Genomic DNA, 71,599 nt, shown 5'->3' on the forward strand with positions numbered 1-71,599 from the left:
TATGCTATAATAAAACAAAAAAATAATAAGTATTGACAGTTGACGATTAACACCAAGACTGATGTCGTCGTCGTTGATCGTAAAGATAAAGAAGAAAATAAACTAACACCCCAAAAAATAAAAAAATAAAAAGAGAAAGAAAAAAAAGAAAATAGGACAAACCCTTAATAATAATATAATATCCAATGTTAGAAAATTAAATGTCATAAACTTTTATGTTATACATATACACATATTAAATATGATTTTATTCTCATATAATCAAATTATCAAAATTTATACAAAATATTCTTATTTAATTATTTGAGATTTACAAATTTCACATATATATATATATATATATATATATTGTAAGTTATTTGTATTATTATACACATCTAATTAAGTCATGAATAATGATAAAAAAATTAAATTTAATATCAAGAGTTTTAGAGTTTGAAATTCAAATAGATAAAATGACAGATACATAAATATTCTTCAGGAAGGACACACATATCTTAAAAAATTTTAAATATGATAAGTACAAATAAAATTTAAAGACAATGACTGTTTGTAAAATAAGTAACTAATAGAAGAAAATTTAGATTTCAGAGTGAGCATGAAAAAATTTATGACAGACAACATCAGTAAAATAAGTAAATAAAAGAAGAAAATGAATATTCCATGGTCGATATATGCCCATCCTCATCAAGATATGGCTCTGCCACTGAATAGATAAGATAAAATTATTTAAATTTTACTTTATGTTATATGTATAAAAAATTACTCTCGTACAAATCTTATCTATTCCTGAATAGTATTTTTGATAATTTTATTTAAAAATCATATATAAATATGAAAAAATAACCATAAAATTATCATAAATAAAATGTAAAATAGTAAAAATAGTGGGTCCCAACTGGAATACCGAGAACATGGGTATTAGCACCTATTCTAATGTCTAAATTTAGGTATTAAAAAAAATAAAAGATATCTAAAATATCAACCGACCCCTTCAGGAATTAGTCCACCAAACCGACTTGCTCTGGTTTGTGCTTTTCGGATCCAATGCGAAATTAGCGGTGTATTTTGAGTTTTGACACGTTCTTTTTTCAAAATTAGGTTAAGACCGAGGATTCTTAGATTTTTTAATGGGTGCCGTACAATTAATTTTCCTGCATTGATATGCTATTTAAAAATAATTACTATATTTTTCTTTATTAGTCTCTCCCTTTCATTAAAAAAATAGCATCATCAATGCAGGAAAATTAATAAAGTTTTAAATTATTCGAATTTGTAAAATTAGAAAAATATTTCAAATGATAATTTTATTAATACGTATGATAATATTTTTCTCTTTTATTATTCATGTAAAGTTTTTATTATTTATTTTAATATCATTTTATCTTTTTAGTTAGTAAATTCGAGATGGTGATACGACCTTTATAAATAATAAAGTGACATTATTTATAAGATGTCATTTTTTGCAATGCAAAGCATAATTCGTGCCTCTAAGGGGAATAATGGCCTGCGTCCAAATTTTAAAAATAATAATAATTCATCAAATTGCAAACTTACTAATTTTGTTAACAGTTAGTTATTTAATACATTTTTATGAAATAATTTATATAATTGTTTAACATTAACAAGATAATAATTATCTTTTCGATCCGTTTGTTTACAAAATAAAGAAATTTATCCACTAAAGTCATCAAAGAGTACTTAGTAGTTGTTGAAATTTATTGTACGTATCAGGCGATAATTTTTAGGGTAAACTATACGAGTTACTATTCAACTATGGTCAAAAATTATTTTGACCACCGATGTTTCAATTTGATCAAATATATCATCCAACTATTTAAATGTTTCAATCAAATCACCTGTCGTTAATACTTAATGGAACGTGTGACATGACAGTTAAAAATATTTTGGTATAATTACACAATCGGTCCATGTTACTTATATTCTTTCAATTTGATCCTCATTTTAATGAACTAAAATAATAAAATGTGTTATTATTTGATTGAATGACTAAGTTTATTTTATTTTAAATATTTTCTTTCCTTTAATCAGAGCGTGACACATGTCATACTCAGGTTGAAATAAAATAAACCAACACATATAAAGGGATAAGTGGGATTTGTAACTAAGACCCCTTAGGTGAAATGAAAAGAACCAAACCATTAGGTCAAGGCATTCTTTTGGTTGTTTTTATACAACAAATAATATATATCTTGTAGTTTAGTAATTTTTTCTTTAGACAACAAATAATATAATTAATAAATAAAAATCAAGAATATTTTTTACATTAACAAAAAAATATTAATATATAAAATATATTAAAATAATACGAATATATATTTTTAAAATATATTAACTTAAAATATTGTATTATTATACGAATATATATTTTTTAAAATATATTAACTTAAAATATTTTATTATTGTTTTCATATGTTTTAGATAATCATATTTTTTATTAATGTAAAAAGTATTCTTAATTTTTATTTATTAATTGTATTATTTGTTGTCTAAAGAAAAAATTACTAAGATACAAAATATATATTGTTCATTATATAAAAATAACAAAATAAATGCCTTGGCCCAATGATTTGGTTTTTCCCATATCACCCAAGGGGTCTTGGGTTCAAATCCCAGCTTCCCCATTACATGTGTTGGTTTATTTTTTTTCAACATGAGGGTGATGGTTGGAGGAAAGTAAATCTTTAAATTAAAAATAAACTAAAATAAATTTAGTTATCAAATTGAATGATGACACATGTCATTATTTTAATTTATTAAAATGAGCATCAAATTAAAAAAAATATATAAGTAACATGGATCAGTTGTGTAATTATATCAAAATATTTTTTTACTGCCACATCACCTATTTCGTTAACTGTTAACGACATATGATTTGATTGAAGCATTTAAATAGTTAGATGGTCTGTTTGATCAAATTGAAATGTAGGTGGTCAAAATGATTTTTGACCATAATCGAGTGATCACCCTTGTATTTTACCCTAATTTTTATTATTAATCTAAAGCGATTATAATTTATAAGTGGTAGTATTTATTTTTAATATTTTCACTTATCTAACAATAAATATTTAAATATCATACAATCACTCGTATTTAAACTTAAAATCTTTAAAGATAATAATAATCATTTTAATCATTATTATCACCATATGATTAAAACTTTTAAACTACAATGAATATTTATTTTTACATTCATAGAGAATTGGAGTTTAAAGACACGGTTTTATTTTAGTGTACAATTATTCTAGAGAGTATTTTATGGTTTTATTAAATTAAATATCCCCATTATTTTTTTAAAAAAATAACGACCCTTAACAGATTTGTTAGAAAAATACTTCTCAAATTGATCACGTAGGATTATCTCGCATCCTGTAAAACGCGTTTAATGTACATCGCATTTTATAGAGCGCGAGACCTATTAATTTTTTTTTCAGATAAAGTCATTTAATATTGGATAAAGACAATAATAAATGTATACAACTAACTTTTCGTAAAATACGAGGTCTGACATCATTTTTTGTAAGACACGAGGTATCTTAAGTGGACAGTTTGAGGGTTATTTTTATAACTATCTGCTAACGGTGTTGTTCAAAAAAAATTATTAGGGTTTTTTAATATAATAACGCCGTATTTTATTTCAATTAGATCTTCTAGTTAACAATCGTGTTGTGATATATAAGAGTGTTGTAGACTAGATTAGTATGTGTTGTCACTTTATTAGAAAGGTATCAAATGAGTACGATGATGGTCGAATCTCAATGAATTGATTAGAATAAAACTCCTACTAATTAAGAGAATACATCTCTGAAAATGAGAGGAGGACATTCATATGTTCGTATATTTTGAAGATCATTACGGGTTATAATGAGGATAGATACTTTTGTTGGGTGGACCATATTTATTCGTATACCCTAAGAAAAATGATTCTTTTCGCTGTTTAAAAATGGTCGTCGAATATATCTATTGATTATAGATATATATAACATTATTAAAAAAATTAACAAAAATTCACTTAAATCAATATAAACGTTAATGATTGATGGCAGGAAAAAGAAAAATGATTGAATGAATCCCAGGGAATATAATGCAGTTTTCTTCACAGCTCTCAACATTTTATCAAAACAGAGCAGTTCAAATTACATGTCATTCACTCGGAGGCGGATTCGGACGAGGCTGATGATGCAGCCCTCTTCTTGGAAAAGTATTCCTCGGCACGAGCAAGGTTCTTTGCAACCGATGGCTTAACCCACTTCTTTCGCCCTGGCAGCACGGTGAGAGAACAACCGGCGGCCTCAAGCTTTTCCTTTGCGGATGCTGAAAAGGCTCGGGCCTTCATGTTCAGTTTTACTTTCAGCTCTCCCTCGCCAAGAATCTAAATCGGACACAGTTAATTAGTCATTAACGATGAATATTTTATTTTAAAAACTAACATAAGTTCTCATGTTCCATTAACCCTTCCCTGATAATTATAATTACAATTCTTTCAGGGAAGGGAACAAGACAAGTTCTATTGGGGTCATCGTACTTCTTACAAGTATAGTTGTTGCAATATAAGTCTGAAATTGTATGTACCTTTAAAGGAAGTTTCCTGTCTCTTCCTGATGGATTTATCAAACCCTTCTCCTTTAAAGTCTCCAACGACACCTCATCTCCATCTTGAAATCCGGCCGTTTCGATGTCTTTTAAGTTAACAGGAATGTATTTAGGTAATCCCGCATGCATACCTAAACAAAAAAGGTCAGCAATTGCTTTAAACAGTGTGCAGATATACATAAATATGAACGGAGACAAAGTTCAAATACAAAAATGGCAAGAAATTTTGGCAAATAAGGGCTTTGTTGAGATGGTTGTTAGTCCAAATGGATATGCTATAGGAAAGAGAACCCACACTACATGCAATCATGCATATGTGTATGTGTGTGTGTGTGTGTGTGTGTATTTATATTCAAAGGCATGATAGAATTATTGATGGAAGAGATGAGTACACAAGCTGTTCATAATAGGGCTGACCAACAATACAAAGAAAACCAAAAACCAATTTAAATCAAACTTAAGAACATATCAAACCATAACATTACCATAAAAAAATCAGCAACCCGAGACTTCCAAAAACAACACAACTAAGTGCTGACCCCTCTATGTAATCAAGTCATGTGTTGCATTTAAACTAAAGCCAGAAACAAGTTTGACATGCATTTGAACACTTCCAGAAGAAAAAAAGTCTGTCAAAGACAGACCTTGTTATCCTTATATAAGTCTATCAACCATGTGTTTTGGTTCACTCAACGAGAACAAAGCAAAGACTCTCTGTACTATAATCCACACCTAAAACAGCATGATAAGATTTAAATAAACCTTGATTCTGTATCACCAGTACTTCTATGACCGAAGACACCTAATCAAGAAAGTCGCCAATTTGGTTGTCACTTGCGCAAAAACTCAGCCAATCAGTTTTATTATGATCCTAAAGGTTAGTTATTTTTGGCTTAGTATAATTTGACTGAAGGATATCATACCCTACTTAGCCCATGAAGCATCTAGTTCGCAACAAGCAAGAAATTCCTCTTATCACCAGTTAAACCACGAAGTGAGACCTTGTATCCTAATTTTCATCTGGGAACGATATAAGTTAGTTGGCACTGCACATGCACACTGTTATATATTATATTCTGTAGGCGAGATAAGCTTTTTATGGACACGATAAGATGCAAAAAATCATTTTTACTCATAAACTCCCCAGTACCAGCTTCATTATCACCAGAATCCATACATGTTCATTAATTTGATCCAACATAGTAAGATGTTAGGCTTACCATATTCTCGCGAAAAAATTGATTAAATACCCCTTATCGCTCTAATCTCTTTATACAATTAAGAAAACTGTCTTAGTTTTTTCATAAATCACTTAGGGTGCGTTTGGTTCACGGAATGTAAGATTACCGGTGGGAATGTAAGATTATCATGGAATAGGATTACTGGGAATGTTGTATTTTGTGTTTGGTTGGATTAGCAAGAATGTAAGATTACCGTGTTTGGTTAAAGGAATAAAAGATTATTGGAATGTATATTTGACCAAATTGTCCTTATTATATATTTGGTTTTTAACAAGTTGGAAAATATTTATATATTTTCTTTAAAAAATTTAAATTCATATAATTTTTTTACAAAATTTAAAATATAGAAATGTTTAATGAAATGATAAAAATTTATTTTAATCCCTGAACATATAAAATTTTCATTATGATTTTTTTTGTAAATCTAAAATAGTTTAAGGATAAATTTATAATTTAACCTTCGTAGAATTTTTATTATTCAATGACAGAAGAATATTTTTGAGAAAAAAATTTAAAGGCATTTTAGTCCAAAATGCCGATAATCCAACAATATCCAAGAAAAGGAAGGTAATGACATTCCCAATAATATACCCAAAAAATCCACTATGGGGGTGTTTGGATGGGGGAATGTGGGATTCCCATGGGAATGGAATCCACATTCCCCCGTTTGGTTAGCCCGGGAATCCCATTCCCGGTAATGTAAGATTACCAATAGTGGATCTTTTGGGGTATATTACCGGGAATGTCATTACCTCCCTTTTCTTAGGTATTGTTGGATTACCGGTGTTTTGGACTAAAATTGAATAATAAAAATTCTACGAAGGTTAAATTACAAATTTATTCTTAAACTATTTTAGATTTACAAAAAAAAGTCTATAATTAAAATTTTATATGAAGTTCAGAGATTAAAATAAAATTTTACTCTTTCATTAAACCATTTTATATTTTCAATTTTGTAAAAAAATATATATAAATTTTATGAATTTAAATTTTTTAAAGAAAATATATAAATATTTTCCAACTTGTTAAAAAAATAAATATATAATAAAGACAATTTGGTCAAATATACATTCCAATAATCTTTTATTATTTTAACCAAACATGATAATCTTATATTCTTGCTAAGCCAACCAAACACAAAATACTTAACATTCCCATTAATCTTATTCCTTAGTAATCTTACATTCCCACTGGTAATCTTACATTCTGTGAACCAAACGCACCCTATTAGTAATCTTACGTTACCGGGAATGAGATTCCCGAGCTAACCAAACGAGGATGTAGATTCCATTCCATGGGAATCCCACGTTCCAGATCCAAAAGCCCCCGAGAACAATTCTACTCAAATAACACAACTTAAAAACAAGCAATAAATAAGACAAAGCACAAATTGTCAACTGCTAACAACCAAATCATGGTAATGCTCGAACCCAAAATTATATGTGCATGACAAGGGCAGCCATTTGATTGAATTTCCAGAAAATGCAGAGTTCAAGGACTCAAAGTTCAAGCAGACAAGTTGAATGCTGGCACTTTAAACCATAAAACCAAAATTTCTAATTCCAATTTTAGAGATACAAAGAAATAAACAAAAAAAAGATTACCTCCGGCAATTCCTCTCAATTTGGGGATACGCCTATAAAGTGGCATTTGGCCGCCCTCGAATCCCTTTCGAACGCCCGGTCCAGACCGTGATTTCTGACCCCTCATTCCAAACCCACAGCTGCCGCCTTGTCCGGCCGATATTCCTCTCCCCTTTCTCTTCGCTTTCTTTCTAGACCCAGGCTGAGGTCCAAGGTTGTCCAACCGAAACCGAACATTAGAACCTGTAACCGACACTTGGGTCTTCGCTGCTTGGTTCACGACAACTAAAGACCGTGTCCCCTTTTGTGCTTCTCCTACCTCTCGCTGATTAGTCCTGATATGAATAATGTGAAAAGGGTTTGGCTTTAAATTCCTCTGATTTCCCTGCAGTGAAAGAGATAAATTCAGCTAAGTGATACTAAATGGAGTATATATGATGAATTAAAGAGAGAATGAAAGAACCTTGAAAGTGGAACGAAGAGAGGGAAAAGTTGCGATAGGAGGATTAGGAGAGAGCGAGAGCATGGCTGCCATTGCAGTCAAGATGTTGAAGATGAAAACCACGAAGCTATGTCTCAACAGATAAGGTTTGTCATCTTAAGAGGACACGATGTGATTTTTTAAGGGCAGTTTTGTGATTCAATGCGAGAGCTTTTACATTTTATTTTCAAAAGATAATTTTTTTTGAGTTAGTTAAGTTATTATATAATAATATATATTTTTAATATTTTTAATTATTTGATAATTATCGTTTAAATATTAACTTTTAGTAATAACAACGTTTCTTTTAACTACATAGATAAATTAGTTCGAACATTTTCAAAAAATAATATTTTTGTGTTAGAAAATAACTAATTTCTATATAATAAAAATCAAGATAAAATCTGTAAATAATTTTTTAATTATAAAATGTTTTTTGTTACTTCCTTCTTCAATTATGAGAAGTTATAAAATAATAATCTGATTAGTATTTAGTAGTCATTAAATATAACACATTACATTTCAAAAAATAAAATTGATAAAAAATAATAAATATAAATCTTAATTTTAACATTTTATTATAATTTAATTCCAATTTTAAAATTATATCAATTTTATCTCATCCACTTGATTTTCCCTTCTGAATCAAATCATGTCTTCCCGACCTCCTCTAACAAAGAGCTTGAACTCATAAAAATAAGCCCAAGCCCATATCTAAAAGCCTAAACTAATCTATCACCTAAAGCCTGTCTCAAATGTAAAGAATTTGAGTTAATAATCATATTTTATTTGTACAAGCAATTATAATTACAGAAAGTGAAAATATTATAAACCAATCTATGCATACGATACCAACCGTATTGGCCAGAACAGACAGATGCATGTCAATCGAGTCCTGGACTTGTAGGCACAAAATTTGAAAGGAAAGGCGATTTGTAGCGTTAAAAATAAAATGAATACACAGACCAACTCATACTGGCATGGAATAGCATCGGGTGCGCGGCCTTGAATGCAATGAAATTGCGTAGTCCCGTGGGGGGAATCATAGAGGGACCTTCACTGTGAAATTCTCATTTCTTCCGCCTTTATATTTTGAACACATTCTTGTTTATTTTTTCTTTTATTAATAAAGGATTTTCAGTGCTTTGAATCAATGGGGAACTGGGTTTGGATTGGACCACGCTTCCATCTATATATAATCCAACGTGTCCCTTTTAAATAAAAAAAATTAATCATGCATCAAAATATGATTTAATGTCTAAAAAATTTTACGTTAAAAATAAGTACCTAACGTTTTATCCGTTATATTTTTAGGTGTATACCGTTATACCTTTTAATTTTTTAATTTTCAATAATAAAAATACTATTTTTTTCAAAAGAAAAAAAAATCAAACCCCCTTCCCCTCTAGGGATGGGCACGGGGCAGGCCGGGCCGGGTTTTTGGCCGCCTGACCCGACCCGAAATCATCCCGCCCTGAGGAATTTTGAGTTTTTTTCCCGTCCTGAACCTGTCCCGATTTTTAGACTAAAGTCCCGACCTGACCCGACCAAGATATGTTAATATTTTAAAATAATTAAAATAATATATTTTATAATAATATATTTATAATTATTTATTATATTTAAACTGTTAAATTAATATATTTTATAATATATTTTAATAATATAAAAATAAAAATTCTTAAAATAATAATAATAACAACAACAACCAGGTTAGGTCGAGTTGGTATTTTTCACCTTAAACTCGGCCCTGCCCTGCCCCGCCCCGAGCCTTGAAAATAAAAAAAATGTCCCTATCAGGTCAGATTAGGTCGAGACCTATCGAATTTAAGTATTTTGATCATCCCTATTCCCCTCATCGTCCCTCTCCCTCCCGTCGCCCCACCTTCAACGGCGAACAGTCACGATCAGTCAGATTTTTTCAGAACACAATGAAGAACATAATGATGGTGACTTTCTAACGTACGAACAACTGTAGCTGTCGAAATCGTCGGAAAAAATAAACGAAAAACTTTAAAATCTGACGACCCTTCATGGTGTTTTTTACGACGATCGGTGTAGTTTCACGGCTAGTGGGGAATTTAATTTTGGTTATGGCAACGAGACAATTTTGATGGGGTTAACGGTGACAACTACATATAAATGGTGGCTAACTGGTGGCAGAAAATGTAAAATTTGATGAATTTTTAGTTTTTTTAAATTATAAAACTAATTTTTTTCAAATAAAAATAATTTTTAAATGCGTGACACATGTCACGATCAAATTTAACGACTATTAAGGCTAAAACACCTAAAAGTGTAACGTTGAAAATATTAAATACCTATTTTTAGCGAAAAATTCTTTAAGCACTAAATTGTATTTAAGATATAGTTTAAACACTTATTTTTGTATTAAGTCAAAAAAATTAAATCGTTTAATTTTATAACTAATAGTCTTATAGAACCTAATAAATATTTAATCTAAAACTTGAAGTAGCAAGGTTTATTTTGACAAATATTTAAATATGGAGTAAGGTTTAATTAATATATATTTTCGAGACTCAACTCACTAGCATTCAAGCGATTCATATATTGCTCGATATTATTTAAATTTCTTGACGGAAATAAAAATATTTTATCGATCATAGACAATTCACTCTTTCTAATTTGGGTATAGAGCCATGATCAGTTGTAAGATGATCGTTAACCAGTGTTTTTATATTGCAAAGGGATGATCATAAAGAAGAATGAGAAGAAAAAAAAGATAGTATGATTGTGAAGGGTGTCGATCCCTTTCTTGACTGTGTCGGAAAATATTTATAGTGACCTTTAATGCATGTATCAGTCATAGAACTATTATGGCTTTTTATAAGTACGTATACTAAGTATATTTGTTGATAAAATTTTAGATTTCGTGCTAACAAATCACGTTAATCTATCAAAAGCATATGCCCTGTGATTGACCAGAAGCATATGCCCAAAGGAACCATGTTGTAACCCCATCAGACCGATGCGGGTAATCCGATCTGATCCAGAAAGTCACATTAGGGCCATCGGAGTGACCCACCGTAAAAATAGCGGAAATTTAAAACTTTTATTAAAACATGTAAACTCATAAAATCATTTATAAATATAAAAGTAAACTTTATCGATATTCAGAAATAAAACAGATTTTCAGACTCGTATATAAAACAAAATACAATCTACATGCCCCCTAATCACAGGTACCATACTCTGCAAGCAACACCAGAAAAACTTCATTCCGAATGTCCATAGCTGCTCTGGTTTAATCTTTTTTAACCTGCAATGGTGAGTAATAGAGTGAGTTTCGGAAAGCTCAGTAATACAGAACTACCAGATGATGCTATAGGTCATGCAGATAAATGGAATACCATATAATTCCTTATTGAATTAGACGTATACCAGTTTTCGAGATAATCTGGGGTTCCACTGGTAGTTCATCAAGTAGAATCCATGACTATCTTAGGTCATAGGAAGCATTCATGTTATGACATTTTCAGGAGATCGAATAGGATGTCTAGTGTGTTCCAACAGTACGATAAAATCATAATAGGTACACTAATCAAGTAATAGTTCAATAAAATCTCATAAATCATAATGTAGTTTAGCTTTTTTAAACTCGTAGTTTAAACCCATTGTATAAAGAGTCAACCTAAGGGAACATCTTAGGGCCTGAGAGCTTACCCAAGAAAGTTTTCGGGGCCACGGTGCCTACCTGAGAATACATCTCAGGGTCTCAGAGCCTACTCGAGAATGATCTCATGGTCGCAGAGCCTACTTAAGAGTCACATTAGGTCCATAAAAAATTTCCAGCTTGATCAGAAATGTACTTTATAAATAAGTATCTCCAAGATACAATTTATACAGTGATGCAATTCCATAAATCCTTAATCATGGAAATCATATACCAGTGAAAACCAATAATCAGATAGCAGTCATAATCCATAAGCCATCACCATTAAGTCAGTGAATCCATAAAACAATAACCATAGATTTTAGTGTACCACATGTTAAAACAATAAAACAATTTATTAATATATAGGGAACACACTAGAGAATCCAAGTACTTTTCAGAGACATTTTATAGTTATCAGTATGGATAACATGAACTTGTGCAATTTGATCGGATTACAGGAACGAGGTCCTATTGGAGAGAATCAATTATTAGCCGATCTAATCTGACATTTAAGGTTGATACTTTAGAATCCCACTATGTTTTCATGTGCATTAGGAAAGTGTTCAAGAATGCCCGGAGTGATTTGAGTTGATAAAGAGAAATGAAGATTCAAGACATTTACCATCCATGTCAATCGATCGGTTTATCAAATAACTTGAGATGAACAACTCCAAGAACTGATGTCTGTCGACTGGTCAATTCATTGCCATTCCTGGGTATTCACTCTTTAATACCAATAATTATTGTCCATTGATTATCCTAAGAATCATCGCTGAATATATCTTAAGGATCAAACAGTTATCCCAATAATATTTATTTCCTTTCCACATTGCAACAATATCAAGTATTGTCGACATATTCGATTCTTGGTTCATAACTCATAGAGACCGTACATCATGCAAGTTCATCGGTGTTCCCAGACTCATCCAATCACTTACTAAATTCTCAGTCATTAAAGTTATTTAGTTCATTTAGTAGTCAAATCTATCTCGATTTCGTCAGAGTCTTCTCGAGTAATTTAGACGCTTATGAGTTTCTGATACATGTTTTACTTCTGTTCAGTTCACTTTGGTCATATAATGCAATTATTTTGGTATTCATGGTTGATTTATCTCACGAATATCCACTTTTTAATATCGAATGCTCTCTAGTGTTGAGCTGAGCCGAGTACTTCTAGAATTATCATCGATCAAATCTTGAGGAGATGAACAAGGATTCAAGTGATATCTATGCCATTTAGGTACGGATATATCATCAGTGTTGATCGACTCACTTAAGTTGTTCCATAACTTTTAAGGGTAGTACAACACCCATGTTTATTTGGATTCCTTAATTAATCCAAGACATTTACTTAATCTAGTTCATAAGGGTATTTTATTTATTTCGATGCTTAATGTTATTTCAGTCATTTTAGAGCTGGAGGATATCCAATCATTCTTGGAATTGGTGATATTCTTGGATCTTTTGCATTCTAGGGGTATTTTGATCAATTTACAAATCCAATGTATTTCAATCATTTCATTCCATCCCATCTTATTATTTAATCCGCTCTTATCATCTATTTCTGTCTTTTCAAACAATTATAACAAAAGAGTATCCTCGATAAATTATTCTTCATGTATTTACTCATAACTCGGAGATTTAAGGATTTCAAAAATTTTCTGTATAAACATGTGAACTTAACGATGAAACTGGTAATTCATCGATTTAGGCATGACTTCTTAAGTACTTTTCCTTTCAGGGTCAATTCGGGTTACTTTTTCATCTCAAGGGTAATTTCGTAATTTCTTAACCATATAATTTCGGTATTAAAAATCTTAACAAAGATAATTATAATTTATAGATTCTAGGGTTGATCTCTTTTCCGGATAATCTCTAAACTATAAATTATTCCTAAACAAACTTATTATCTAACTTTCAGGGTCAATTCTTGTCTTTTTACAATATAAGGGTATTTTTATAATTTTACCAAATCGAAGTATTCTCATAATTTATCATCCAAGTGCCTTTAATGAGATAAATTATAATTTACATATCCATGGCTGATTCTTTTACCACTTAATCCCAGAACTTGAAATTTAATTCCAATTGTCCTCCAATTTCTTATTTTAGTCATCAGAGTCATATTCAGTTACCTACTTTTTACTGTATTCGTATTAAGTGTAGGAATTAATTAACTATCCAATAATTTCAAACATTTTCATTCATGCATTTACCAATAACATGTTTCATAAAGCATAAAAAGGTAGTTATGTATTACCTCAATTTTCGTGCCATACTGATCGACCATATAAATTTCATTCGAATGCCCTCGATCTTTAATTTAACTTCCAATAATTCGTCAAATACATTACAATAGAAATTTCATCAAAAATGGAGCTTAATTTCGAAAAACGGATCGAATCAGATGATAAATCAGTGAAAAACAGCTTACCGGGTTCGAATTTGGCAAAACGGACCTAAAAACGGACTCAGGACGCCAAAAAACGCCAGGATAGGTATACATGGAAAAAGTCAATGGCCGGTCAACGGTTCAATATGTCGGATCGGCCAGTCGGGAAAGATGGGTTGCGTCGGGTCGGACCGGGTCGAGTTAAACGGGTCAAAGCAGTCTCCCCCCATTTTCGAACCTTCCTCAAGCGTAGGGGCATCGCGTGGGGGCGTGTGAATAATCCTAGGGTGTCCCAAAAATTCCAGAAAAATTCTTAAAAATATTTTAAACAATTTTGAGACACTTATCAAGCTCGGTTCAAAATTTTGAACGGTAGAGAGATCGATTTCGAAACGTCGGAAACTTTGACTTCCTCACCTCCCTCAGGAGCCGGCGACGACGAAGATGCGATGGATACCGGTGGACTCGGAACGATACAAGGAACACAATGGTACGGGAGGTGTCAAAAACAGAGCAACGATCGACGATGAATTGACGATTTTTATGGCGGTGGTGTTAAAAAAAGTCGAAACTTTGAATCGAAATTCACAATATTTGACAACGTTTCGCTACGATCGATTTATGGGGTTTTGTTCATCGGTCGATGACGGATACGATGGTGGTTTTGGATCAACAATCGGTGGCCAAACGACGTCGAGATCGAATTTGAAAGAAGGGGTGCGGGATAGGAAGTTTTGTTAATTTGATTTTTGTTTTTGCAAACATAAACCCATTTCACGCACGTATTAAGTAGTGTCTGTCGACACTAAATGGTGAAATTCAAGGTTTAGTCCCTGAATTTCATTCAACTTCTAAAATGATTAGCAAACTTTGAAATTTTACAATTTAATCTTTAATTTCTTCCAAAATATCACTTAAATTCAATACTTTATAATTTTTAAAATTTAGCCCATAAATTGGGGTGTTACACATGTTCTGTGGAGGTCTTGTTGGAAGGGGAAATCAACCTGAAGTTCTCTATTACCGGGAGAGTTGGTAATTTCCAAAGATATACTCCGGAGATATAGTAAAGTTTTTTAGTATAGGCCTATGGGGCACTTGGAGTAGAGTGATCCAAAGAATGATAAGCAGTTATTGAATAACTTGGCACTGGGAAACAAGGGTTGAGGGAACAACCAAGACAAGCCACTCAAGCTTGGCTGCTTATAACAGTTTCAAAATAAAAAGAAAAGAAAAAAAATTTCTAGTAGGCCAGTAAGGTACTCAAATATGACATTAATATGCTCGAATTCAGCTTTCTTAACTACATGGTTTGACAATAATCAAGTCATGTTCAAGCTTTTTCGAGCCAGTTTGAAGTACTCGCAAAGTACTTATTAACCCCCCTAAGAAGAAGGATTTTTGCCCTTGTTGTACGGCAAAAGGAACCCAGGAAAGAAGGGAAAATTATCAAACCAAACATAAGAGAGGACAAACATAAAGAGATAGGGGCATAGCAGCCTAGCTGCATGCTAGATTATCAATTAATTTCTACACTCGATAAATAAACCAACAAGAAGAAATTTTTTTCACTTTCACAAAGCACCTTGCTGAAGCAACGAAGGGAGTTCCATAGAATAAAACAACACTTTGTGGGGTTCAGTCCACATAGAACTTAGATCACACAAAAAACCTGATAAACGAGATCATGATAGTAACAGTTCCTTGTTCCATTTCAAAGACAAGGGTACAATGATATCGCCCCTGGGAAGCCCTTAAAAGCTACATGGGGACCAATCATAAACCCCTTAATCTTACTCCTAACTACTCTTCAATTCGAATCAACGTCCCTGCAAATTAAGGACTTAGGGCTATCTTCCTATGGCGAATGTCTTCCTCTCAAACCAACAAAAAATGACTAAAAGGACTTGAACACAAACACTAGTAGAGAAAGATGAAAGATGAGAAGAGATAAAAGAGAGAGAAGATGAGTCCAAAGAGGCTGGCAGAGAAACTGATAGAGAATTTTCAATGCTCTATTTCTCCACCTTCAATCAAGTCTTATAATTTTCTAAAGCTCTAGTTTTTACCTCATTTTCCCCTTCCTTTCTCCGTCGGTACCATCCATGTAGGTCTTATCGTCTCCCTTTCTTTTCTTCTGCATTTCTCCACTAAATCTCCTGATTAGTTGGTTTTTGTGTGACTATCTTCATGTTTTTTTTGGTTTTTGCAGGAGACCTGCGAAGATTAAACCCCTAGACCTCAACTACTTGCCTGATGATTACGCTAGAGATGGTAAAGTACAGGTCTTTCAGGAAGGCTCCTCCTCCGGTAACTTAAAAGGAGCACAAGTTTCTTTTTGAAGCTTTAGTTATTTTTGTTGGTTTTATTTTATACACTGATTTAGGTAGATTAGGGTTGTGGTTTAGTTGCAAGAATGGTCTCATCGGAGTTACTTTAGTTGGTGTTTATCTAAAAAGCAGGCTACAGGTCAAAGAAAAGCGGCGCTAAGGATGAGAAAGATGAGTGCGGCAAGGTCTATGAATGTAGGTTTTGCTCGCTCAAGTTTTGCAAATCTCAAGCTCTTGGGGGACACATGAACCGACATCGCCAAGGCAAGTCATGTCGAATGGTTTCGTTGCTGAATTTTGGTCTGGTCTAGTTTTCCATGTTTATTTGATTTTATGTAATTGCTGTTGTTGTTGGGTGATCAGAAAGGGAGACAGAAACACTAAACCGAGCCCGGCAACTGGTCTTCAGTAACGATAACTTATCGGCAACCCCTGGTCATCTAGGGTATGTTCCTTCAAGCTACCATCCCAGTGATCCAACGATACCGTTTAGATCAGTTTGCCCGCCGAGATTGTTTTCTGGTTCTTCATCGACACTGATGCTGCCGCCAAAACCGTATTTACAACCGACTCCTTCGCACCTCGGCTCCTCCCACACTTCCCAATACCCAACTCAGGGAATCAACGACTACTATGTAGGTCATGTCCTCGGAATAAACAGCAGCTTGTCACGTTCACAATACCATCAGCAAAACCTAAACAACTATCTATCTGGACCGGACTCCAACTATACTTGCATCGGTGCCCCGGTTGGGAACGGTTTCGGTCATTGTCCAACATGGGGATCGGATTTGGTCGGATCAGGTCATGTAGGTGGTGCTGGTTCGCAGCAACATCTGGACCATCCTTCTGCGATTCGATTTGAAGACGGGTTCATGGATTTGTGAATTTCTTTAGATTTAGTAAGTTAAAATTTATCTACATTTCAATAAAAAATCGAGTCTCATCAATCTTAGATTGAGATAACTTCTGTTAAAACTTATTATAAATGAATATGGTGATTATATCCTTTTTAGTATACGACATTTTATAAATTTCTTTCCAGAAATAAAAGCATTTGATTAATGGAGCATGTGGACAGTAGGGCAGCGAACGTTTTTGGTTTATGTACAGAGATTGTTGCAGCTTTTTTCAGCACGTGGACACTCTCAACTAGCTTTGCTTTGAGCTCTATGGGTATTGTTAGCCACCTGTTAGTCAATGTGGACTACAAGCTAGGGCATCAGACATAAACTTGGATATCAACTGAAAAACTATTGTCACTCGAACTTACATTTACATCAATATTTATATTTAATAACATAAAATCCGCTATCATGACGCTGATCACGTTAAACTTATCTCCATATATCTGTTCATTGTTATGCATCGAATATGTTCTCAAATCATGGAGAAAGAGATAATATGGGCCACAATGAGATGTATTCATGAGTTATGACTGACAGCATATCAGCGGTACTGCATTAATATTAACTACACAACCATTTAATTATCTAAAAAGAAAGAAAAGGAAAATGTATTCAGTGCTAATCAGACTTTCTCTCGATGGAATTGATTGTTTTGTCGTCAGGAAAAGTGTGGAAATGGAGTTTCAGCCACTTTCTCTCTAGTCATTGCCCATTCTGTGCCGATAGAAACCACCTGCCCCGGCCCCTTTATCCAAGTGTGCTACCTAATCAATTATTTAAATGAAATTATTGTTTATCTGAAACATATTTTGTGGACGATTTATAGTAGTTTTTTTGTTTCCGATAAAGAGATTAGCGTTAAACCTTGAATGCCTTATTTCTGATCCTACATAGAGAGAACCCTATGACCAGAGAACTAAAGGCTAAATAGCTAATAAACATAGCAACCCAGACGCTTTAATGCTGACAGTCCCCCTGAAAGAAAAATATCGCGATCATTAATCACAGCATATATTTAAGAAATCAAAAGGCTTCAGGTGTTTAAGAAAGCAAGGTTTTACGAGATTGAAGGCCAGCAATGGCATTTCAAGACTGTTAAATATCTTTCGTCATATCTGTCTCTTCTTAGTTTTATTCTGTAGACCTATGATTTATCTTTTGATTTTTTAATTTATTCGTCGTGGTTACCGCTAAATATCTTTCATCATATCCATCTCTTCTTAGTTTTATTCTGTAGATTTATAATTTTTCGTCTAATTTTTAATTATTTTCTCCGGATTTCCTTCTTTAAAAGATACATTAGTGATTTATCAGTTGAAGCAAAGATATATGCTTACTTGCTTAGGGCAAAGTATACACCAACACCTATGATATAGAAGCATCCAAATTCAAAATTGATCATGGATAGGCGTTTAAAGATGACCATCTCTATCGGAGTATGGTTGGTGGAAATCAGTGGGCATGTCTTGAACAAAGTCAAACTATGAAGATGTGAGAGTACTGTATTTGTGCCTAACTATCAGCTAGTTTCCTGTCGGTACTTGTATCAAATAAGAGTTGGTTTAAGTAGTAAACGATTTGATATCGTTTAATTAAGATCTCGAGTTTGAATTATTGTGCATGAATAAAATTCCTGCCGGCACTCACAAAAAATCAGGTATACGACGTAAGTTGATTCGAATTAATCAAGACAAAACCTTAAAACCGAGAACGTAACCAAATATACATGTAAGAAGTAAAATTTTTGTGGATACACTAATCCATACGTAATACAAATCTGAAAAAACTGTTTCTCTGCCTGATGAATCTCTCGGATCTATGTCAACCCGTACGTTTCTGTCCAACGAATATATCTCGGGATCGCATCGGCGAGAGGCGTGGATTTATGACACTCTTGGCTTTCTCTTTACTTTTTTAACACGTGTATTAAAAAAAAAAACTCTATGAAATTGGATAGCCATGTGGGGTTTTTAATGTTATATATTATTTAGAAAAAAGAGAGGGGGGATGCAAACGAAAAGCATGAGAGGGCAGAGAGAGCAGACGGCTATGCTATACAGCCTGCGTTCGTTCTACCGTATAAGACCAGACTGAGAATTGTTTAAAGCTGCTGTACGTCTTTATATTTACATATCTAAGCTTAAATACTCATTTCGTATGGCATCTTCTTTTAATTTATTACTTTTCTTTTAGGGTAACTACATGATATCATCTAACTTCAAAGTTCTACATTTAGATTTTCCTTTATAAGTTATTATTATTATTATTAATATTTTAAAATAACATATCAAACATGGATGTGAGATTTATTTTTTGAACAAGATGGAAGTCATTAGTTTTATTAAAAATAAAAAAAATATTCAAATTACAATCGAGGTTTACAATCACAACTGTAAACTAAACATATAGTAAAGATATTTTTCTATAATCATTAACGTAAAAAATTAATTACTTAAGATCACACGAACATGCAAGAAAAAATGTTAAACAAATCTAACAAAATAAATTTGAACAAAAGGTAGATACTAATATATTTGACTGCATGGACAAACGAACTATAAAATATAGTAACGTTATTTGCATGTGTAATACCTCAAATTCGATTCGAGCAATAACTTCTAAGCATCCTTTAAATATATTAGATTTTATTTTTATTCATGACCTTAAAAGGTCGTATTAAAAAAATTATGAGTCGACAACCCCATTGGTAACTATTATTTAAAATTTAATATATTTTTTAACTATTATATAATGTACATCAGTATTACATTGCAATATTTACATAATAAAAAGAACTATAAATAAATTGAGAGAACAAAAACAAAAGTCAAAGAATCCTTTCATTTCATTCTAAATAATGATTTTGAGATATGATACAATATTAATCATCATTATGTCATATCATATTATTATAAAATATACATCAGTATTTACATAATAGTTACTATTTTTTTAAAACTATTTTATTAATATAAGATGTGATTATTCCTTTATTTTACTAAAAAAACAAGAGATGTGATTAACATATGATGATAGTTTGAGGATAAAATTGAAATATTCAAAAGTTTGGGGGATTAATTTAGAATTATAGTCATAGTTTGAAGATAAAATAAAAAATTTAATTGAGGACTAATTTAAAAGAAAGCAAAAATTTAAGGATATATGATGTAATTAAGTCGTATAAAGGTACAGTATTGTTCGTACCATTTCACATTCATCGAACAAAGTGGCCCTCCCCACTAAATCTAAAATGAAACACGAGTACTTAGTGCAATCATATATATAAAGAGAGAATTTTAATACTAGTCTATTTTTTTATTTAAAAATGAATATATTTAATTAATTTTATATTAAGTAAATATTACCTGTCTATGTATTAAATTAAAGAGTAAAGTATACAAATTGTCCCTCAATTATAGAGCCTTTTACTTTTAAGTCCTCCGACTATTAAAAATTATAAAATGATCCCCGATTATAAGACATGGTCACCCACTTATTCATTATCTTTCAAATTCGAATTTTATGTAAAAAAATTGAGGACAATTTAAGCTGGATGTCAACCTCTGTTTGAGATATGATAAAATCTAATTAAACTCATATTGTTGTTAGGGTGCGTTTGGTTCACTGAATGTAAGATTACCAGTGAGAATAAAAGATTACCATGAAATAAGATTATTGGGAATGTTGTATTTTGTGTTTGGCTGGTCTAGCAAGAATGTAAGATTAACGTGTTTTGTTAAAGGAATAAAAGATTATTGGAATGTATATTTGACCAAATTGTCCTTATTATATATATATTTTTAATAAATTGAATTCTACTATAATATTATTATAAGATATTTATATATTTTCTTTAAAAAAATTAAATTAATAAAATTTATATAATTTTTTTTACAAAATTAAAAATATAAAAAGGTTTAATGAAAGGGTAAAATTTTATTTTAATCATTGAACTTCATATAAAATTTTAATTATAGATTTTTTTGTAAATTTAAAATAGTTTAAGGATAAATTTATAATTTAATATTCGTAGAATTTTTATTATTCAATGACAGAATAAAAATATTTTTGAAAAAAAAATTAAAGGCAATTTAATCTAAAACACCTGTAATCCAATAATACCTATAGGATGGGATAATGACATTCCCGATAATATACCCAAAAAATCCACTGTTGGTAATAAAACATTACCGGAAATGAGATTACCGGCCAACCAAACAGGGAATGTTGATTCTGTTCCCTCGTTGATCCCACATTCCCCAAACCAATCAGCCACTTAATGTTTTAACTGAAAACTATTTGTATATTTTATCCTAAATTAAAATTCCTAAATTAAAATAGTATTACATTAATATCAATGATAATAATTTATATAATACGTTAGCTTATCATGTTTATTTAAAAGAAAATTCTCTTTATTTCAAAATTAAATAGTAAAGGGAATAAGCTGCTCACCTTATTAATAAAAAAACTAATTTGCTGTTCTGCCGATAACAATAATTGTATGTATTAAAACCTAGCAATGAGCATCCAGCCATGAAATAATATCATTAAGGACAGTTAAAATTCTGTCATCAGGTTCTCCTTCCAGAATGCAGTGATACCCTTCTTCATACAGCTTCAACGTCTTGTCCTTGCTTGAGGCTTGTTCATAAAGAAACCGGCTCACTGCCGGATCCGTTACCTTATCTGCAGCTCCGTGAAGAATCAGCAGCGGTGACGAAACCTGCAAGCACTCGAGTTCCGAATTTAGATTGCAGCAATGTAAAAGCATCCAGCGTGCTGTACACAATAAGAAATGGAACAGCATACGAGACTAATGAATCGGGAAATCGACCTTCTTCACTTGATCCTCGATTTCCTTTGTGGCATTCAGGAGTTCAACGGCTGTTCGCAATCGTGTCCGGTCGTCGTAACAAATCACATTGTACACAGCCTTGAAGGAGAAGACATGATATAACACCATCATAAAGCATATGAAATAAAATGGGAGTTTTTTATCATCAAAACTACAAAAGCTACTCCATATAGGGCGACTGAAGGAAACATCTACTAACCATCTTCTTTTTCCTTGGATCTCTGAACATCAAATCAGTTAGATCTTTCTGTGGAACAAGCTTCGCTGTTGGCATAACTTTAGATAGAAATGTCAAAATTTTCGCAACCGGTTCCGAAGGCTTAACGTCATCCGCAATCTAACACGCGACAGAAGTATCGAATATCGGATACAGAATGTAAACTTCAGATGTCATAAAACAGTGAAAATATCCATATTTAACTTACTTTACACATTGGAGCTACAAGGATCATTCCATCCCATCCATGTGGATCCTTGAAGTGGACTTTGAGTGTAACAGCTCCACCCATGGACTGTCCAAGTATGAAGCAGGGCAATCCTTTCACTTCAGGTCTTTCTGAAAATCAACCACATCAACATAAAAGTGCAACAAATGTATGACAAAGTAATTGACAAATTTCATACCTTTTATTTTTGCATATTGTTCAATGACATTGTCAGCTAATTCATCAAAGCTATAGATGTAACCATGCAATCCTTCCGAAAGGCCGAATCCCGGGTGATCGATAGCATAAACACCGTAACCGGATGCTGCAATGAACCTAGCAATGCCTGTAATTTCGGATTCTTGATACGTCAAACAATGTCCTCGGACATGTTTAAAGTACAGGAAATGAAGTACAACATGAAGAAACAGAAAAAAAGGACCGACCTTCAAAGAAGAAAGTACAAGTATCACCATATCCATGGCAAAAGCACACAGTACCCTTGATTCTAACCCCAGGTTCTGGCATCCATCGTCTAAAGAAAACCTCCAATCCCTTCGAGTTTCTCTCTATCCACTGCAAAGAAACGTCAAAACAAGATTGTTAAGTTTCACTTCAATTTCAAATTGACTGAGCAAACAAGAGACAAATTCAAATAAATACAAGGAAACGCTTACCTCCTCTGCTCTTACACCAGCAGGAGCCATCTGCCACCAATTCCATATATTTCCCCAAGGAAAAAAATATATATAACAAGAAAGTAAATATTAGCTACTGTTACAATATGAATTAGATTTTAAATTTGGAATAGTATAGGACTTTCGGTACAATCAGAATGAGTCAGCAAGTAAAAAGGAAAAACAAACCTTGAATAAGAGATGATCAAGCTGCTGGTGGACTGGGACGAAAGCAGATCGAACTCTTCTACGAGCAGCAGCGTAGTCGAGATTCTGTGAAGCAATGGAGTTCAACTCCTCGCTGACGCCCTCGATCGTCTTCTTCGACGTTGCAGCGGCTGCCACCACCATGCGAAGGCTTCCACCAAGTTGAAGCGGTGGAGAAATCAAGGGAATCGAGAGGGTTGATCGCCGATGAAGGGATGGAAAGAAAAGTGGTTGGGATCTGAAAAATAAAGAGAGATCCATGGCTAATGGCTTCGGCCTTCGTGCGACGGGTTGGTGAAGCGCGGCTGGAGGTTGTCGTGGGTTTACTATTATACTGTGGTATTTGGACGGAGAAGCGAACTGGGACCAAATGCATTTTAGTACATTTTCTTAAAGGGTAAACTACATGCTTACTCACCGAATTTTACTATCTAATATTTTACTCACCATACTTTCAATTTTTTTAATTTACTCACTGAATTTTATATATTGATTTTTTTTGTCACTTAACCATTTTCTTTCTAAGGGTTTGATGGTGTGGAAATCAACATCAAAACGATGTAATTTTGGATTATATAAAAAAAATTTTGGATCAAAACAATGCAACAAAAAATCATGGATTCTAAGCAAGTTGAAGACAAAATTTAAATGAGCAATTCCTCAATCTTCTTCATTCTCACACCTTCTTCACAATCTGTCCCTATTATCGGAAGAAACAAACCAAAAAAATAATAGAATAAAGATAAAACCCAGAAAAGATGAAAATCAATTCTCTCACAAAAAAAAAAATAAGCACAAGCAGTGGATAAGAAAGCAACTAAAAATTAAAATTAGAAAAAGAGACGTAGTTTTAATCTAAATATTTTTTTTTTCATTTTGGCTCTTTCCTTCATCATTCTTCTTCCTCGCCTCATCTCTCCATTTCTCCCCTAATCTCATTTGAACATACAGTGTTTGACGAAATAAATCCCAAAAAAAATCAATTTGGATCAAACCAATGCAACAAAAAATCATGGATTCTAAGCAAGTTGAAGGCAAAATCTAAATGAACAATTCCCCAATCTTCTTCATTCTCACACCTTCTTCACAATCTTTCCCCATTAACGGAAGAAACAAATCAAAAAATAATATAATGAAAATAAAACCCAGAAAAGATGAAGATCAATTCTCTAAAAAAATAAGCACAAGCAGTAGATAAGAAAGCAACTAAAAATAAAAAATAGAAAAAGAGTTTCCTAAAAAAAAATAGTTGAAGAAAATGTGTATCTCAAACTTAGAGAGTAGAGTGGTGATATGAGCCTTTTATGGGGTATCCATTATTTCCGATAAATTCATTTCTCTTTCTCCATTGTTGATTTTTTTTTTATTTTTTTCTATCAATATATTTTAACTTTCAAGATAGTAAACATAGAATAATGGGAGAAGAAACAACAAAACAAAGAAGGAAAGAAAAAGGAAAGAGTAAAAATGAAGAGAAATGGAGAAAGAAAAAGGAAGAAAATTAGAGAAAAAACTCATATACCAGAGAAATTGAGAGAGAAATGGGAGAAGAAAAAGGAAGAAAGAAAGAGTAAAGATGCAAAAGCAAAAATAATTTACCTTTTCTTTAACGTGTCATTTGTGAAATCTTTTAATGATTTAAAAACTATTTATGTATTCACGTCATAATGTCATTATAAAATTAACCGTAGAGTGATAAAAAAGTTCAATTGCAGAGTGATAAAAAAGTTCAATGTCTAAAATTTAGGGAGTAAATTAAAAACATTAAAATTAAAATGAATTAAATAGGAGAGAGTAAAGTTCAATGAGTAAGCATGTAATTTATCCTTTCTTAAATTATTGCCCGAGGTCAAGATCCACGTGCTTTTTTCTTTTAATGCCAAAATAAATTAAAACTTCAAAAGTGTGCTTTGAAAAAAGTTTATCTCAATCCACTAAACATTTGAATTGACCATACACGGTAAAGAAAAGTAAAAAAGAAATACAATTTCACCAACAAATTTTATAAAGGGTAAATTACACTAATAATCAATGAACTTTGCACTTTCTCCTATTTCATTCACTATACTTTAAATCCATTCATTTTTTTTACTAAATTTAATATAATTAGTATTTTTTTTGTCAAGTCGTTAAATACTTAACGGTGTTAAAACGATGTCATTTTAAAAAACAAAATTTCATCAAAATTATGTCGTTTTGCATTTATCTAACAACTCATTCATAACGTCGTTTAGTGAGAAAATGACTAAGTGAAAAAATGTAATTATGTTAAATTCAGTGAGAAAATTAAACGAATTTAATGACAGCGAGTGAAATAGGAGAGAGAGTAAAGTTCGGTGATGATTGGTGTAATTTACCCTTTTATAAATTTAATAAACGTTTTGGTTTTAATATTTTTTTATTAAGCTAAAGTGATTATAAATTAGTATTTGTTCTAAATACTCTCATGCATTTGAAAATGAACGCTCAATCCCCCTAATGAATCGCTGGTACTTGAACCCATGAGCTCTAGTAATAACAATTGTTCATTTTAACTACTGAGATAAGTTGGTTTGTGCTTAGTTTGTGTAATTTAAGATTATGGATAAAAAGTTTTTTTATTTTTGGATTCACATTCTTATATATTTAGATAAAAAAAATATTATTTTGGATTTGTGATATTTATGATTTTACTCTCGTTTTTAACAATGTTTTTAAAATCGGATCGGACATTGAACCGGTGAAAGTACTGGTTCACTGGTTCAACCGGGTTCAACCGCGGTTGAACCGAATTTTATATAAAATAATTTTTTTTTTAATTTTACATAATATTCAAAGCAATATTAATATATATGTAACACTTTTTTTAAGTTTACAATATTAAAAGATATAAAAATATCACAAGTCATAACATATATAAATTAAAAATCATAAAATCAAGTGAAACAAAATGATTCAAATCAACTACAACATAATATTTAAGGTAAAACATATTAAATAATAAATATAATTATATAACTATAATGAAAAAAATAAAGTTAGGGCTTAAAAAAATCATAACAAATGATGTCATTTGGTTTATTTTTTTTTATAAAAAAAAACAATCCCACATGGCTAAGAAACATAGAAGAGCATCCCAAAAGTTTAAAGATTAAAAATATAAGAACAAAATAATCCCACATGGCTAAGAAACATAGAAGAGCATCCAACTTACTTCTATAAATAATAGAGGTAGTTTGACATTCAAAATCATAGAGCCTTTTGGTGAGCACAGAGCGAACTATTCTTTCGCTTCAATTGAGCTCAAATTTTAGGCTTCAATCGAACTTCTAATTTTTTTTTGAGTTCGAGCCTTTTCGAGTTCAAGTTTTAATATTATATTTCGAGTTCGAGTTGAACTTGATATTTTTTAGCTCGTGAGTTTTTGAGTCGAGTTGAGCTTACTTTTAAAGTTTTCGAGTTCGAGTCGAGCTCAGCAATACTCGAATTTGACTTGGCTCGTTGAACAAATGGCGTCGTTTGGTTTAAAAAAAAATTTAAAAGAAAAAAAGTGAACCGGCGGTTTTGCCGGTTTTCAGTCGGTTCACCCTGGTTTTATCGGTTTTCAGTCGGTTCTACCGATTTTTAGTCGGTTCATTGCCAGACCGATTTTGTGAGGTAATCGGACCGGATAGGCCATCGGCTCCGGTTCACGGTTTAATCGGTTGAATCGACCGATCCGGTCCGATTTTGATAACCATAGTTTTTAATGACTCAAACAAAAATAATTGATAATGCCTCGTTGATATATTTTTTAATAATATTTTTAATTATTTTTTGTTGTAAATATTATTTTTAACAACATATGCATATTTTAGTAAAATAAAAGTGATTTTCTTCTTTCTTTTCTCTGTGATCTTGACTAAAAACAAAAATGCTACTCCTAGTTTCAGTTTATTTGTTTAAGAAATGAAGTATAAAATTAAGGATAAACTGCAATAATGGTCATGCGATTTTAGGTTATTTGAACTTTGGTCACCAAAAAAATCCATTTTAGTCATTCCACTATTAAAACTATTAATAATGATGAGTCAAAAAATGGGGCAAAGCATCAATAACATGTACATGCGAGAGACACGTCTTCTACTGAATAATAAGGATTGGAAAACGAAGGTTCTAAAGATGAATTAGAGGGGTTTTCCCTACTCGATGTGGGATAATATGAACCACAGCGTTTACAGCAAAAGTATGTGTGGCTGCTCTCTGTTTTAGGCCCATTTTAAAATAGAATGAATGTCAGTGCTTCTTTGTCCATTAAGAACTCCGTCTGCCAACTTAAGATTGACAAAATATTTTGTAGTTTTTGCATATAAACGGCTTGCTAAAACTGGACTGTTATTGCATGGAGATTCAAGGTTTTAGATGTAAATGTTGGTGTCGTTTTACTATCCCAGTTTTGTATGTGCAGCCGTGCAGGTCAGTTGCACTCCTAAATGAATGGTCTTAACAACGCCGTTAGATTTTAGTGCTGGTGTCAAATGGATATGTATTGGTTTGAAAACAAACAAGGGACCAAAATCCCCACCAAATTTCTTAGCAGTTTTAGTATATAAATTTCATAGTAGTATTCGTTCAAAGATAATTCTCAATCATTAGACATTAAATGCTCATTCTCTTGGCATTTCTTATGCTCGAATCCAAAATCTCAAGGAATGACAACAATTCTTTTACCACCGAGGTCACTTGGTTCATGCTCAGTTTTGTTAGTTTGTACTTAGAACACGGGTATAATTTATATCTTTTTAATATTAATGTACTTGTAAAAAATGAAGCATTTAATATATATATATATATATATATATATATATATATAATTTTATAGGAGTGAAGTTAATTAAAACAAAAATAAAATTGATTTCATTGAAGATTGATTTCAGAATGAGACGTTAGCTGCAAAGGGGCGGTGAGTTTAAAGGCTTCATCACTCAAAATCGGAGAGAGATTGGTCGCAAAAGTTAGGCGGTTTGGGAAATGATTTGTCGTAGCCGATTATCAGGAAATCTAAGCAATAATTGAAAGCAAAGGGAAGCCAGAAATTTGGTGAGAATTTGTCTAGGGTAGTTCCATCTCATTATCAATCCAGCGAATTCAATTGCTTGTCTGGTTATATATAATTAAACAATCCTCAATCAAGGTCTTTATCATATGGTAAGTTAGAATCCTTTTTCCAAAGCAAAGTGGGAGCCTAAATTGCTCTTTTTTAGAGACACGAGGGAGTATTAATGTTCTTTTATCGGTAAAGAGTATGATTTCATTACCGGAGAAATCATACAAGGAAATATTAACGCACGTCTTATTAAAAACCTTCCTAATTTAGATGGATGAAAATAATACATACGCTAATCAACAAAACAATTTGCACCGCATGCAAAACATTAATGTACTTTTGTAATTATATTACCGTATAATTTTAAAGAGGTTAAATTAAAATCACTATTTCTTAGAGGGATAAAATTTGGGGTTGAGATAATTTATGATAATATTTTTAGTACATTAATCATTAACACGTGTTCATAAATGTATATGACCCATTTATAAAGTGCATAAATTACTTTTATGAATAATACTGGTGCAATATAATTTTGATACATAATACGCATGTCATTTTTTTCATATACAAATTCACATACACACACATCGTATAATTTACACATTAAAAATTAATTGAATTTTATATCACAAGTGATATCAAATAGGTCAAAAAATTATCAAATGTATATTTTATAAAACAATACTTTCATTATTTTTATTAAAAATAAAATTATTTTTTTGAAAATTACTCGTACAGATTTTTGCCACTAGTTTTAATATTATGATAAATGAATATTTACGAAGGTGTCCTTCCACCATTCACCATTTTTTTTGTTCACATTTTAACCAGGTTTTATTCTTTCAAAACAAACGGGGTTAACTGAGACACGTTGACTCGTCCGAACCGATGACGGCATCAGCATCCCACCATGTATCCACGTCGGAATCCGTTACGTTCCTTAATGGCGAGCTCGCCTTCCTCATATCACCGACCGTTAACTTCCCCGTGACGTCACCCCTGACGTAAACCTTATCGACGCCGTTAGCATTGACCGCTGAGATTTTCTCCATTGGTTTTTTGGGGCTCCATTCTGTGAGAATCGCCGGTTGCCGGCAATGAAGGCGCGTGTCCCATGCACTGACAGCGATTCTTCCAGTCGAAGAATCTGCGACGGCGGATACGACAACAGCTGGCAACGACGACGACGGCGCTGAAACCGCCTGAAACTCGCTCTTACCCCCGCAAATCGTCCCGATTTTCGTCTCCTTGTTAACGTCGTAAACGTTCAGAACGTTATCGCTTTCATCGAGGTCAAAACGGAACCCTAATCCGAGATTATCCCAGAGCTTCACCACGCTTTTACCGGTGGTTAGCTCTTCAGCCCAAGAAAATAGATCGCCGATGCTGCTTCTCCTCTTCCGTAGCGCGAAACGATCGTTCCTCCACTGATCGTCGATGAAATGACCCGACCCCCTAACTCGAAAATCCTCATCGACTTGTCGCCAGTTCTGAGAAGTGGAGGGCTCATCATATTCTCCTTCGTCGTCCGATGATGAACAAGAGGAACTGTCCGTGTCAGTATCGAATTCCGTTCCGTAAAGAAGGGGTTGATTCGGTAAAGAATGGTTTCGTCGGAACCTGATTATCAAAACCTTGAGCCTATTGATTAAGGTAGATAAGGAGGCCAGTAGGGCAAGAATCAAGGCTCCCCATTTCCAAAAATGGAAAGATTGAATCCCAGAAAGAGCGTAAATTTGGGAAAGAAAAGATGGGTTGTTTAGCGAGGTTATGCTAGCTTCAAAATCGCTGATTCTGTTGATAACTGAGATTTCCATGGTTGAATATCCAAACAATGCCTTATGTTCGATCCCAATCTAGCTAATCTAAAAGGGAAACAGATCAATGGTACCAAAACTTTAAATAAAGGGCTGCCAGAGTTTTGCAGAGTGAACGAGAAGATAAGAAGAGAAGGTTTGAGACGGCGGGTAAGCTGGGGATTTAAAGGCAAAAGAAAGGAGAATAAAAAAACAAAAAACAAATTGCCGTGCTGAGGTGGCAAATAATAATTGGCTAGTGGTGCAGAACATGTGGGACCACGTCGGATTGAGATGGGATGGACGAGTCAGCAACGCAGAGGCCTAACGTTGGTGTTTTTATTCATAAAATGGCTTTTTGATGAGGTGGAGATGAGTTTGAAAATTTATATCATGGACCATTCTAGTTTTAGTCATGGTCAAATTAATACAAGTATTTCATTTCATCATTTTTATGTTATTTTTTTAAAAATATATAAAATAATTAATAATAAATTATAGATTTTTAATAATATTCCAATACTACTTTAATATTTTAATAAAATTTAGTGATTAATAATATTTTCTAATCGTTCAAAAAATAATAATTATTTTGTAATTTTTAAATTCAGAGAGTAATTCATGGAAAAAGCTACATCTTGGAAAGTATTTAAACCTCTGAGGTTTAATAAGATCGGTTAATATAATTAATTCAATTAAAAACTTTAATGTTAAAAAAGAATCAAACTAGTAACATGGAGTTTAGCTTGATTGCGGTGGGTCAATGGTTTGGGTTTTGGTGGTGCTCGGTAGAGTGACGGAAGTTAGCGGTGGACTGAAGTCAAGGTTCGGCATGGGTATCCGAGTATTGGGATTGCTCCAACTGTGTTTCCATTCCATCTCTATTTTGTTCACATTTGTTTGTTGGAAAATTTTGTTCGTGTGTTTGCAGCGAAGAACGTTTTACACGCTACTCTTCTTTCGCGGGCTTTGACTAACCATGAGATGTGCGAATGGTTCACGTGCTGCCACAACTTATGTACTCCTCCGCTAATTACATACCAAACCTTGTTATGGGTGGTCACCAAACCTCTTAACATCTTCTACACCTTACCCGCGTTCTTATTCTGCTCACGTTTTCTGAAAAGTTTATTTCAACATTTGAGTCTATTGTTTTCTCCACTATAATATTTTCGTATCAATTTAGTCCATCATTCTAAACCTTAAATCTTAAATCTTAAATTATAAACCCTAAATTCTAGATCTTAAACCCTAACTTAATCCGTAAACAATAACAAATATTTTACATATATATATAATTAAATAACTTCGAGCTAAATTGATTCGAAAATACCATATGAACAAACATGATATAATTAAATTAGGTTTACTACATTGACAAAAGGTAGTCCTTAAGCCTTTTTAAAATTATAAATGAATTTTGATGAACTAAGTAGTATAATATGAATTTTTTGATTATATATATATATATATATATATATATATTATTTTTTATACAATTAACACAATACATCACTGTCATGTACACACATCTCGTTTAGATTATTCTTGCTGGTCAAGTCCAAATTATTTTTAAAAATAAACGTTTATAAATAATAAATCAAATGGCATTCTTGCTGGTCAAACCTAAATTATTTTTTAAAAATAAACGTTTATAATTAATAAATCAAATGTTAGAGGTCAAATTGAAAGAAAATAAAAACTTCTCAAAATTGTCCTTTCCTTAGTATAATATATATTCCGTTATTTAATAAACATGAAATGGATACATTATTTTTCTCATTTTTGAACTCCTCACCATTTACATTTGAAGGGGAAAAAAACTTTATTACCGAAAATTTAAAAAGAAATCTGATATTTGAGTTTGAAAGGAAATTTAATATAAATCAACTAAACGTGTTAAATAAATCAATTAAAAAGGTAAATCCAACCATATGGAAAGGAAAATGAATATTTATGCTGCCAGGGCATCTCGCGGACTCCAAATATCCAAATCAAGCCCCCTTTCCCATTTTTACTCGGATCAAAGCATGCCTTTTATCGAGTAAATACCAGGCAATGCCGACCAATGCCCCAGTAACATGCAAACTAGGCATCTTCAGCTTCACCCACCTGTCTCTAAGATGCCCTGCATTTTCTCACAGTAAAGGTTGCAGTTGTCTCAATAATGTAAAGACACTAAAATGTTGATCCTAATAATTTTAAATCTAAAATGAATATCTTTCGTAACCGGTTTTCATCCGGGCACGAAATTTTTAACTTGACGGGAAAAATAACACGAATAAATAAATGATTTTATTTAAAAAAATATTTTGGGAGTCACCATTGACCTTTTGGGTTAGGTAGGTCAAATACCTAAAAACAATCTTTTAAAATAGTTTTGAATAAAACATAATTTAAAAGATAAAACTGATCTACATATAACCAAAAAATTTTAATAAAAAAAGATTCGTGGTCGATTACGTTTAGGGAATGATTATCACCCCTATAATGCCCAAAATTTGGTACTCATTAATTATAATTTGTCTCTATTATTATAAATTTAAATATTCAAAAATATATTTAATCTATAATTATGTCATTTCAAATTTACTAGTATAATTATAAGGAAATTTATTAATTTTTATATAAATAAGATATTTATTTATTTAGAAATATCAGAAAAGAACTTCTAGGTGCTTTAAGACATCTCTTTTCTTCGATATTAAAAAATAAATATAAATAAAATATTTCTTAAAAATAATATATTTTATAGGGTAGAAATATCAGAAAACGAACTTCTAGGTGCTTTAAGACAGTCATTTTCTTTAATATTATTAAAATAGGATTATTATTATTATTCTATATAAAAAATAATTCATATAAAGATTTTAATAAAAAGAAAAATAAAATAAATAATTATTTATTATATATATATTTGTAATAATAATACTACTAATAATAATATATTACAAATAAACATATAGAATTAAATCAACAACTAAAATAAATGAAATTAAAACTATATAAAAATGATTAATAATTTAAAACTAATGACTAAATTAGAATATATTAAAAATAAATATCTAATTCGTAATTAATTATTTAAAATTTCAGTGGCTAAACATGCTATTCTACCCCTTTATTAATTTAGTGACTAGATTAAAATTATATCAAATTCGTATATCAAATTAAAAGAAATTAAAACATGTTATTCGGGGTTTAAAATATTAATTAATAAAATTATGAGGGCTAAATCAGTTATTTTACCTAAAATATATATAAGTAAATCAATGACTAAATTATAATGAATAAAAATTAATAGATCGAATTATAATATATATAACAATATGCTATAATGATCAAATTGCAAGTTTTCAAAGTTACAGTGTCCGCGGGAATAGCTTATCCATGTACGAAATTACACAAAGGCCCTCACCAAAACTACGTCGTTTTGGTGAGGGTATTTATACCCCATTATAACCGGCCCTCCGGGCCAATTCCTCATTTCTCTCTTTTCTTTTCTCTCTCTAAACTGAGAGAGTTTAAACTCTCTCTCGCTTCTCTCTAAAACTGAGAGAGAGAGCCCCATCCGGCAGCCCTACGTCGTCGCAAAATTCACTGCCGGCCACCGTTTCCGGTGGTCGGAAAACACCAAAATTTCCCAAACCCTAGATCCAAAGACCCTATACTCAATTCGAACCTCATTTTACCCTAAAAAGCCATAGATTTTCCTAAATCTAAGAAAATACCTTCGTTATTTTCAGTTTTCCGGCGACGTTTGAGGTTCTCCAGTAAGCTTTTCTTCTTCTATCCTTTTTCTTTTCTTTGGTTTTGTTTATTTTTGTTGCTGTGTTGTTGGTTCCCTGGTTACCCTCTCTCTGTCTTCTCTTTGCAGGTTTGGTTGATGGCTTTATAGCCATCAACGACGCTCGTCTTGGACCGGGTAAAAGGGTTGTATTGTGGTGAGTCACCAAACTATAGTGGTGACTCACCGTAGCCCTCAATATGGACGGTCCTCTTCAATTCTTCTGGAGGCTTCGTGTCAGAGACTGAGCGGCGTGGAACGGTGGCGGTAGAGATAGCAAAAGCGGTGGCTGGGACGTGGCCCTATGGTATCATACCTTAGGTTTTGCATCTGGAAGTATCTGGGACTGTTGGATCTAAACCAGATCCAACGACTGAGATTGAGGCGGCAGGAGAAGCTGAAAACCCTAATCTAGTTTAGGGTTTTATTATTGGGCCTGTTGGGTCTTTTGTAACTGGGCCGGTCCAGTCTTGATTGAGCCTGTAATAACATTTGTAAATAATTATTTATTTTATAATAATAGTAATAATAATAATAATAATAGTAATTAAAGGAAAAAAAACAAGTATCTTCAATATCCGATTATAAGCAGCATAGGTTTTCGTAACGGAGCATAAAGCAAATTCCATGATGTATTTTGGTTGACCCTCTCAAATTTTATGCTTTTTAGTTAAATGTGTGTTAATTCCTAGTCAAACTATGATACTCTCCCAGCATTCCCTGCGATGGCTCAATGCTGAGGTAATTTAAAATGTCAAACCAATACACAGGGTTCAAACCCTAGTTACCCCTTGGAACCTATTTTTACCATTCTAAAAGCAATCTACTACCATACTAAAGGGCACACTACATTACAAACTCATAAGATGCAACAAGAACACGACCACCTTGGGCGCTAATAACATGTTAAACATTTAACCTAAAACCGACGGGCTATATATGGAGAGTCTAAGACCATAGAACACCTAATGCGAGTAACCAACGTGAGATAACACCACTCAACACCAACTAATGAAGGAAAATAATCATTTAAAGACATGCTGTAGAAAATACAAAACTTTTTGATCATGGTGCCAAGATTCCTGCAATTTCAGATATATCTTCTAGAAAAGAAGGAAATATCCACTAGTATTTCAGCATGAAAGAACGCTGGAGATTCATGTATAACTAAATGACCTGCAAAAGACTATTAAGATATGTAATTGATCTAACATTTTCTTGATCCATACGAGTACAGTTAACCGATTTCAGTTACTTTGGTTTGATTTTACATAACTCTAATAATCAAACACAAGTGAAAAGAACGTTGCAACCTAGAGATGAGGAAAATGACAACTCCCAACTGAGTGCAGTTTTATGAAAATATGCAATCGATTATAAGCATGGGAAGAAGAATTTATCCTAAAATCTGAAGAAAAAAAATAACTCTGGTAACTTCTTTTGCTGGTCTAGATGATCCACATGTAGCCTGACATTTGATGCAGCAGCAATCCATAAACTGTGGTCAACCCCGGCATACACATTAGCAACTATGTCAAACAGTGTTTCTGCTCCATTTTCTATCGCTTCCAAAAATGCTTGTTTCTCTGCTCCTTCGGTTCCTGATTAGAAGGAATCTCTCTATTAAAAATTCTATGTTGTTTGCAATTCCATGATGCTAGAGAATCAAATTATCCAACAAAAAAAATGAGCTTTTTATATATATAGGGATGGGCATGGGTTGGGTTTGGGCCGGGTTTCAACCAACCCGAAAAATTTTACACCCTTCACCCGACCCCACCCAAAAATATATACCCTCTACCCGATCCGAACCTGACCCGATTTTTGGTGATAAAATCTGAACATGATCTGACCCGACCCGAAATAATAATAAAAATATTATATTTATTCAATAAAAAAATGATTTTAATTGAAAAAAATAATATATAGAGTGGTATTATTGCAATTATTTTTAAATATATAAGGTAAAATTATTTTTTTGGGTCAGGTCGGATATTTTTAACCCTAAATCCGAATCTAACCCGACCCGAACATCACCTTTAAAAAATCCCGACCCAACCCTATATTTTTTTTAAAACCCCAACCCGGTCGGATCGGAACCCGTCGAGTTCGGGTCCCATGCCCATCCTATATATATATAAGATAACTATCAGCCTAACTTGTCATTGTCAACATTGCCTAACTTTGTCTAAGTACCTATGAAAGGTATCACAAAAATAAAACAAAGAACTTGAAAAAGATATTCTGAGACGAGAAATGCTAATTGTCAATTGTTTTGATAAAATGAGATTGCTTCATACTTGAGATATCCACAAAGCATGTTCTTTGGCCAAAGGTATGTGGTGAAAGCTCCAAAAAATTACAAGTTGTTTGGAAGTATTCCTGCATAAAATGTAGAAATTTCATTCTCAACAATGTTGTACAAGGCTCAAGTAACTAGAAGAGAAAACTTATTAGCCTAAAACACTAAAGCAACTCCCGGACTGTTATACATTTCTTAAGTCCTTATCGTTCCATTTGTACCCGAATAAGTTCCTGTTTCAAGCAAAAGATCGATTTATATTCAAGGCTTATTGTTCCAATTTCTCATTAAGTATTTATATTCAACACTCATATCCAGCACATAATCGGACATAAATATGGGGTTTATGATTCTCTAAATATATGGAAAAACTTGTAAAAGATTGAGTATACTTGTATACGATGTTCATAGTCGAGTCCATGTACCAAGGTATTTGGTACAGATCAAAAGGTTAAGGGTTTATCAATATAGATGTAAAGGTTAGGGCCTTATTTAGGCGCAGAAAGTTGAACCCAACTGATTAAGTTTTGATGTTAAAAGAAGCAAAACAGCAGTAATTTCTGCAAGAATACATTTACTAGGTGCCAAGATCAACTTTGTTATGGTCTTGTTTCAGAAAGTAAAATTCTCCGCAACTATAACACACCCCGTATACCTTTTATGTTCCCCCATAACGTATAACTTCAAATACAATTGAAGGAAAACTTCAGCTAATGTTTAGTTAAACAGTAGGAAACAAAAAATAAATCAGTAGAAAACACTGAAATATGATAGATAAAGCTTATTGATTTGCCATTGAACCAGAATGCCAAAAAAATCACTAGGGCTTTCAAATATGCTTACAGTCATGTTTCCACCAGACGTAATGTCCAGAGCAGCACTTCCTTGACTGTGACAAATCCACAGGCGTATTAGCAAGGGAGTTCCATGAAGAAAATAAGAACTAAGAGAAAAACCTATGATATTAGTTTAGGTTCAGAATCAAGTCATTTTGCATGTATTAACACCAACTTCTGCAACCCCTTGTAGAATAGGAACATAAGCGGATGATAGTTAAATCCTTTAAAAGCTACAGACCAATCTCAAACCATAGCCATTAATCATTTTAGATTCATAGGATTGGATGGGCTTTAAGTCACACACCCACACCATAAAGTTCACACCCAGCTTGACGGAACTACTCTGTTCATTAACCAAGATTTCTTCTTTTTATTTCTTAAATGAGTGTTTTCATGTGTTTGTGATGTTTAAACAACAATGTCAGTAATTTCATGATTTCTCACTCCAACACCACAATGTTAGAACTTCAGGCCTTTCAAATTGAATGATGGCAAGAGGTTCAACCTTAGTTTAATCAACAAGTAGATAAACCTTCCTTTCCACCAAAGTATATATATGCGAACACTCATCTCACTAATGTCAATATTCATATCTGAATGCGAACAGTAGAATTTTGTAAGTCAAACTTTTCATGCACAAACAAATAAAGAATATTTTTTTTAGATTCTTTTATTTATACTATCCTGTTATTCAAGAGTTTTGGACAACAAATCTTACCCCACACAGTGATCGCCCACAATTAATGAGTTAGTACTAACATCAAGCAATGCCACATGGCCATCTGTGTGTCCCTGAATTAAGAAGAATGTTTTTCTTAGATCCAGATAAAACAGAAAGTTGCACATAAGATATCGAAAAAAATAGTGATCACAAATAACTGTATTATTAAATGCACATATAATCATTTAACGGGGTTTACATAAACACAACCTAGCCAAGTACTCCACGATTATATATTCTTATTATTCTGTTTTCCAAATGCCATATTAGTTGATAAGCACCTCCATAATTGAGCAGTATTAATAAAGAAGCTCGTTATTTTAAGTTGTAACAATGTACTCTAATCTACATGAGGATATCAATGAAGATTTTCCATAAATGCCATTCAAAGTTACCATATCACAACATGAGGATCAGTAATACACAAGGTAACTTCCAAGGAAATTACTATATAACAACTTCAAAAATGTGTTACATGTTTTTCTTCCTATCTTGCGGTCTTGCTGTTGCACTGCGAATTCAGATAGTTGCCCACCGGCTGGCTTTATAGTATAGGTGGTCTATGAGCTTCGAGTTTTATGGGGTTAACTTTTTACAAGGACGTCGTGTGTCGTTGTTTGCCATTACCTAGGGTTAGTGAGGTTTTTTAATGAGACCATGCATGTTTTTCATTGATATTAATAAAACTTATTACCTTTCAAAAAAAAAAAATAACAGAAAGTACAAATTGTAAGAGATAAAAAGTTAAAAGAGAAATACTGGAGCAAAAATGACGGTCAATCTCTGACCACCAACCAAAATGTCTTCTCCTCCAGAAACTTGTTGCGGAAGACGGCTATCGGATAGAACAAAAATGTAACTGATAATTTAATAAAATAAAAATTGAAGATAAAAGAGACAAAAAATTTACGTGGAAAACCCCTAAATAATATAGGGTAAAAACTACGGGTAACGGTAGAAGAATTTCACTATGAGAAAAATAGGAATTACAACCTCTCTCAATCTACCAAGGAGAAAACAATGATAATTCTCTCTTGATAAAAAGGAGAAAATAACTCTCAAGAAACTCTCTAAATTCTCTCTAGTATTGGAAGAAAGCTAGAATGCTTTAGGATGGTTTTGAAGCTAAATGAGCTAGGGTATTTATAGTTGAAGCTTTAAGGACTAATTTGTAAATACCCTAAAGTACAATGACTAAAATTAAACTTTTACCATTGTCAAAAAATCAACAAAAAATAACCCATTTTTTGGTGCATTTAATTATTTGCACTTTCGGTGGAAATGTGCAGCCAATTTGGACTTTGGAATTTCAACAATCTCCCACTTGAAGATTAGATTGGAACAATCATATCTTCACACCATTCTTTCTACCTTTTACCTTCACGTTGCTTACGTTTCTGACATGCCACAGGAGGATTGACACCAGGTAAATTTATCAGCATTGATTGCCTTCGTCATGAAATCTGCTATGTTGTCTTTGGTATGGATCTTCTGCATATCTACCGTTCCTTCTTCCACCTTTTCACGAATGAAATGGTACTGAACTCGTATGTGCTTTGTCCTTGAATGAAATGTTGGATTCCTTGCTAGATGCAAGGCGCTTTGACTGTCACAAAATAGAGAGACATACTCTTGATTGTGCCCAAGCTCCTTCAATAACATCTTCAACCAAATTGCTTCTTTACTGGCTTGTGTAGCTGCTACATATTCTGCTTCTGTTGTGGATGTAGCCACAACTGACTGCAACTTAGAAACCCAGCTTACAGCTCCATCAACAACTTTGAACACATATCCTGTTGTAGATTTGCTTTTATCCAAATCCCCTGCATAGTCAGAATCTACATACCCATTGATTAGTAAGTTTGATCCTCCGTAACATAATGCAACATTTGAGGTCCCTTTGATGTATCTCAGGATCCTCTTTACTGTATTCCAATGTTCTTTGCCTGGATTCGCCATGTACCGACTAACCACTCTCACTGCTTGTGCAATGTCTGGTCTTGTGCATATCATAGAGAACATTAAACTTCCCACTGCTGATGCATACGGTACTCGAGACATCTCCATCCTCTCTTTTTCACTGCTAGGACTCATAATGGAGGATAATTTGAAGTTAATAGGAAGAGGGGTAGAAATTGGCTAACAATCTTTCATGCTGAATCGTGACAAGATCTTCTTCAAGTAATTCTTTTGTGAAAGCCAAATCTTCCTATTACTTCTGTCTCGGTGAATTTGCATCCCTAGAATCTTGTTTGCTGATCCTAAGTCCTTCATTTCAAATTCACTAGCCAGTTGTGCCTTCAATTCTTCAATATGATCTTTGTTGGGTTCTGCAACCAACTTGTCATCCACATACAACAGCAATATAATAAAATTGTTATCACCAGACCTCTTGAAATAAGCACAAGGGTCTGCATTAAGTCTGTTGTATCCAAGGCACATAATGAAGGAATCAAATCTCTTATACCAACACCTCGGTGCCTGCTTTAGACCGTACAGAGATTTGTTCAACCTGCAAACCAAGTTCTTCTTTTCTTTTTCTTCAAAACCTTCAGGCTGGAGCATATAAATTTCTTCTTCAAGATTTCCATGAAGAAAAGCTGTTTTAACATCTAGCTGCTCTAGATGTAAGTCCAATGTAGCACACATTACCAAAACTACTCGAACTGTTGTTAGTCGAACCACAGGAGAAAATATTTCATTGAAATCAATACATTCTTTTTGAGCATATCCTTTGACCACCAGTCTTGCACGATACCTCTCCACTTGATCGTCACCATTTCGCTTGATTTTGAAAACACATTTGTTACCAATTGGATTCCTTCCTTGTGGTAGTGGTACAAGGTCCCATGTATTATTTTTATGAAGGGCTTCAATTTCTTTTTGCATCGCCATCATCCATGGTGAAGCAACTGAGCTGTTCATTGCCTCCTCGTATGTTGATGGCTCACCGTCCTCTGTTAAAAGGCAGTATGCAACATTTCCTTCTATAACATAATCTGAGTGCCAATTAGGATGTCTTCTCACACGATCTGATTGACGAGTTGTTGGAGCTTCAGAACTCTCTGGTTCTTGTTCATCATGTGCTGGTTTTGCTTCAGAAGAATCTCCTTCTTCAACCTCATTTTCCACATGTATCTGTGTAGTCTCTGACTTTTCAATGCTATTATCTTCTTCTTTTCTTTGTAGTTTATCTTCTACAAAGATAATATCCATGCTGATGATCACTTTGCGGGCAGTGGGATCCCACAAGCGATACCCTTTGACTCCATCAGCACCAAGAATTTGCATTTCCTGGATTTTGGATCCAACTTTGAGATTTCTTGGGAGTTGTACATCACGTACACAATACTTCCAAATACATGGAGGTTTGAATAATCAGCTGGTTTACCAGTTCACATCTCCATTGGTATCTTCAGCTCTATTGCAGTTGATGGAGCTCGATTCACCGAATAACAGGCGATATTGACTGCTTCTGCCCAGAATGATTTTTCTAGGCCTGCATCCCTCAACATTGCTCTTATTCTTTCTAACAAGGTTTTGTTCATCCGCTCTGCCACTCCATTTTGTTGAGGAGTGTTCGCCACTGTGAACTGTCTTTTGATGCCTTCTTTCCTGCAAAAGTCATCAAATTTTTCGCTTGTATATTCTCCCCCATTATCTGTTCTGAAACACTTGATCTTATTTTCAGAATCAAGTTCCACCTGCGGTTTGAAGTTTTTGAAAGTTGAAAAAATATCTGACTTCTTCTTAATAGGATACACCCAACATCTCTTGGAGTAGTCATCAATAAATTAGACAAAGTATTTTGCTCCACCTAGGGATGTAACTGGTGCTTGCCATACGTCAGAGTGAACCAATTCTAGAACAATTTTACCTCTAGAATTTGACGTGTTGAATTTCAACCGGTGCTGCTTACTTGTTATGCAATGCTCACACAAAGTAAGTGATACCTTTGTTAAGCCTGAAAGTAGCTTTTTCTCCATAAGGACTTTCATTCCTTGTTCTGACATGTGTCCAAGTTTCTGATGCCATAGCATTGCAGAATCTGAACTACATGAGGCAACAGAGGCTTCTGCTTCTAGCAAAGTCTCTCCCTTCAGTATGTACAAGTTTGCTGCTATCTTTTCGCCTTTCAGCACCACAAGCACTCCACGGAACACCTTCATGATTCATTTCCATGTTTCAATCTTGCTTGCATTATTATCCAACAATCTGTAGGATAATAAATTTTTCTTCAGGCCTTTCACGTGCCGCACATCTCGAACAACTTTAATTGTTCCATCATACATCTTCAATTTGATGGTTCCCACGCCAATGATCTCTAAGGCATGATCATTGCAACTATACACAGATCCTCCTACAATTTGTTGTCATCTGTGAAATCCACTGGCCTTTCACTGATAGCTGCTAGACAACCGTCTTTCCTCAAGATAGTCCCCATCTTCAATTTCCACAATGAGAAATTTCTCCCATTGAATTTTTCAATATCAAATTTCGTTGCCATAGCTTCTTTTACGGATAGCTCATAATATTTCACTATCGTGAATAGTTCTCTGCAACCTTAAAAAAATGGGTAATAACTTCTTATTTTCTTATGTTGGAGGATCCACCTTTTGGTGGCAACCACAAAGACAATAAGCAGATATTACACACTCAAATCTGGCTCTGATACCAATTATTGCGGAAGACGGCTACCGGATAGAGCAAAAATGTAACTGATAATTTAATAAAATAAAAATTGAAGATAAAAGAGACATAAATTTTACGTGGAAAACCCCTAAATAATATAGGGTAAAAACCACAGACAACGGTAGAAGAATTTCACTATGAGAAAAATAGGAATTACAACCTCTCTCGATCTACCAAGGAGAAAACAATGATAATTCTCTCTTGATAAAAAGGAGAAAACAACTCTCAAGAAACTCTGTAAATTCTCTCTAGTATTGGAAGAAAGCTAGAATGCTTTGGGATGGTTTTGAAGCTAAATGAGCTAGGGTATTTATAGTTGAAGCTTTAAGGACTAATTTGTAAATATCCTAAAGTACAATGACTAAAATTGAGCTTTTACCATTGCCAAAAAATCAACAAAAAAACAACCCATTTTTCGGTGCATTTAATTATTTGCACTTTCGGTGGAAATGTGCAGCCAATTTGGACTTTGGAATTTTAACAAAACTGAGGTATAGCCAAGAGACCAGTCACCTGTCAACACATGACCACAACCAATCCATGATCTTGACAGAGAATCGTGAAGTAAGTCAAGGTTCTGAGTGATATAATTATACGTATGACAAGTTATTCAAGTTATTTAATGGGGTATATACTTATTTCAATCATTCAATGAACCATAAGGCTTGGATGGGGAATTTACCTGCCTCGCATGGTAAAAAAGGGAAAACATGTTTAGTAGCCTTTTGTTTTTCTATTAATAGCTGAATTAAAGTGAATTTAGAGTTGGGTCTCCCTTTCCAATTAGTGTAATTAGCAGCTAGGCTATTGAAAGAAAATGATAAGAATTCAAACATAAACACCATTTCTGACCTTTTCCAATGCGACGCATAGTGTTTTCATGTGCAAGCAGTGTAGCATTAGGATTGCATTTTTGGATAACAGAAAGACCCGAAGAAAACCATCAGTCAGTATATAGTATAGAAATTTTAACCATAAATATAAAACTAAGAGCATGCTATTTGAGAAGAAACAATCTCAGTTGGCATGAAAATGGTAATGAATAGCCTTAGTTGATTGTATAACATTATGAAATAACATGTAAATATGGTTCCAAATACATCCTTTTTTAATAAATAGTGAAGTCAGCAGCTTGTTTTCATGTACCAGCAAGTTAAATATAGGGAATTCCTATAAACACCTGTCCTTGCCAATGCATAGACAATAAGCACAATTGCATGAAGATTACAATATAATAAGCACACTTACATGATCAATTTATCTAGTGTTCACTACCAATACATTATTACATGGACAATATGAACATATGCACATTTTCTTTAATTGAACCCGATTTTGGTATATCAGAAAGCGAGTAAAGCATAATATCACCAATTGAAATTTGAAAACATCTCTTTCAAAGAAAAAGAAATTTGAAAATATCAAATGTTTATATCAAAAGCAACCAAGCTCAATAGGAGAATACTAACCTAAAACATATGCAGTTCATAAGATATTCGATATGCACAAGAAAATAACCAAAATCTGATTAAACATAAAAAAACCAAAAACCAAAATGACAATATCCCACAGATATTAAAAACAGCCTAATGGTCACCAAGACCAAAGTTCGATCCCAGAAAAACATAAAAACTAGACCTCTAAGTTCAACTCCAAGTCCTAAGAACCACACCTCAAAGCGTAAACATCCTTGTTAATCAGCTCAACGGAAGGATGTGGAGGAGATGGAAAGAAGTGAGCAGTGAGACAATCCATGTCACAACGTAATACTAAAAGGTCATCCCCCAGCATATTAAAACGAGCATCCATGGAAAGAAGCGCTCATCCATTCAAGTGTGCTACAATACGATGAACTTGAGCATCGCAGGAGTGTTGAAGAAACCAAAGAGGATGAACGATATACCACCAGAAATAGTATCAACCGTATAAGCATGAAGTGCTTTGCTGGGTGGTGGAGCATCACCTTCTACTCCAATGCAACAAATCATCACGTGTTGGTGTTTGGAATTTATAGTTTAAAATGTTATTAAATGTTTTTAAATCAAAAACATGATCACGGTGATGATGGGTAACAAAAACAATCAACTTTTTTTGGCAAGGAAGCTACAATTTGCTTGAGCTGGTCAAACAAAACAGTTGTGTCAATATCAAGTGAAAAGAACAGAGCCAGAGAACAAAAGATCACATAATCACTAAGGTGTTTTAAAAAACTATTTTATTAAGCTAAACAAAGTTTCACACCTTTAGATGTGATTGTCTTATAAAGAACCAAGACTATTTAAGGTAATCTTAGTACATCCCATTTTTCAGGGGGTTTGTCAACAACACCCTTTCAAAATAATATCAATTAAATTGTTGTATTATGAATAATATTGTTTGTTATATTAGGTAATATTTTAAAAAAAGTTAAAGGAGAAAAATGATTTTAAACATTAGGAAATGATTTTCAGAAAAAATATATATACTGTAATTCATATTTCATTATTTAATTTCCGAAATATGTTTTATGAACCAAATGGATATTGAAATTTTTTGGACGTTTTGGACTTTAAGTTACCCGATTAACCTTTTTGTCTTGTGCAATGAACATATGACTGAACCCTTTTCAACTGGCAAACTGGAAGCATCACTTTAGTTTTCTCTACTAAATCCGCAAAGGCAAGACTTGGATGCTAATGAGTAATTGTCACTATTACTATCTGCTTATAGAATTTCAACCTACTAAATTTTGTAATTTGTGTGTGTTTATCAGCTGGGAATGGCCTGTGCATTGGAAACGCTGTGCGGACAGGCTTATGGAGCTCAACAATACCGAAAAGTGGGAATCCATACCTACACTGCTATATTTTGTTTGATCTTAGTATGCATCCCTCTGTCTCCCCTATGGCTATACATGGGAAGGCTGCTTATTTTCAGTGGTCAAGATCCCTTAATCTCACACGAAGCCAGTAAATTCGTTCGGTGGCTTATCCCGGCACTATTCGCCTATGCTGCTTTTCAGCCACTTGTTCGCTACTTTCAGACACAAAGTTTGATCACTCCCTTGCTCATATGCTTTTGTATCAGTCTTTTAGTACATATACCTCTATGTTGGGCTCTAGTCTTCAAGTTTGGGTTAGACACTATAGGAGGAGCATTAGCCATTAGCATCTCAAGCTGGTTGAATGTGATCTTCCTTGCACTTTACATGTGGCACTCTCCGACCTGTATGAAAACTCGTGTCCCCATTACGATGGAACTATTCCAAGGAATTACGAAATTCTTTCTATTCGCTATCCCTTCTGCTGTTATGATCTGGAATGTTATCTCCCCTTCTTCTCACCTCAATATATATACCTATGCTGTTGAAGAACCTTAATGTGTTCCTTGTTCAAACAATTGCAGCCTTGAATGGTGGTTGGTGGTCATTTGAGCTACTTATCCTGCTTTCTGGCCTTTTACCAAATCCTCATCTGGAAATATCCGTCCTGTCTGTATGGTATGTTTATTTGCTTTTGTTTTGGATCGATGCATCATATTGTAATTTTTCTACTAATAAGTTTTTCTACTTTCCCAAGCAGTCTCAACACCATCTCAACACTTTATGCAATACCATATGGACTTGGTGCTGCAACAAGGTATGTCCTGATATGCATGCACATGCCTACAATGTAATTCTTCACTGACTAAAATTGCAGCTTTTTCAAACCAAGTTAATTTAACCAAGAATCTTTTCCAATTCGAATATATAGTACTAGAGTTTACTAGAGTTTCGAACGAACTAGGAGCAGGGAGACCCCAAGCAGCGCATGTAGCGGTGTATGCTGATATGGCTCTTGCAGTTTTAGAGACCCTTATAGTTTCCAGATCCCTGTTTGCAAACCGACGCGTTTTTCGGTTATTTTTACAGCATTGAGAAGGAAGTGGTGGATTATGTGACAACCATGACTCCCTTGGTTTGTGTGTCTGTTATTCTTGACAGCTTACAGGGGGTTCTTATAGGTTAAACACTTAAACTCGTTATCTTCTTGGTGAAGAATTAAAATATATTTCCAAGGAGATGAATGTTAATAGTGGTAGTCTTATAAATGGTTACATGCTTTGGATCAGGTGTTGCAAGGGGATATGGATGGCAGCATGTAGGAGCTTATGTTAACCTTGCAGCATTTTATCTTGTCGGAATACCTGTCCCCGCCACCCTTGCCTTCTGGCTACAGTTGAAAGGGGTCGGCCTGTGGGTCGGTATACAGTCCGGTTCTCTGACCCAAACAATCCTGCTCGCCATTGTTACAAGTTGCATAAACTGGAAAAACAGGTTTGTCATCCATTCTCGAAATCTTATGTAATACCGCAATTTAGCTTGATGTTAATGTTCATGCCAAGGTTTAGATGGGAGAAACTGCATTGAGTGGACTAATCTTAACAACTTCAACTAGTAATATTTGGTATAAAGAAATGTTGTTCTCCCTAAAGTATACGGATTCGAGCAACTGCGTTTGTAGAATATATGCACATTATCAATAGGCTAAGAATTCTAAACATATACTACCTTATAATAATCTCTTATACTTTATTTTCTGGATTGTGCCAAAACTGCAGGCAAGTGAAGCAAGGGAAAGGCTGTTCCAAAGCTCTTCAAATGAGAGACTGTTTTGAAACACATTTTATTACCAAAAGATTCGTATTAATAGCATTACCGTCTGAAGGTTTTTGGAAATTTCATATTAGACACCATATATTATTAGATTTATAAATTAATGAGTGGGAATACATATACATTTGCACATCATAGTAGTAGGATTGAAACAATTGCCTAACCTATTAAGAAAGGACTGCTATCAAAAGAATTAGAATTTGAGGGACAAGGTTGCAAATACTATTACTATAAGCTGAAAAGCTATGCCACTTTAACTCAACTAGGACGTTTACCTTCCATGGCATCCTTTTTATTGCGGCAACTCGAGAATATGGAACCTGCATGAACCGAAATGCCTTCACTCAGAGTAAGGTCCACTTGGCACACGCCACATGTGAATATACCCGATGTCGTTTGCCCCACCCACTCATCGTTTCCTAGTCTGCGATAATACATGAAAACGGTGTATTTTATTTCAAATATTTGGATCCGACACTCACATCTGAGGTCGGGTATTATAGATTATTTTAACGATTGTGTTTTGGTGGCAAAGACGACAGTAGAGAAGGTGTTCGTTTGATCATTTGATGTCTAATGCTAGTGCTAAGTGCTAACCTTTCAGCAAGCATTGCTGAGCCTTCTTCAAACAACTCTTCTACTGTACCAACAGCTGAAAGCTTCTTTGCTAATTTATTGGCGGAATCATGAGACTTGCTTCGGAATAAAAAAGCTCTCAGTTTATTTGGCTTTTTGGGAAGAGGAGAAGGCGGTGGTGGATTTTCAGGGGGAATTATGTCAACAACGATGCAAGTTGTGTCATCCTTTAACCCTCGTGACCTTAATGCTTCCTAAACAAAAAATGATATTAGGAAAACAGGAAAAAGGGCAGGTCTAAAACAAGGGTAAGAAAGGAGAAACTGCATGACAATGAATTTTGAATCACCTTAACAACTTGTCTAGCGGCAAGTTCAGCCGGTAATCCATGACAAGATTTAGCAACCATTTCCGATGATAAGGCGTCCCAAATGCCATCCGAAGCAATTATAAGCCTCCCGCCAGCCTTTGACAGCTTTTTTAAACAATAAGAAACATCAAACAATTTCATTTACAAACTTTAAATGTGTTAGAAAGTGACAGTAACATTGACAACAACATAGCAAAAGGTCCAAGAAGCTTACCTTTACTTGCTTTACATATGGTACGGGAACTATAAACTCTCCAACATCCATATCTCCTATTGACCTAGAAAGGCATAAACCTCCCGGCCAACATCGAAGAGGACCAATCTGTCACAATCCGGAAAAAAGTTGCATAAAATCCCGTACATGTTATTAGGAGAGAAGAAAACAAAGTTAAAGAGGCTATAAAAAACCGACCTCAGCACCACCAGCAATGCTAAGCCTCCCAACTTCACCTCCGCTACCAGTTACGCGTTCCCTCCTGAAGTAATCAAAGTACGGCACCAATTAAGTATTCTGTTCCCAAATTGGAAGAAAGGAGATCTATTGAGATAAAGACACACTCTTCGACGTTGTCTTCAAGTCTGTGATCAACGGTTAAGGTGGAGATTCCACCACCCTGGGTATCTAAAATACAACGAGAATCCCCAACGGAAGCAACAGTCACCGTCCACGCATCAACTATAACGAATGTAGCAGTAGTACCCGATGTTTCTCCTGCAGACAATTCAATACCAGTGTTAGATAGAATCGGTCAATGTATGAATTCAAAAACAACACTAAGACCAAAGAAGGCCAAAGTTCCATGCCTCTACTCTGGAATTCCTTGTCGGTCTTCACAAATCCGGCAACTAATGCTCGAGGCAAAGCTTGAAACCACTCCTCCCGTCCAAGGCCACGAGGAACAGCACTCAGTACATGATTCAAAAGATGCTCCATCGTATAAATCGCTGCAGCATTACCATTGTGCCCATCGAAGATCTGAAGGCAGAAGACAATAGTTGCAACAATTCATTTGAAAATGTATAACATCCTACCAGTCCCTAAGCTAGTCAATCTTGCATATTAGCTAAAAATATTGATCAGACATAGAAACTGCGAATGAAAAGATCGATTACCGCGAAAACCGAGAAGGTAGACGAAGGATTGCCGGGTACTCGATGACAATCCGTTTTAACCAAGAAATAATCTTCTCCTTTCCTAGACTGAGCCGAGTGGCCGTATCGCACACTCGGCCTCTCCATCTTCTCGTTCTTCATCTCCCTGCTTATCAATGCTGCCAGAGGCACCAGCTCATGACCACGACGCCTGCCTTCTCTAGATGCCATAGCCCACCACTCCAAGGTTAATGCTCCCCAAACTCAACAACCCATTAAAGCTAATCAAATCACAAATTCACAAAGAACAATATCCCTACAAATCTCAAAACAACAAGCTTCCTTCTTCCGAATCACTTAATTCTAAAAGAAGAAAAGAAAAGAAAATGTCAGCACAAGATCCGGTGAAAGCAACAAATCCACACCCAAAATGCAGATCATTAAGCAGAAATAAAGACACTTAATATTCCTAAATACCAGCGAAGAATGTTTGGTTTTGCGTTTCGTACAAAACTCAAAATGCAGATCTGGTTGCTACACTATGCAAACAAAAAAAAAAACAATGAAGAAGAAATAAATCTAACTCTGGAAACTCGACGCGTTTTCGGTGACAAGGCAATGAACTGTCGTATATCCCATTAATCTAAAAACCAAACCCTCATTAAAAAAATTAGTTTTAGTTATCAAAGAGAGCAAGGCATTTGTATTTTTTAAATTAATAATTTTAAAAAACGATGCTTGGGATTTGATTATTATGAGAAAGAAGAAAGAAGGAAGCCAACCCCGGGTCGGCGAAAAAAAATGGACAGCTTTCTTCCACAAAGAAAGCAGAACAGAAAGTGGGGTTTGCTGACGATAAAGCAATCTGCCGACAAAGCCACATTCTGTTTCGGTTGAGAGTCGGTTTCAACAAGCAAATCAGCTGTTTTAATCTTTGTCAGAAAAACCAATCCTTTTCTGGTTTAACACTGAAAACCAGCTTCAACGAGTTCAGAAAAATTCATTCATGTAGTAGTACCATAAAACTAGAATCTTTGCAAAGATTGTCTTCTGTTTGTCCTAGATTCCTTCCCCCAGTAGATCTGGGTTTTCTCTTACCCAAATTTACTACTTTTAAAGTTAAATGGCGATAGGTAAAAAAAATGTTATTGGGTCTGAGTTTGGATAATTATATTTATAAGGGGTAAGTTGTCAATTTAGATATATCATATAAAAATGTTAAAACTCATTTAAGATATAATAAAGATAAATATGAAAATATTTGATTGTATCTATAAGTAATTCATAACAATAAATTAAAATATTGAAAGACTATCAATAATTATAAATCAGAGTCGAATGTCATGAGAAAACTAATTCCAAATACAAATTGTATATTTAAATTCCAAATACAAATTGTATATTTAAATTCAATATAAAAATTTAAAATACGAGAGAACAAGACAATAACAAACAAGCTTCATCTAGATCAATATGTAACGCCCTGAAATAGGGTTAGGAATTTTGAGTTATGCGAATGAGTTTTAGAATTATTTTCCTTTAGTATATGAAGTTTTGGACCCAAGTAGATTTGATTTGGGCTTGATATTAACCCACCAAGCTTGAAAAGTGTTGATTTTAATCATGCATCAAATGAAGGAGAACTAGTGAAGTAATTAACCTTATTTTTGAAACAAAGGTTGAATCCCATTAATTAGGAATGATCTCAAGTCTGATTTTTGCTATCTCCTTTTCTTCAACAATGCTTTGTTTTCTTTCTTTTTACTCTTTGCTTTCATTTCTCTTCAAAAACCAAACAAAGTTAGGAGCTTTAAGAAATTCAAGCCTCCATTGTGAATTCTAAGGTAAGATTCACCATCCTTATCCTTCAAGCTTTCATTCAAACCCACTATGGTAAGTTCTGGCCAAGTTTCACAAAAACGAGTTTAGTGGGGGTTTATGAGATTCTAAGTTTTGGTTCATTTTGTGGGATGTAACCCCCCAGACCCGGTCTGTAAGTTAGACTCAAACCTAAGTGGTCACATATCCCATTCAGAGGTTTTTTTTATATAACTTATAGAACATTAAATATAGTACAAAACAAAATATTAATAATACAGATATGTCTAAAACGATATCAAATAATGTCACCAAACATAACTGAAAAACATATAGAAATATATGTTCGTACAAAATAAGTAGTAGATTTCCCCTGATGCCAAATCTGCTAGCTTACGGTCTGCTGTTATCTGAAAAAGTTAAAAACTATAGAATGAGCTAAAAAGCCCAGTGTGCTCTAAACAGTGCATAAAAACATACGAATAAAATATTCCAATAAAATCGGTTATCAAACATATTTTAAAATATGATCATTATTTCCATATAATCACTCATGTTTCTATCTTTTATATATTTTCCCGAAACATACACCCACCTGCACACCAGTAAGGACTTACCCTAAGCACGAAACTGAGGAGCCTGCAGTAATAACGTCTCCATCCAGTCGCTTTCATCACTACAATGTGTAGGTTCCTCAGAACCATATACCCACCTGCACACCAGTAAAGACTTACCCTAAGCACATATCAAAGGAGTCTGCAGTAATAACTTCCCCATCCAGTCACTCCACTCACTACAATGTGTAGGTTCCCCAGAACCATACACCCACCTGCACACCAGTAAGGACTTACCCTGAGCACACAGCAAAGGAGCCTGAAATACTTTCCTTAATAATATCCCAGTAACAGAAATAAACATGTATGTATTTAAGTGAAATAAATATTAATTCATTAAAACATGAAAATAGTTCATGCTCATAAATCATATGCAGAAAATACATAAACCATACATCAGATCAGTAATATCCGGTAAATCAGGTGTCGGTAACCAATATTCATAAAACATGTATCATGTTGTAATAATATTCAACATCATCATAAATTTGAAACCATTTATATGATAGTTTAAAACAGTAAGATAACACTGTCAGTAAACACACCTGTAACAGTCTGAGAAATCAGATAGGGAAGCTTATTGGTGGGTTTGTCGATCACGCTCAGCTGCAGCGCTAGATCCTACGAATTGGAAAAATCCATATTGGAAACCTAATATAAATAATCTAAATATTATTTAAATAATATACGAAAAACTACGATAATTCTCGTAGTACGCGGTTTAGGCTGATCTAACGAACGGACAACATCAGACCTAACTGATCCTTGCTTAAGTGAAACACGAGTACCTTAATAATATATATATATATATTTTAAATCAATTCCTTAACCAAATCTCAAATAAATAATCAAAATATTAAAATATTAAGCATTTTGGGTTTACAAGCTCGATTCGGGAATTTCGAGTTAGAATTTGGCAAAACGAACTTCGGAATCAGATTCAGGACGTCGAAAAACATAAAGTATAACTTTCCGAAAATTTGAATTCTTGGTCAAAATCAAAGTCAACGGGTTTGACTGACGATTCAGACACTTTAGGTTTTGAATTTTGTGAAACCCCCAAAAACGGATTCGAAACGTCAAAAACTGTCAGGATAGATATTCTCGGAAAAGATTAACGGCTGTTTAATAGCCGGTCAAAGACGATCAAAGTTCTGGTCAAAGGTGGACAACAAACTGTCAATCATTTTATAGAAATAGCACCCTTTTTAAAATAATTATCAAAATAATACCTTTTCGAATTAAATCCCTAAAATAGCACTTTTTGAATTAAATTCCTAAAATAGCACCTTTTCCGAATAAATTCCCAAAATAGCACCATTTTTGAATTAATTCCCAAAATAACATCATTTCGAATTAATTCCTCGAATATCAATTTTTTTCGAAAAAATTACCAAAATAACACCCATTTCGAATTAATTCCTAGAATAACACAAAATCGAATTAATTCCTAGAATATCACCCGTAAACGATCAACGGTCGGGTCGGGTAACCGGTCGGGTCGGGTCGGTTCAGACCGGTCAAACCGGTTTTCCAGTTATGCACTCGCCCTGCGGCGGCGCGTGTGACGCGTGGGACCTCCTCCGGGGCTGTAAAAATCACGGAAAATTTTCTAAAAATTATTTTGAGCGATTTCGAGATACTTACAAAGATCGGTTCAAATTTTTGAACGGCGGAGAACTCGATTTCATCAAATCGGAAACTTTAACCGCTTCACCTCCCCATGCGCCGCCGTCGAAGGAGACAGAGGATGACACCGGCGGACTCGGAACGGCACAAGGAACACGATGGTGCGGGAGGTGTCGTAAAATGAGCAACGATCGGCGATGAATTTATGATTTTCTAGGCGATTAAGCTAAAAAAACGTTTATGCTTTGACTTGAAATTCACGGAGTTTGGCAGCGTTTCGCTTCAATTAATTTAAGGGGATTGTTCTTGACTCGATAACGAACACGATGATACTTTCAAAACGACGATCGGAATTCGGACGGCGTCGAGATCGTCGTCGGAAGTTGAGGTTGGGTGAAGGAATTTGGGAGGAATTGGTTTCTGATTTCCAAAACCAACTCCAGTAATATACACCAAACTTACCTACTTTTATTGGGCAAATTCAAGGCTTGGTCCCTGAATTTTTTTTAACTCTAAAACAAGCTACAAGTTTTAAAATCTTTCAATTTAGTCTCAAAAAATTTACCAATTTTCACAATTAAAACCTCAATTCCCAATTAAATATTATTTTGAAATTTTCGGGTTGTTACAATTCTCCCCCTCTACAAGAAATTTCGTCCTCGAAATTTACCTTATGAAAACATATGAGGAAATTGAACCTCCATTGTCTCCCAAGTAGCTTCTGAGGGGCTACGATTACTCCACTGAACTTTGACCATTGGAATACGCCTATTCCGAAGAACTCGCTCATCCCTTTCTAAAACCTGAACAGGTTCCTCCTCATATGACAAATCATGTCTCAGCTCTACCTCATCAACCTGAATGATGTGATCTGGATCTGGACGGTATCGCCTCAACATAGATACATGAAAAACATCATGAATACGACTGAGCTGGGAAGGCAACTCAAGCTGATAAGCAACATGTCCAACTTTCTTCATAATACGATACGTCCCAATAAATCGCGGACTCAGTTTACCCTTACGTCCAAATCTCAATACTTTCTTCCATGGAGATACCTTGAGAAAAACCTGATCTCCAACCTCAAACTCGATATCCTTACGTCGCTTATCTGCATATGACTTCTACCTATCAAATGCCTCTCTTAAGCGATCACGGATCAGTCTGACAGTATCTTCAGTCTCTCGAACCAAGTCTGGACCCAAAGTTTTTCTATCATGCAACTCTGTCCAACATATAGGAGTCCAACATCTACGTCCATATAGAGCCTCATACGATGCCGTACGACTACTCGCCTGATAACTATTATTGTAAGCAAACTCAGCTAATGGCAAGAAATCTTCCCAACTACCACGAAAATCAATCACACAACCTCGTAACATATCCTCCAACACCTGAATCACTCGCTCAGACTGTCCATCAGTTTGAGGATGAAAAGCTGTACTGAAATTCAAACGAGTACCCAGAGCCTCGTGCAAAGCTTTCCAGAACCTGGAAGTGAATCTCGGATCTCGATCAGATATGATAGACAACGGAACACCATGAAGTCTAACGATCTCAGAAATGTACAACTTAGCCAGTTTATCCAGAGAATAATTAACCCGAATAGGGATAAAGTGCGCTGACTTGGTGAGTCGATCAACAATCACCCAGATAGAATCCTTTTTGGAAGGAGTTAGAGGAAGACCAGTAACGAAGTCCATCGTAATACGCTCTCATTTCCACTCAGGAATCTTAATTGACTGTAACAATCCAGACGGATACTGGTGCTCTGCCTTAACCTGCTGACAAGTCAAATACCTCGCCACAAAATCTGGTGTCAACAAACGGTCAATCATTTTACAGAAATAACACCCTTTTTAAAATAATTACCAAAATAGCACATTTTCGAATTAAATTCCTAAAATAGCACTTTCGAATTAAATTCCCAAAATAACACCTTTTTCCGAATAAATTCCCAAAATAGCACCATTTTCGAATTAATTCCCAAAATAGCATATTTCCAATTAATTCCCAAAATATCACTTTTTCAAAAAAAAATACCAAAATAACACCCATTTCGAATTAATTCTCAGAATAGCATCAAAATCGAATTAATTCCCAGAATATCACCGGTCAACGGTCGAGTCGGGTCGGGTCAACGGTCAAGTCGGGTCAACGGTCGGGTCAGACCGGTTCAGACCGGTCAAACCGGTTCGAATCGGTCAAACCGGTCAAAACTGGTTAAACCGGTTTTCCAGTTATGCACTCGCCCTGCGGCGGCGCGTGGGACCTCCTCCGGGGCTCTAAAAATCACGGAAAAATTTCTAAAAATTATTTTGAGTGATTTCGAGATACTTACAAAGATCGGTTCAAATTTTTGAACGGCGGAGAGTTCGATTTCATCAAATCGGAAACTTTAACTGCTTTACCTCCCCGCGCGCCGCCGTCGACGGAGACAGAGGATGACACCGACGGACTCGGAACGCCACAAGGAACACGATGGTGCGGGAGGTTTCGTAAACGGAGCAACGATCGGCGATGAATTTATGATTTTCTAGGCGATTGAGCTAAAAAAAGGTCGATGCTTTGACTTGAAATTCACGGCGTTTGGCAGCATTTTGCTTCAATTAATTTAAGGGGATTGTTCCTGACTCGATAACGAACACGATGGTACTTTCAAAACGGCGATCGGAATTCGGACGACGTCGGGATCATCATCGGAAGTTGAGGTTGGGAGAGGGAATTTGGGAGGAATTGGTTTCTGATTTCCAGAAACCAACTCCCGTAATATACACCAAACTTACATACTTTTCTTGAGTAAATTCAGGGCTTGGTCCCTGAATTTTCTTTAACTCTAAAATAAGCTACAAGTTTTAAAATCTTTCAATTTAGTCCCCAAAAATTTACCAATTTTCACAATTAAAACCTCAATTCCCAATTAAATATTATTTTGAAATTTTCGGGTTATTACAGTTTTGATTGGTAAGAAAATGTTCTTGACTTCTCCCTAAGGTTAAAAAATGAGCTAACAACTCATTAAACTTGTTTTGATTAGTTTAAGAGCAATGAGAGAGCTCAAAGGTTGGGCGCAAGGAAAAGCTAACACTTGGGTGATTTGAAGACGTTTTGCAATCACCTAGCTTCAAGGTAACACAATTCTAACTTGATCATACCACATGTAGGTCATTATATGTGCATTTATGGTTTGTTTGGTTCATAAAGCATGCTAGAGTAATTTCCATGGCAAGATTTGTATTTGTTGTTTGCAAGCATGAATGATGATAACTTTTAACCTCTAAGACATCAAATAAGACTTTAATAAACTTTGTTAGTCTTAGGGTAGCACATGGGTGAGATTTAGATGCATTTTCGTGCCCAAAACAAAGTGTTTTGGTTTGTCGTATCGGCACTAGATGAACAGTATCGATACTGTTCGTCGAGTAAGGCAAAAACAAGGAAAAACATAAGGGCAATATCGATACCTCATCAAGGAGTATCAATACCTCATTAAGGAGTATCGATACTCAGATGGTCAATATCTATACAGAGGTATTTTTGAAAACATCGAAACTGATTTTGGTATCAATACCCAAGTATTTTTTTCAAAACATCGAATTTGATTTTGGTATCAATACCCACATAAGTATCGATACTATTAGCCCAGTATTGGTACCCACGATAATTTTTGGGTAATTTTATTCAATTGGTTTGGGTGATCGGGCTTGGGTGTTTTAAGTTCGTATATGATATAAGCATCCAACACAAGTGAAAAAAATAAGATGACTATCCAGCTCAGTTGGTAGAGCACAAGGTTCTTAACCTTGAGGTCGTGGGATCGAGTCCCACGGAGGGCATTTCATAATTCGGAGGTCTTATACGGAAGATGCTCTAAACCTGGTGTTGGGGGCAGCCTACTATCTTACCTCCCCCTTACCCCATTACATATGGGAACAAGGGACAACAAAAAATTCTCGCCTATAATCAAGCATGGTAGGATGACATAAGATTTGCCGTTGTATGATGCTCAGGAAACAGCTAGAACACCCAAGTTACTCTAGCACTATGATGTTTGTCTTCTATGTTATGTTATGACATGATATCTAGATATTGTTTGTTTGGTACGAATCCGATGCACATAAATTTCGGGTCGCACCGATATGAATTTCGATGCACGTAAATTCTGGAATCGTGGGATTGCGATGTGAGCTTCTGATACACGTAAATTCCAGACCTCACCTCGACCTCTCGAGGATTTCTGGTAGCCTAAGGGTCATAAGTTTCGACGCACATAAATTTCGGTTCTTATCTTGAAACTATCACGTTTTAGATAGGCTAGTGTGTTGTTCCGAGATGCATATAAATTACATTCCTCCGACCACACACTCGTCCTAACTCATGTTTGATATATACTTTACATGTTTATGACTTTGCACACCGTCATGTTCGTATGATGAATGCATGTAGTATTGTATAGTTATTTTCGTGGCACTAAGGTTGTGAGCTCAGCGTATGGAGTGTGTTTTCGTGCGCAGATTAATAGAGGATCGCTGAGGGAGCCTATCGCATCTGTTCATTCCAGACCCGACTACTGCAGAGTATGTCTTGAGTATTTGTAAAGGGCATGTATTCTATATGGACCTTGTGTATTCGAGTCATAACTCTATTTTGATTTTCAAACTCTTGGATTATATTTGTACGTATTTGGGTTACTCCCGTATATTTTAAACTTTATTTAGATTCCATTTAAACTATGATGAATGGTTTAACTATTATTAAATGTTTTAAAGAAATTTCTGAGTTGATCATTTCAGTGGTTCCGTGCGGCATCGTATCTATGGATATTTGGGTCGAACTGGATTAGGGTGTTACAATCGAATTGACATCAAATCTAGTTCTAAACGAATTTAAAAAGATCAAATGAATGATAAAGAATACAAAAAATACGTCAAAGGTAAAAAAATGTGTTATAAATACAAAGTTATTAGAGACTAAAAAATAAAGAAAAAAATAAAACACCAAGATTGAAGTCGTCGCATGTTAAAAAAAAGAGAAAATACAATTGATTGATAAAAAATATTTAATTAAAATATAACAACCATTTTGTCACAATTTAATTAGAGAGAAAATTTATTAAATTAAACAATTAAAAAAATTATTCAATCAGGTGGGGGTGACATGTGTTATCTTTGGACGTGAAGAATTTAATTTTTCGAAATAAATTAAAAGTGAAATTAAATTGATAAAATATATAAATAATAATAACTAAATATATAATTATGTTTTTTCTAGTTGTCACGACACCTCTCCTATAAAATATGAAGGATGGTGACTTGATTAAAACATTTAAAAAGTTAAATAATCTAATTTATAAAATTTTAAAATTGATGATTAAAATAAAAAGAGAAATAATAATTAATGGGCCATGCAAACATTTTATCCAAACAATAATAATAAGGCCGAAAGCGCTGGACCAAACAACAGAAAGGTTCCTTGCAAAATGCGGCACGATAGATGAGGTCCCTTTACGACCTACATTTCCCTCCAAAATGCCCAAAGGTTCCTTGCAATTCGTCTCAATTACCACTCGCCTGAAATTACTCTCCCACGCTAATTTAATTACCATATAAAGACGCCAAAGCTCAGCATCATAAGCTGAACAAATGTCAATACGCTTTGTAAACCCAACAAGCCATTCACTTCGATGATTCCTGATCACTCCCCCACAAGTAGCCAAGCCCGTCGAAGCTTGCCTAGCTCCATCCGAATTTAGTTTCACCCATTGGTCCAGTGGAGGTACGCAGTTATCATCCCGAGCAACGTCTCCCATAGAACCTGCTCGATTACAACGGCGATTAGCAAGTGCCGTCACAACTTCATGGAGATATCGACTGTTATTTTCCAGCACCGTTTCACCCTTATAGTAATTCATATCAAAAGTAATTTTATTCTGATGGTTCCATAGGTTCCATAGCACTATCTCAAACAGCAAGTCCCAATTTTCCCTTTCCTTTGGATAGTACTCTGGGTGTTGTAAATTTTGCGGAATCCAACAGATTACGAGGGTCCCCATGAACTCATCCCACTTCTCCGGTCGCATCAACTCTCGCCACACAGACCAAGCACTATAGCATTCACGAAAAATATGAGAACTAGTCTCTCATGCCTCACCACAGCTAGTACACCTCGCATCCTCAGCCATATGTCGATGACCCAACCCGCCATTGGACATGAGACGATTCTTGCAAACGATCCATAACAACATTCGAATTGATTCTTGGAGAATCCATGTACTTCTAAATTATAGTCCATTGTACGATTCATTCATGTTTTGCCAATCCCCACGATAATCATATGCACTTGAGACAGTGAAAATAAGTTTGTTAGATAATTTCCATCCCACCATATCAGCCCCACACATCGGTAACGCAGGTCGAGTTACCGCCAATATTAGACAAACATTAACAGGGGGAAGAGATTGAATTACATCCCATTTCCAATCTCCATTTGAAATTTGAATAAACCATTAAGGCTACCATTATTCCTTTAGGCGGAACCCAATTTGGATCCAAAATAAGGCAATGTAACGGACCACATTACCCTAACAAATCATCAAACCAGAAATCAATCGAATTTCCATCGTGAAGTGTCCAAAGTAAATTATTAACAACATCAGACCACACCGCAGATATGCCCGACCAAAGTCAAGAGCATCCCTTACCCAACACCAATTGCGGCACATCATCTATTACCTTTTTTTTTGGAGCGCAAAGTTCGAGCCCAAAGCTGTGATGCTTCTGACATTAATTTGAAAGTCATTTTAATCATGAAAGCTTCATTCTGAATGTGAATTCTCTTCATTCCAATACCCCACAAATGCTAGGTTTACATAGTTCATCCCATTTTACCAGATGTATACGTCTCTGAACATCAGTCCCACCCCAAATGAAATTTCGGATAATCCATTCGATCGTGTCACAAATTTTCTTTGGAAGGTAAGTAATTTGCATAACATAAGCCGGAATTACTGCTAAAACAACCTTGGCCAAAACAATTCTCCCTACAAAAGAAAGGTAGCGTGCTTTTCATCCAGCTAATCGTTCCTGAACTTTCTGTACTAGATAGCCATATGTTTCAAAATAAACTCGATTATGAAGAAGCGGAACCCCCAAATATTTCCCCAAATCATCAACTCTTGTGAACTGAAAACCATGACTAATCTCTCTGCGAATTAAGTCATCAACATTTTTCGAAAAGCAGATGTTAGTCTTGGGAAGGCCCACCTTATGTCCCGATACATTATAAAAATCGGCTAGCACCTGTTTGATTACTCCAAGCTAAGATGTAGAAGCTTCGGCAAACAACACCAGATCATCAGCGAAGAACATGTGCGAGAGAGGAGGTCCATTACGGCTTAATTTAATCGATTTCCAGGACCCCGTTTCTGCAGCCTTTTGAGTGGCCTGGCTTAGGCGTTCCATGCATAGGACAAAAGGGGATCGCTTTACCGCAGTCCTCTAGTAGGTTGAAAACTCTGTCTTCCTTCCATTCCAAATGATCTGAGTGCTAACCGACGAACAGGGCCGGCTCCGGGTATTTTTAGCTCGGGGCGAAATAAAAGAAATGAGTCCTATTTATGTTATTTATTTTTTGACCCGGGATGAAATAAAATAAATGGACCATTTTTTATGTGATATTAACATGCATAGTTTAGATATTACTATGAAAAATAATATGGGCCTTGGGAGGGCGCCCCTCCTGCCTCGGCCTAGAGTCGGCCCTGCCGACGAAACACAATACATAATCAGCTGAACCATCATCTCAGGAATTCTTATATCCAACAACGTATCTTCAATAAAGTGCCACTCCAACTATCATCTCTGGTTTACTGCTTTCTACTTTGGGATTGGTGTTTTTGCAGGTCTGTGGTGGTTTGGATCCATATGGCTAGATGGGGTTAAATGGTGTTCTATTGATATTGCGCTGATATTTAGGTTGTAGGTGCTTGATTCTTCTTTCAGGGTTAGGTGTTATTTTGGTTCCTGTAGCTCGGTGTTTGGAGCTTTAAAACCCTTGTGTTCAATTGGTGAAATTTAATAATGTGGCATGGGCGATAAAAGTTAGTTGGTGTTGGATGCAATTGTTGTATGCAATTTGGTGACTGGAACTTATTTTCTTAGTTGCCGCAGTGAGTTAGAGCTGCAATTTGTTGTTTGCAGCTGCCTACTTTAGTGGTATGGTCATATGAACATTTTGATTGTTTTTTAAACATCAGGTTGATGCACTCTTTTTCCTCCAAAATAGGTTTAGGGAAGTTTTTTAACGAGGCTCTCACCGATGTTCCCGCTTTATATGCTCTTTGTAATAAATAATACAAAACAACCTTTCAAAAAAAAGTGCCACTCCAAGCGATCATAGGCCTTATCTATCGATCTTGATCGTCATCCAACCCTTATGACCCTATTTTCTCTTCATCGAGTAAATCAGTTCCTATGCAATCACAATATTATTGGTAATACTCCTCACAGGAATAAAGATTGTCTGGGTCTCATGAATCCAATTCGGAAGAAAGGTTTTCAACCAAATAACAACAATATTCATAACTTTATAAAGAACCATACAGAGACTAATCGGCTTGAACTGTCCGAATGATTCAGGATGTGTGACCTTCGGAATGATTACCAAGAGAGTTCGATTGAATTCTGTTGTTATCGATTTGTGGCGAAAACAATCCCTCACAAACTATATCACACTAGTGGCAAAGATATCCCAATTGTTTTGAAAGAAAAAGGCATGTAATCCATCTACTCCTAGAGCCTTCGACGAATGCATCTCAAACACAATGGGGAAATTGTCTGGTCTCACATTTTCCAGATGAATAACGTACGTTTCCAATGCCCAACTAAGCCATTCTTCATTAGCTAAACAACGATCATATCGTTGGTGTAACGAGCCTCTCGACCATGTGAAAGGAGACCCCTGAAAGCAAATATTCGACAATGCCAAGTCAAAAATAAACCTGCATAAACTGTCATTATGAGTAACTCTTCCACTCACGCCTCTACAATGTTCACCCATATTTAAGATTGCATTGAAGTTACCCCCTAATAACTAGGGATGATCGCCCCCGTGTCAAGTTCTAAAAGAGATGCCCAGAGATGACGCCTTACGATAATAGAGGGACTCGCATAAACCACAGTAATGAACATTGGTTGATCTACCTCATTTGTTTGTGCACGAACATGAAGAAATTGATTGGAAATACGTAGAATTTCCACCTTAATCTCATCTCTCCAAATGAGCCAAATTCCACCACTAAACCCATGAGCCTCAACCTGGAAAGAATTTGTAAACCTAAAAGATTGCACGACAGGATCCGTACGCTTACCACTAATCCTCGTTTCAAGGAGCGCAACAAAGGACGGGTTGTACTTCCCCACAAACATATGAAGATGACGAAGAAATTCAAGGCTAGCTGTACCCTGTACATTCTAAAACATGCAACTAAACATGAGTATAGCAGAAATTAAACTGAGATTACCCCAGCACACCCTCCAAGTTCCCGGTTCGCTTGAGCCTGTTCGTTGCTTCCTTCTTCCTTATTTGCCACCCGCATCTCCTCCAAGTGAGGAGCTAACTGGGAACCATTATTAAACTGATCCAACGAGTCAGACATCTCCTAGATCCAATCCGATAAAGTAGGTTTATCATGTGTTGTATAAGGCATATTCTTTTTCACCTTTAACCCCTTATTTGACATTACTTTGGTTCCACATCGAGAAACACTCTTATGCAGAGGTAATTTTTCATGGATTCCTCATTGCAATTTCATCGTACCATCTTTTATTTTAACTACCAGATGATTCTCTCCTCGCATGTTTGGAACCTTCACCTGCAAGTTAGTTTCATGTCCCTTAATAGAGGGGATAACATTTACCTCGTTGAAACCATATGGAACAGTTCCTCCATTAATAATACCTCCCAGTGGTTGTCTTGATGTCTCCATCTGAGCTACGGTTAAACCATATATGTTCCCTTGACTAACAGTCGCTCCACCCTTACCAACCTTCTGTTAAACATTGCTTTGTAATATATTAGTCGATTTCACCTTAGTCTGGCCACTAGAGGATCCAATTTTAATAACATTACTCATAGAGTTTCCTGGTGCCTTACTTAAAGCCATTTTCCCCCGAGCTTTTTTCGACAAAGTACTAGCTGCAGGAATTTTTTATAGCACCTGAATATGCTACTAATTTCCTTTAGTTTCGCCTTTCATCACCGATGATAGAGCATCAAAACGTGATTTACAACTCTGAGGAAGTTCCTTAGAGCTACTCACAACTCCCTTCTTAGGTTTTGGGTTCCTTCGCTTATGCCCACTTGCCACCATCCAGGGCCCATAGATCTCCTCTCCCTTATCCAATTGCATTGAATCAACATTACCCCCTATATTCTCCGAATCCCCAGCCGGTCTTGAAATATTAGGAGATAGCGTGCATTGGTCTTTAACATGCTCATACAACCCACATTGAAAACATATGTTTTGCAGTCTCTCATACTCAATTCGCTGAAAAAACCATCGATCCCCATGCAAGGTAACAACGCCTTCGGTAAGCACACAGCCACAACAAGTCTCGCGAACTTTCCTCTCTCGCCCATCCTAGTATTATAATCAATTTTGATCACTTTTCCAATTTCAGCAGCCAATAGTTGGAAAAGTGACTTCGTATAATACCTATAAGGCAAGCCTGGTAACCGAATCCATGCAATAATTTGTGAGGGATATTTTTCAGCCGTGTCAAAATTCCTGCTCCAAGGTTGTACATTCAGATAACTTCTAAACACCACCCAAGGGCCTTCAGTCAAATCCTTTGAATAATCATACCCAAACTCAGACCGCATAAAAAAATAATCGTTATCCAGATCGATCAACTGAAAACAACATTTCGACACCCACAATGTATTAATTTTGTTCCATAAAGCACGGTACTGTTGGGAAATAAACGAGTACGAGTAATTTCCCTATAACCAGATTAGTGAGAATGTGAAATAAAAGCGGAAAAATAATACCCGAAATTGATAACGGAGTTCAGCCAATTATGCCTACGTCTCCGGACTGATGCAGATCTTTTACTAAGAGAGAAAATTTACAGGTGTTTACAAAACACTCACTACTCACAAGAAAACTCTCTAGTATTGGGAGAAAGAAATAATTTGGGATGATTTTGAAGCTAAATGGGTAAGGATATTTATAGTTGAAGCTTAGGGACTAATCTTATAAATACCCTAAAGTCTAGTGACTAAAAATAATTTTCCTATGTCTAAAAAATCAACAAAAAACACTGCCTAACTTTGAATTCAAAAACAACCCATTTTGAATTCTAAACCGTCGGCTGGTTAGCCATTTTCTTTGACTTTACTACAATCTCCCACTTGAAGACTGATTTTAATCTGTCTTCACACCTCGATCAATGCAACAGCTTTTCTTAGTCTTGTTATTCTAGCATGCCAACTGAAGCTTAACACAACTTCAGTTTGTCCGTAGTCACCGTCTTTGTCAACATGTCTACCGGATTTTAAGCTCCACTGATCTTTTCAAGTTTCAAAATCTCATCTTCCAGAAGAGACCGGATAAAATGATATCTCAATTGTATGTGTTTTGTCCTGGAATGAAAAGACATATTCTTCGTTAGATGGATAGCACTTTTACCGTCGCAATACAAGACATTGCTTTCTTGTTTCTTGACTAACTCTTCCAATAAACTTTGGAGCCAGACCATCTTCTTGCTAGCTTCCGTAACAGCGACATATTCTGCTTCAGTTGTGGAGAGAGCAACTATCTTCTATAGTTGAGAAACCCAACTCACTGCGGTTCATCCTAGAGTATAGACATACCTTGTAGTGCTTCTTCTGATGTCAACATTTCCGGCTAAGTCAGCATCTACATAGCCTGTCAGTATCGTATATCCACCTTTGAAACAAAGTGCTTTGTTTGTGGTACCCCGCAGATATCTGAGGATCCATTTGACTGCTTCCCAATGTACCTTGCCTGGATTATTCATGTACCTGCTAACAGCTCCCATTGCATGAGCAATATCTGGTCTAGTACAAACCATGACATACATCAGACTTCCAATTGCCGAGGCATACAACACCTTCACCATGTGTGCACGTTCTTTCTCCGTATTTGGTAACTGTTCTTTAGAGAGTCTAAAATGAACACCTAAAGGTGTACTTACTGGTTTAGCATCTTGCATGTTGAACCTGGAGAGTACTTTGTTGATGTACTCAGCCTGTGATAGTATCAAAGTCCCCGACTTTGTGTCTCTCTTGATCCTCATCCTAAGAATTTGCTTTGCAGCGCCCATATGTTTCATTGCAAACCGCTTCGACAATTTTTGCTTCAAGTTTATAATCTCTTGTATGTCAGAGCCTGCAACGAGCATATCATCAACATACAACAATAAAATAATGAAGCTGTTGTCGAACCTCTTGATGTAGCCACAATGATCTGCTTGGCATTTGGTAAAATCACTGCTACCTATGAAACTATCACACTTCTTGTACCACTGTCTAGGAGCTTGTTTTAAACCATACAAGCTCTTCTTCAACCTGCATACAGGTTTTTCTTGCCTGCCTTTATGAAGCCTTCTGGTTGCCTCATATAGATTTCATCCTCCAAATCAACATGAAGGAAAGTTGTCTTTACATCTAACTGTTCAACATGTAGATTCTCTGCAACTACAATTTTCAACACCAGTCTAATTGTAGACAGTTTCACAACTGGAGAGAAAATTTCATTGTAGTCAATACCTTTTTTTTGCTGAAAACCTTTGACAACCAATCTTGCTTTGTAGCGTTTGCTCCCATTGTGCTCTTCTTTGATCCTGTAAATCCACTTGTTATGGAGTGTTTTCTTGCCTGGTGGTAATTCAGCTAATTCTCGCGTCTGATTTGACATAAGCGAGCTTATCTCATTTGTTATGGAAGACTCCCACTTGACTGAATCCTCCACCTGCATTGCTTCATCATAGCACTCTGGTTCACCATTGTCAGTCAGCAACAAGTAGTGCAAAGAAGGCGAATAACGCTGGGTTGGTTTAGGAATTCTGGAGGAGCATCTCAGTTCTGGTGTGTGTGGTTCTTCTTGAACTGCTTCAGGATTGATCTGAACATCATTTCCAGAAATCTCCTCGAACTCAGTAAATTCCTTTGTTTCAGCTTTGGTATTGGAGCTACTTGACTCTATGGTTGCCCCGTCTTTGTACATCACATTCTCATTAAAAATGATATCTCTGCTTCTGATGATCTTTCGATTTTCATAGTCCCAAAACCGATAACCGAACTCATCATCGCCATAACCAACAAAGGCACATTTGTTGAATTTAGCATCAAGTTTACTTCTTTTAGCAGAGTCTATGTGTACATGAGAAATACAACCAAACACTCTTAAGTGTGAAATGTTTATTTCTTTCTTGCTCCAAACTTCCTCTGGTATTCTGCCATCCAAAGGAACTGAGGGCCCATAGTTGATCAGGTAAGCTGCAATGTTGATAGCTTCAGCCCATAGAAATTTGGGCAATCCGACATGTATCTTCATGCTTCCGGCACGTTCATTCAGAGTTCTGTTCATGCGCTATGCTACGTCATTCTGATGCGGAGTCATGGGAACTGTTGTCTCCATCTTGATCCCATTGTTTGCGCAAAAATCTCTGAATCTCTTATTTCTGTACTCTCCTCCATTATCAGACCTCAACTGCTTGACTTTCAAATCAGTCTCATTTTCCACCATGGCCTTCCATTTTCTGAAGGTATCAAAGACTTCTGATTTATTCTTCAGAAAATAAACTCATACATTCATTGTTGAATCATCGATGAAGGTGACATAATATAATGACCCTGCAAGAGATGGAACTGGAGATGGTCCCATACATCAGTATGAACCAACTCCAACTTTTCTACCTTGGGTGTCTTGCCAATCTTTGCAAAACTGACTTTCTTTTGTTTGCCAAAGATGCAATCCTCGCATAGTCCGACATCTACATTCTTTAGATCCGACAGCTTCATTTTTGACAAAAGTGTCTTCATCACTTTCTCGATCATATGACCAAGCCTTTGGTGCCATAGGTTTGATTTTCCATAAGCATCTGTTACAACAATGATATTCTCTAAATTTGAGGTTACATAGAGAGTACCAGTCTTCTTACCACGAGCAATAACGAGTGCTCCTTTGGTAATCTTCCATTCACAACCTGAAAATGTTGTGCTATATCCTTCTCCGTCAAGCTGTCCTACAGAAATCAAATTTCTTTTGAGGCCAGGAATATGTCTCACTCCTTTCAGCTTTCAGGTGGTCTGGTTTGGCAACTTTAATCGGATGTCTCATTTTCCGACGATCTTCAAGGTTTCATCATCAGTTAGATGAACCTTCCCAAAATCACCACTGACATAGTTCTCCATGATTTCTTGGCATGGGGTGGAGTGGAAAGATGCCCCTGAATCCAAGATCCATGATTCAATCGGACTGTTGACGCTTAGAATCATGGCATCACATGTCTCCTCTGTCACGTTGGCAGATTCCTATGCGCCGATATTTTTCTTCGGTGCTCGGCAATCTCTTTTAAAGTGATCATTCTTGCCGCATTTATAACAGGTAAAATCTTTTTTTCCCGTTCTTGATTTTCCCCTTCTGGATTTGGATCTGCCACGATTTGAATTTCTTTCTGAAGTTCTCCATCTGAACTTCGTGTGCAAGGCTGAGGAGGTTGATGCTTCACCCGATTCTCTCCGTCGAATTTCTTCGCTCAGTACCAGATCCCGGACATCGTCGAATTTCAATTTACTATTTTCCGACGAGCTGCTAACTGCTATAACATTAGCATTCCAACTGTCTGTTAGAGATGATAAGAGAATTAAAGCTCGAATTTCATCATCGAATTCAATTTCCACGGAACTCAACTGGGTTGTAATTGTGTTGAGTTCATTTAGGTGTTGAGCCATTGATGCCCCTTCTGCCATCCGCAAATTGAACAATCGCCTCATTAAATGAACTTTGTTTGAGGCCGATGGCTTCTCATACATACTGGAGAGAGTCGCCATAAAACCCGTCGTAGTCTTTTCCTTTGCTATGTTGAAAGCAACATTTTGGGACAATGTCAGTCGGATAACTCCGAGGGCTTGTCTGGCGAAAAGATCTCAATCTTCATTCTTCATGTCCTCTGGTTGCTTTCTGGAGAGGGGTTGATATAGATTTTTCTGGTACAGAAAATCTTTAATCTGCATCTTCCAAAAGCCAAAGTTCGCACCATCGAACTTTTCAATTTTCACATTCCCTTCGTCTGCAGCCATCGCTTTTACTCGAATCTGACTTCGTTTGGATCGTTTCTGACAATTTTCGCGAACCACCGTGTATTAGAACACCTCCGTCAACAAATTCGTATCGTTGACAAATTTTTTACTATTCATGAAATTCACTATTCACGTGAATAATAATGAATAGTAACCTCGCAAACAAATTGACAAAATTCACAACCAAAAGTTCTGATTACTAGTTGTTGGGAAATAAACGAGTACGAGTAATTTCCTTATAACCAAATTAGTAAGAATGCGAAATAAAAGCGGAAAAATAATACCTGAAATTGATAACGGAGTTCAGCCAATTATGCCTACGACTCCAGACTGTTGCAGATCTTTTACTAAGAGAGAAAATTTACAGGTGTTTACAAAACACTCACTACTCACAAGAAAACTCTCTAGTATTGGGAGAAAGAAATGATTTGGGATGATTTTGAAGCTAAATGAGTATGGATATTTATAGTTGAAGCTTAGGGACTAATATTATAAATACCCTAAAGTCCAGTGACTAAAAATAATTTTCCCATGTCTAAAAAATCAATAAAAAACACTGCCTAACTTTGAATTCAAAAACAACCCATTTTGAATTCTAAGCCGTCGGCTGCTTAGCCTTTTTCTTTGACTGTACAACAAGTACCCTATTGTTTTCCCTAGAAGGAGGACAATGACTGTGTGTCGCATGTTGTGGTCTATCGACTCATGCACCCGATTAGAGAATTGAATTATCGGATATGCACCGCTAAGATCGACTACCACATCCCCCTCTTGGATCTCCACATCTTCTTCGTTGAACTCAGGAAAAGAAGGTCATGTTTGCATCATATTCCCCACAACAGTCGTTGCATAAGATTTTCTCGCTTCAAGATTGGTATCATTGGCAGAAACTAAGTGTTGCTTATTAGTCTCATCCGCTACTTGCATAACAACATCACCCGAAACCCTAACAACTATATCCTCCTGAAAGCCTCCCAAACCAGTTTCCTCACCATGTTTTCCGTTCCCCTCACTCTATATAGGCATATTACCAGGCAGTGGAATCGGAGTTCAACCTTCCGTAGCTAAGGGCGGCTGCAAGTTGACGTTCATTCACAAACCAAGAAATTTCGAAAGTTGCGGAGTGCAAAAGCCTTTCTAAAAAAAACAAAATAAAACATTTTTCGTTTCTTTATTTTTTTTAGTTTCTAATAATTTTATTTTTATGGTGTATCATTTGGCATTTTTTTGTTTATATTTTTTCAAGGTTGAATTTGACATATGACGTTTATTTGTTATCATACCGATCTTATCAATTTTGGACCATCATATTGAATTTGAACACGTAATTTTATGCTTATGGATAGTTTTCTCACGATGCATGATTTTGATTTGTAGACGTTGATAGTCTTTCAATAATTTTGATTTTCTTTTGTGCTTCGTTTGTCAATATAATTAAATTTCTTCATAATTATCTTATGTTCGAGCTTTTAGTTAAATTTTAATATTTTTATATATGATAACAGTATGATCTCAAATAACTAATGTCTTATGTTAATAATTATATGAAAATATCATAATTATTTTTTATGAATGATAACCATATGATCTCAAACAATTAATATCTTAGGTTAATAATTATATGAAAATATTCTAATTATGCGTTTACTTTACGTTTATAATAGTAAACATTTATTATAATTTTAAATACGGACTTCTTCCAAAAAGAAAAAAACAACAACAGTATCTTTACAATTGAAGGAACAACTATCTAACTATTTCTAATATAACTAATTAGTTTAGAGGATTAATCAGCAACTTAAACCGATAATTAGGTTTAACTGATTTGACCTCTGGTTCGGTTTTTTAAACAGTGAACATTCCGATCCCGGGTCATAGGCGTGAGACCTACGCGTCTGCAATTCAATTCATCCTGCAGTCGTTCTCCTTGAAATTTCCTTCGCCAATAAGAAAGCTCCACCTTTCTTCCGTTTCCTTAACTCCGATTTCATCTTTCTTCTCATCGTCAATTCCACTCCCTTCTTCGCTAACCTAGTACTTGATCTCCACCAACATCGCCGTCGCTATGGCCGCCGCATCCTCATCGGCGGCTGCCACCAACATCATGCTAGCAATCTATGAGAAGAAAACCAACTCGATCGACCTCTACCGCCCACTCCGCCAATACATCTCCTACACATACTCCGAACGCGAAGCCGTCAACCTTGAAGATGACCTTTCCACCGTCAAAGCCCTCCGCTCCGACATTGAACGCGTTCCGGACCCATCCCCAACAACCCGACGCGACCTACTCATCTCTTACTTCAAAGCCCTATGCCTAATTGAAACCCGGTTCCCTATTTCCCCCGATCAAGATCACATAAATACAATCCAATTCACTTGGTTTGATGCATTTAAACAGAAGCAAAAAGCGGTTCAACAAAATATCCATTTAGACAAAGCCGCGATTTTGTTTAACCTCGGAGCGGTTTATAGTCAGCTTGGCTTGTCTTACGATAGGACTACGGTGGAAGGGAGGAGACTAGCGTCTCATGCGTTTATCGCGGCAGCGGGGGCGTTTGCTTTCCTTAGAGATAATGTATCGACAAAGGCGTCCATGGGGAACAGTACGACCGTTGATTTGTCGGTGGAGTGTGCTGGTATGTTGGAGAGACTGATGTTGGCTCAAGCTCAAGAGTGTGTTTTTGAAAATACTATTGCTAAAGGAAGTACCCCTGGAGTTTGCTCCAAGATTTCTAGGCAGGTTGGTTATTTTATTTTATTTTTATGTTTTGTTTGTAATTGATTGACAATTGGAATCTGAATTTTCTGGGATGAATGAGTAGTGTTTTATTTGTTGCTGGGAATTATTAGCTTGTCATTTTAAGATTAAATGTAGTTTACCTTCTACTGATTAGCTATATTAAAATTGGTTTTTTATTTAGATCATACGGTTTGGTTTTT

The 71,599-nt window shown here is 35.0% G+C and overlaps 7 protein-coding genes and 1 pseudogene across 7 annotated transcripts in view; 3 read left to right on the forward strand and 5 right to left on the reverse strand.

The window, feature by feature from the left end:
* Nucleotides 1-4,098: 4,098 nt before the first annotated feature.
* LOC120171324 (50S ribosomal protein L15, chloroplastic-like) lies at nt 4,099-8,021 on the reverse strand. The gene is made up of 4 exons (XM_039179036.1): nt 7,902-8,021; nt 7,460-7,823; nt 4,594-4,745; nt 4,099-4,393 (listed from the first exon to the last, which is right to left on the reverse strand). Exons 1-4 carry the CDS (start codon nt 7,971-7,973, stop codon nt 4,169-4,171), a joined length of 813 nt encoding a protein of 270 aa, XP_039034967.1. The 5' UTR covers nt 7,974-8,021; the 3' UTR covers nt 4,099-4,168.
* A 7,932-nt stretch (nt 8,022-15,953) lies between these two features.
* Nucleotides 15,954-17,204, forward strand: LOC120171286 (zinc finger protein JAGGED-like). Its single transcript, XM_039179011.1, has 4 exons — nt 15,954-16,024; nt 16,200-16,297; nt 16,450-16,581; nt 16,681-17,204. The coding sequence occupies exons 1-4, from the start codon at nt 15,954-15,956 to the stop codon at nt 17,202-17,204; spliced, it is 825 nt and encodes a 274-aa protein (XP_039034942.1).
* Nucleotides 17,205-21,670: 4,466 nt separating this feature from the next.
* On the reverse strand, nt 21,671-23,700 carry LOC120171272 (caffeoylshikimate esterase-like). The gene is made up of 8 exons (XM_039179001.1): nt 23,375-23,700; nt 23,186-23,215; nt 22,955-23,084; nt 22,708-22,854; nt 22,509-22,639; nt 22,283-22,420; nt 22,063-22,161; nt 21,671-21,951 (listed from the first exon to the last, which is right to left on the reverse strand). Exons 1-8 carry the CDS (start codon nt 23,651-23,653, stop codon nt 21,742-21,744), a joined length of 1,164 nt encoding a protein of 387 aa, XP_039034932.1. The 5' UTR covers nt 23,654-23,700; the 3' UTR covers nt 21,671-21,741.
* A 5,427-nt stretch (nt 23,701-29,127) lies between these two features.
* On the reverse strand, nt 29,128-30,383 carry LOC120171274. Its single transcript, XM_039179002.1, has 2 exons — nt 29,899-30,383; nt 29,128-29,868 (listed from the first exon to the last, which is right to left on the reverse strand). Exons 1-2 carry the CDS (start codon nt 30,275-30,277, stop codon nt 29,318-29,320), a joined length of 930 nt encoding a protein of 309 aa, XP_039034933.1. The 5' UTR covers nt 30,278-30,383; the 3' UTR covers nt 29,128-29,317.
* Nucleotides 30,384-35,444: 5,061 nt separating this feature from the next.
* LOC120171287 lies at nt 35,445-43,559 on the reverse strand (annotated as a pseudogene).
* Nucleotides 43,560-45,355: 1,796 nt separating this feature from the next.
* On the forward strand, nt 45,356-46,719 carry LOC120171288 (protein DETOXIFICATION 11-like). The gene is made up of 5 exons (XM_039179012.1): nt 45,356-45,803; nt 45,982-46,075; nt 46,158-46,214; nt 46,487-46,568; nt 46,687-46,719. Exons 1-5 carry the CDS (start codon nt 45,356-45,358, stop codon nt 46,717-46,719), a joined length of 714 nt encoding a protein of 237 aa, XP_039034943.1.
* LOC120171264 (probable protein phosphatase 2C 15) lies at nt 46,612-49,869 on the reverse strand. The gene is made up of 9 exons (XM_039178996.1): nt 49,290-49,869; nt 48,981-49,152; nt 48,735-48,888; nt 48,589-48,652; nt 48,391-48,498; nt 48,156-48,281; nt 47,828-48,060; nt 47,506-47,654; nt 46,612-46,879 (listed from the first exon to the last, which is right to left on the reverse strand). Exons 1-9 carry the CDS (start codon nt 49,497-49,499, stop codon nt 46,788-46,790), a joined length of 1,308 nt encoding a protein of 435 aa, XP_039034927.1. The 5' UTR covers nt 49,500-49,869; the 3' UTR covers nt 46,612-46,787.
* Nucleotides 49,870-70,552: 20,683 nt separating this feature from the next.
* The window catches only part of LOC120171335 (vacuolar-sorting protein BRO1-like), a 7,433-nt gene continuing 6,386 nt past the window's right edge, over nt 70,553-71,599 (forward strand). Inside the window, exon 1 of the mRNA XM_039179045.1 lies at nt 70,553-71,399. Coding sequence (XP_039034976.1) covers nt 70,722-71,399 — 678 coding nt within the window. The 5' untranslated portion in view covers nt 70,553-70,721. The remainder of the gene's footprint in view (nt 71,400-71,599) is intronic.

This window comes from Hibiscus syriacus, unplaced genomic scaffold, assembly GCF_006381635.1.
Source record: "Hibiscus syriacus cultivar Baekdansim isolate YM2019G1 unplaced genomic scaffold, ASM638163v2 tig00111832_pilon, whole genome shotgun sequence".
Lineage (NCBI taxonomy): Eukaryota > Viridiplantae > Streptophyta > Magnoliopsida > Malvales > Malvaceae > Hibiscus > Hibiscus syriacus.

Excerpts from the sequence above, each read along its gene's own strand:
- LOC120171288 (XM_039179012.1), top strand. The coding sequence starts at position 45,356 with ATGGCCTGTGCATTGGAAACGCTGTGCGGACAGGCTTATGGAGCTCAA. Across the intron at positions 46,076-46,157 it reads ATATCCGTCCTGTCTGTATG|TCTCAACACCATCTCAACAC; the intron begins GTATGTTTATTT and ends TTTCCCAAGCAG. Across the intron at positions 46,215-46,486 it reads GGACTTGGTGCTGCAACAAG|CATTGAGAAGGAAGTGGTGG; the intron begins GTATGTCCTGAT and ends TTATTTTTACAG.
- LOC120171286 (XM_039179011.1), top strand. The coding sequence starts at position 15,954 with ATGAGTCCAAAGAGGCTGGCAGAGAAACTGATAGAGAATTTTCAATGC. Across the intron at positions 16,025-16,199 it reads ATTTCTCCACCTTCAATCAA|GAGACCTGCGAAGATTAAAC; the intron begins GTCTTATAATTT and ends TGGTTTTTGCAG. Across the intron at positions 16,298-16,449 it reads TCAGGAAGGCTCCTCCTCCG|GCTACAGGTCAAAGAAAAGC; the intron begins GTAACTTAAAAG and ends TCTAAAAAGCAG.
- LOC120171324 (XM_039179036.1), bottom strand. The coding sequence starts at position 7,973 with ATGGCAGCCATGCTCTCGCTCTCTCCTAATCCTCCTATCGCAACTTTT. Across the intron at positions 4,746-7,459 it reads ATTGAGAGGAATTGCCGGAG|GTATGCATGCGGGATTACCT; the intron begins GTAATCTTTTTT and ends TTTTTTGTTTAG. Across the intron at positions 4,394-4,593 it reads ACAGGAAACTTCCTTTAAAG|ATTCTTGGCGAGGGAGAGCT; the intron begins GTACATACAATT and ends TGTCCGATTTAG.
- LOC120171272 (XM_039179001.1), bottom strand. The coding sequence starts at position 23,653 with ATGGATCTCTCTTTATTTTTCAGATCCCAACCACTTTTCTTTCCATCC. Across the intron at positions 22,855-22,954 it reads TTGTACTTTCTTCTTTGAAG|GCATTGCTAGGTTCATTGCA; the intron begins GTCGGTCCTTTT and ends CCGAAATTACAG. Across the intron at positions 22,640-22,707 it reads ACAATATGCAAAAATAAAAG|AAAGACCTGAAGTGAAAGGA; the intron begins GTATGAAATTTG and ends GTTGATTTTCAG.
- LOC120171264 (XM_039178996.1), bottom strand. The coding sequence starts at position 49,499 with ATGGCATCTAGAGAAGGCAGGCGTCGTGGTCATGAGCTGGTGCCTCTG. Across the intron at positions 49,153-49,289 it reads CTACCTTCTCGGTTTTCGCG|ATCTTCGATGGGCACAATGG; the intron begins GTAATCGATCTT and ends TTCTGCCTTCAG. Across the intron at positions 48,499-48,588 it reads GCATTGCTGGTGGTGCTGAG|ATTGGTCCTCTTCGATGTTG; the intron begins GTCGGTTTTTTA and ends GGATTGTGACAG.
- LOC120171274 (XM_039179002.1), bottom strand. The coding sequence starts at position 30,277 with ATGGAAATCTCAGTTATCAACAGAATCAGCGATTTTGAAGCTAGCATA. Across the intron at positions 29,869-29,898 it reads TAGGGGGTCGGGTCATTTCA|CGCTACGGAAGAGGAGAAGC; the intron begins TCGACGATCAGT and ends ACGATCGTTTCG.